The sequence below is a fragment of the Coloeus monedula genome, assembly GCF_965178545.1.
Source record: "Coloeus monedula genome assembly, chromosome: 3".
NCBI lineage: Eukaryota > Metazoa > Chordata > Aves > Passeriformes > Corvidae > Coloeus > Coloeus monedula.
This window is the reverse complement of record NC_138783.1, coordinates 49,204,543-49,276,215: the sequence shown is the minus strand read 5'-3', so window position 1 is coordinate 49,276,215 and position 71,673 is coordinate 49,204,543. Positions and strand designations below refer to the sequence as shown.

Below are 71,673 nucleotides of genomic sequence, written 5' to 3'. Positions count from 1 at the left end.
ACAGAAAGTCCTTCTAACTGTGTGAAAGTTTATGATAAACATAGGTGAGTTCATCCCCCTCATTCCCTTCTACCTACAGTGTGAAGTAACCCACAAAGGCACACAAGGGTGTAAAGAATAGACTGACTTTCTTACAATGCCCCTGCCCTTCTAAGAAGACAGATGAGTGCAGGGCAGTGGCAGCAGTGTCTGGCTGCTCTCTGAGGGATGCTCCTCTGAGGGCTGTGCAGCAGCAGAGCTGTGCCCCAAATGCAGGACCGCAGGGACAGCTGCCTGCTTCGTGAGACAGAACAGGTTTTGCAGCTAAAGACAGAAGCTCTCTGGGATGTTTCATAGAGTCATTTATTTTCACAAGGTAGTATCAAAACCAAAACTCAACAGGCCAAAGAAATGAAAAAAAAACCCAACAAACCCTCGCAGGACCAGGAAAGCACTTGGCGGTTACTGAAGATTTTTCTAGTAAGTCGAATGACTAAGGTATTTCCTGAAACTCCTGGCCCTCTTCCAGCAGCCAGCCAGCTACCATGACCACTTGACAGCCCTGCCTTGGCTCTGGGGGAGCAACTACTCCCCAGTGCCCCTCAGCAAAAGCCAGGGGCAAGTGAACCTCCTGCCAGCCAGCAATATGAAAATGTTCAATTTTTCAGAGAGCTTGGGGCTCCATGCAACCCCTGCATGGGGTGTGAGTGAAACATGTGCAGGAAAGAACTGGCCTGGACCCCAGCAAATGTGCCCATGTGAGCCCACGCCGAAGAGCTCTCCCAAGGTCTGGGGTTAAAGCCCAGAGTGTGGTTGGGGTGCTGGGAGGGGAAGTTGTATGGCCACGCAAGCCTGGCTTGCTGGCTCCACAGCCCTTCCACTTTCTATGGAATTCCAGCAGCGTCGTATCCATTTGTACGCATGCATCCATCTCTGCATTTATAAAAGTGTCTCTATTACCCTTGCTGCAAGGCTTGGGCCCAATGGAGAAAAGAAAAATGTGGTTAGGAGGAAATAGTAATGAGTTCTTACAGATTGCTTTTGTCTGACTCAGCCCATTAGAATCTGTGTTTTACAACTGCATGATGCGAAATATGCCCATCATTTGATTGAACAGAAAAAGCAGTGCTTATCTACCTGCTTTAATGGTGCTCTGCTGAAGGTCTTCAGATGGACAAAAAGAAATTAGTGTCATCAAGAAATACATCTTGCACTTAATCTGTCTGTCACCCTTGCCCAGGGTCAGAGCTGAGGCATGAGATGTTGGGCCAGAAGCCAGTGTCTTTATTCGCTCCTGTGTCCCAACACAACCATGACATCAAGTTTATTGACACAGAAGAAAGGTCAGTTTTCATGAGAGAGGGCAGGTGGACTCAGGTCCATGCTGGCTATACCTAGTCTTTGCTGTGGGATTTAGTAATGGTCACGTCTTCCCAGTCCCTCTTGCTGCAGCTCCATTGCTTTGAGCTCACAACAGCACTCAGCTGGCATTCAATGAAAGGAGAATCAGGTGCGGACAAAACACAGGCTTTTCGATCTTCTGGATTTTCTGTGATTATGTTTCTGTTTGAGTAAGAGTCAGTCTGCTCCCAGACAACTTTTGCCTTGCTTGCTGCCCTCCACACATCCCCCAAGGAGAGGCTAATTCCTATGGGCTGCAAACTGCCCAAAAGAGATTTTGGCTAACTTGAGAGAAGAGTGAAGACAGGGAAAGAGGATAAAGCTGCACAAAGGATTGACAGTGGTGGAAATTAAAATGGGGCCAGATACGGCAGCAGCGGTGATGAGGGGCAGTGCATATGCCATACAAGGCAGCAGAACAAGGTGGGGGAGAGCAGGAGCCCCGATAGCCTCCTAAGTCCTCCTTCCCATAAATCTGCCTCCGGCTGATGAAAGGTGATGTGCTCATCTATTTCCAGTGCTGAGGGTGCCTTCCTTTTATAAATCTAACCTGATATCTCTTGTCCTGTCCTTGACTGTAAGTAGCTGTGCAGCTTTTGTGCATGCCAAGAATGAAAATGGGAGTGGTGTAAAATTCTGTGTGGTGAATATTCACTCGTACTGCTCTTCGTGCTTCTTTATCCCTCACTTTCCTAGATGTTTAATGCATGTCTTCTTCACAGGTCCCGTGAGAGTGCAGTCCTGCAATAGTTCTCTCTGTCTTCCTGTAAGGACCCTCTAAACATTAACCAACAGGTCTTCTGCAGGGTTTGACTTTGTTCTTGGAAGTCACTGTTCTTGCTTTAGGATGCTCCTTCAGTGGAACAACACGGTCTGCCATAGCTCTGCCGTATCTCAGCATTCAGTCAGGGCAATCAGATGCAATTTAGAACGACTCCATCATTTCATGATGGGTTTTTGCCTTGTCCTGACCCACTTCTCTGTTACTCTTTGTGTATGTGTGTTTGTGCCCTGTTTTTTTCTGGGATAGAGATAATTTTTTTCTTAGTAGCCGGTACAGTGCTGTTACAGTTTTGGATTCAGTACAGCAATGATGTTGGTAACACAATGATGTTTTGGTTGTTGCTAAGTAGAGCTCACCTAAGTCAAGGACTTCTCAGTTTCCCATGCTCTGCAGTGAGGAGCTGCACAAGAAGCTGGGAGAGAGCACAGCCAGGACAGCTGACCTGAACTGGCCAAAGGGATATTCCATACTGTAGAACACCATGGCCAGTATATAAACGGGAGGCTGTTGCCCGGGAGACAGACAGATACCTGTTCAAGGATGGGCTGGACATTGGTCAGCAGGTGGTGAGCAATTATCTTGTACATCACTCGTGGGTTTTTTTCCAATTGAGTTTTATTATTTTTCATTATTAGTATTATTATTAATTTTTTTTTTTTACTTTGTTTCAATTACCAACTGAATCCTTATCTCAACCCATGGGGTTTTTTTCCCTTCCCTAGCTCTCCTCCCCATCTGATGGGGGTAGATAGCAAGCAGCTGCATGGTACCACAACAGTTTGTGTATGTGAACCATCTCCAACACAGTGATATACACCCATACAGGTGGAATAGGTGTATTTCTGATGAAAGACAGGTCTGATAATTGCATAAATAAAGTACCGATAATGGAAATGAAATCAATGTACCCAGGCAGGAAATAAGCATGTGCAATATGAAATGCACATTACACCACCGACAGGTATTTTAATGTAGCTTGTGAATAAGGGATTTATTTATAAGGAAAAAAGCTAAGACAAAACCTCAGAGTCTAATTATTTATCCAGCTATGCAATTATTAGTTATAAATCTCTGGAATGGCTGAGAAAATGTTTGGGGAAATGCCAAGTCTGGCTCTGTGTGAAATGCTATTGCTAGGAACTGTGTTATTCCTAGCAATATATTATGGCCAAAGACACCAGAGACTTTCCACTTTCTGGGAGCTCTGCCTTTTTGCAGCAAAAAATGTGCTTTCAGTGATGGCTTTAATATCATGTTGCAGTCTTCAGCCACACAGGGGAGGAGGAACGGGGGCAGTTCCATTTAATCCAGACCTTTCTGGATTAAATGTCTGTTATGTGGTTGCAAGGGACAACAGGAGACCGGGTTTAATGGCCCAGGTGGTCCCTTCATATTCTGTACTCATATCCTCTGCTATTCAAATTGTTCCTTGGGGATCTCTGCCTGATCAAATATGAACGGCACTAAATCCTGAGACCTGTTGGGAAAGCACCGACCTGAGTGATATAAAATGTGCTGAGACAGAAGAGGAGCATGTGAGTTAGCCCAGCTCAGCTTGTCTTACCCCAACCCCAAAACCACAGTATTTGAAGGCGCCAGACGGTGACAGGTCCTCAGGAGCAGGGGACACAGCTCTGCTTCCCTCACAGCTACTGCACAGAGAGGTCCTTTGTCAGAAGCTGATACTGGCTCTGTTTCGGTGCTCTTTGTATCTTCCATCCAAGGCACACCTACTCCTGTACCCAAAATCTCATTGTCACTAGACTTTTGCCAATGGTAAACCAACAAACTCTGTAATGTAATCAGTAGGGTCTCCTGGCATAGTGAGCACAGTACTTTGCCCCCAGAACTTTGGATATCTGTCATACTTTCATCTTTACCCACATATACGATGAGTACAAAGAGTGAGTTATGTACTTGTACAGCTCCCACAGGGCTAGACCATGACTGAGCACTTGTGGTAGTTATGGATAACTTAAGCAAACCTCCCACAAATTTCTACTGTGTTTTATAAGGAAAGACCAATAAACTGGACCAATAATCAGCTTTAGCTCTCTTGTTAGTGTAAAACCTATTACACTATTACATATAATACATTAGCCAAACATAGGAAAAAGCCAGTTGGAATTTGCCATCTGGGTTAGAAAACCCCACAAAGCAACAGTAAAAAACACTGACATGCTTGGAATGAAACTTTTAGGAAAAGTTGCCCAGCTGACACTTGCCAAAACCCAGTGCAGACTGGTTTGAACTAGGGTTAGGAAGCTGTCCATATACAAAGGCTTCCTGGGATATCCCGCCTTCTCAGGCTTGGTACAGCTCCACCATAACAAAGAGCTGCAACAGAGCTGTGCTGAAGAAACCATTGCTGCATCACCCTCTGTGTTCTCTCAGCCCAGAAGGGAGGGGAGAAAATATTAAGGATCCTGCCAAATGTTGTCCCAAGATACACTTTCACAGCTGCTAGCCCTGGATTTGTTCGGGCTCTTCTGGAGGCACACATCTGACCTGTGTCTGCCCTGAGCCTGCCTGCCTTTGGTGGCATTTCTGCTGAAGGAGGCTGAGCAGAGGATGCACGGGGTGTGACTGTGTGGATTTGTGTGAGCTTCCCCAAGTGGACTGGGGATGACAATGGGATGCTTTACTCTGTGGGCTGCTGCTCACCATCACCACAAGTCCCAGGACATGTCCCCTCACCCAAGCCTCGAGGAGAGTGTTTGCACCCACCTCAATGCTGTTACTGCCCTTGGGGCTGCAGCTGTGCGGAGCTCCTGCACAAGAGCTGTGCCATGCCCCAGGCCAGCAGAGGTCTCCTACCCTGGGATATGTTAGGAGATGGCTACTTCTCCACTGCAAGCCCTGGAGCAGATTGGTACCATCCAGTCTTGAGGTCTGTGTGTGACTTATGGTCATCAGGTGGTGGAGAGAGAAAACAAGCCCTACCCAGCTATGGTCTTGAGGGCTTGTGGACTAATCTTTCTCTCATTTACAGTGCTGAATTTTTCATGCTACACTAATAAAAGCCATTTGTACCATCCTGTAGTCATTTGCTGAATCGTTTGACAAAGGAATACATTTGGCAGGGTGTCTCTTAATTGATTTGCTGCATGCATCACCACCCTGTCCGCCTTGCTGGACAGCCGTGGCGTACTTTGCAAAATTGGCTGGGAGCAGAAATTCATCATAACATAGGATCAGCTGCACTGAGTCTGCCCAAAAAATGCTTGTTGATGTGTTCCTACCTCTGATGGTGGCTGAGACCAAGATCCCTGTGACCAAGTGTAAGCACAAGGCAAACAGAATGATACTCCCCAGGCGTCATTTTAATTCTGGCTGTGTTTAAAAGCAGCATTTGAGCCTGCACGGGATGAGGCTGCACTGATCCCAAGTTCAATACCACAACAACCCAGGCATCTTTTAAGTACAACTTCAACTACACTAAGCTGAACACACTGCACAGACACAGCTGAACACAACTTCCCACCCCGCAATTAATCTTGAAGAAGATCTGGCCTCTCAGGCTCTTTCTGCAGACAGCTGTAACCCTCAGAAATGAGAGGTCTTCTGCCATTTGAGGGGATGGAGTGGTTCAGGGAGAGATTTGCTGAGTGCTGGTGCTGAAGCAGAGGTGTAGATGAGACACTGGGACCAGGACTGGGAAGGCAAGGGTTGAGATAAGCACACGAAGTTATGAACCATCTCCTTCCAGTGCCTGCAAGATATCAAATGTGCTCAGTGGTGTGTGAAACCGCAGCCTTTTCATGTGATGTGCCACCTCACAACTCAACCTTACTTGCCACTCATAATTTGCGTGGTGGCAGCACATGGGAGACCCATCCAGATCCCCTCACACCCACTCAGCAGTGCAAAAGGTTCCCCTGGGGCAGCCCTGAGCATTATGTAGCTGTCTGTGGGTCTGAAATGCCCATGGCCACAGATGAGCATCTCTGCATCCCACAGGAAGCAAACACCCATCACATTGTGCCCAGTGCCTGATGAGTGCTGGGAATGCAGCCCTGGTGGGATCCCGCTGTTTCAAATTAGCACGTTGAGCACACTGTCATCTGGAAGCTCCTCAGACCACACAGGGCAGGGGAAAACCGGAATGTGTCTCAGGGGATCTGGCAGGGCAGAGGAAAGAGAGGCAAGGGGTGATTCAGCGTGCCAAATCAGCCCACCACAGAATGAGTGGCGATGCAGGATACTCAACACCTTGGAAACCAGGTCAGACTCTTCCAAACACATTTTAGAGTGAAATGCTGGAGGTAGCTATTACTGAGGTGCAAATGTGGTAAGTCTTGAGCTCTGGGCTTGCAGCATCTGAGAAATGTCAGGCTTGGGGAAGCACATGCAATCCCACAGGGAAGTGCCGGCTCTGGTGGGATGGGGACTTGTCACCTCATGGGAGCAAACAGGCTGGTGGCTCAGGGCACCTCACTGAGATGGCTGGGCTGTGAACAGGTAGGAGTGTAGCACTGTTTATCCACCTTTCTGGTTTTCATTTCTGCTATGAAGGACTGTTTCCAAAGAAGTGTGAATTGTGTGTGAACAGGAAAAGTACAGCTGACTTCTGCCAAGGACTTGGAGCTAACGTGTTATTAGCAACCTCTTTAAATTTGAGCCAAGTCTTTGTTGCTGCCAGCCCTATCAGAAGGGCTACATCCTTCTATTTCAGTCAGAAAAATACCCCCAAACTTACAAACTAAAGACCCTGTTTGGGAAATGGAAGTACTCTTCTGAAATATAGCAGCCCAGGAACAAAGCCAGCTGTGGGTGGGATGAGCAATGGCCAGCAGGGCTTTTGGTCCCCATGACACACTTGGGCAGTTTCCTGCTACTATTCCACATCTGAGAGCAGTGTCACAGGTATGTCATGGGTAGGGTCTGTGCTGTCAGAGTTCTGCAACAGGGGTTGCAAGCTGGGAGAGAACCCCTGGTCAGTCATGTTTTCTGTGCTGCATGGGATGCTGTGTCAATCCTACAGACAGTATGAGGGAAGAGAAGGGGGGTTGGCCTCTGGGTGACTCTGTGTGCCTTGGTGTCAACAAGGGGAAGGAGACCTAAGCCCCATAGGAGCATCTCAAGACTGATATATCAGCACAACATTTACACCAGACGGAAGGGGCACACTGCGAGCCCCACAAGGATCTCTGTCAAGGTCCCCACGTGCAGCAATGGGGATCAGGGAGTTGAGGTAGATTAAAAACAAGCCAGTAAAGGGGGAAAAAAAGCTGTTTTCAGCCAGATCACATCCCTGTATGGCTTACCAGGTGGCTCTGCCAGTAGGTGCATCGATCAGAAGGACGGATATGGAGGGTACAACAAACATGGGGAGGGACGAATGAGTGAGGCTGGCACTGAAGGGAATGCTTGGGAAGCATCCTGAAGGAAGCAGGGAGAGTGGGCACATGAGATTTGGAGAATGAGGTCAGAGCCGAACCGAGCAGTGGGGTCATGCCATGAAAACTATTATTTTCTGCTCTTCAGCAATGCCTCTACTGAAGGCAAGTGGAGCAAGGTACACTCCAAGAAACCTCAGTATTGTTAAACATAGCTCAGGACTGAGCTACAGCTTGAACTGTGATAAATGATGGCCTGCTTTGGTTTATGTCTGAAGCTGCCTAGGCTGAGAGAAGGAGGTAAATCTGTCCACCAGCAAAGGTTTGTGGTCCCCACAGTGGTGGGAGAGCACAGGGACAGATGACTGCAGCCTCACAGCTGCTGGCAGGGACCTCCACCATCCCCTCCCATCTGCTGAGGGCAGTGGGAAGGCTGGCACTGCCTTTTGAAAAGAAATTCCTTCACTGCAGCAAAACAAATAGCAAGAAGCAGCTGGCCAGGAGGTATCATGCTGTTTTGTTTAATCCCAGAGCACCAAGGGGGCTCTTGCTAGATCAGACTGACGCCCTCTGAAGCACTGTGCCAAAAGCACAGAAAACATTGTTTGGGGATGAAGGCAGCAGTGGCACTCTCTTGGGAAAACACAGGAACAATAAATCAATCGTATGCTTGTACGAGTGGTGGCAAATAGCAGCACAGCAGGCATCAGCCTGCTGCTCCGAAGCCTCCCAGAGCATCCCCCGGCCTTGCGAGACGTCACGGCACACACACAAGTCCCTGTCAGCTCCCAAATGGCAGAAACAGCACTGCCATGACTCCAAGTTTAACTCCACTGCAACGTCATCACACCTTTACCTCTTTAGGTGGAAAACACATCCCACTTCCTCTCGGAACCCCACATCACAGCTGCCCCTTTTGGTGTCTGGTTCCCTTTCCCTGAGGATGAGCAGGAAGCTCCCAGAGGACAGCATCTGAGCAGCTCAATAGGCAGCCAGCACCAAGCCCCAGGAACTCCTCTGACTGATGAAATCATCTCACAGTGTGAAGATCCTTGCTGCTGAAATTGAAAAGTTATTTATTTCTCCTCTAAAGGGGAAAAACATCTCCGTCTCTGTGGAGGCTGTTTGTCCTTTGGGGCAGGAATCTCACTTTTGCCAGGTTCTATGTCTCTGTGTGCAGGCTGGGAGCAGTGAGATGTTCTGGCAGGCAGGATGGAGCAGAGCTGGTGCTCTCCTGCCCACAGACTCCCGCTGCCATGGCAGGAACACTGAGGGGCAGAGTTCAGGCACTGGGTTGAGCTATTCCTGTCCCTGGGACATGGGGATCACAACAGTGCTGCTACGAGCACCCTTTGCTTCACTGCAGCCTGTCAGCAATGCAATGGCTGATTCTCCACCCTCCCCCCTTGAGCCACTGAGCTGCCTTGATAGGAACCACAGCTGCGATGTCCTGCACGCTTCCTGGCAGCTCCAGGGATAGCAGTCTTCATTCCCCAAAGGGATTGCGAAGCTTGTACCTGTATCCCAGGTGCTCCAAAGGGATACCATGGCATACAATATCCTTCCCTCTCCCAGGAGTCAGCATGTCCTCTGCAAGGGTGCTGGTGGTCTCCGCTGGGCTCTGCAGAGCCTCTCAAAAAGTGGCTTTTCCATGGGAAACATGGAAACACGGGACCAATTGAAAATCACACAGTGAATGGTTTTATCACTCTTCTCAGTTTTTATTGCCCTTTCACTTATCAAGGGTGGACTATTTCCAAGCATGGCCTAGTCTTGCTCCCAGTGCCATATGCAAGGGGCACACCACTCCCTTGGGACAGTGCTCAGTGCATTGCAGTATCCCATCCCAACAGGGCATTGGAAAGGTTTCTGTGAATATTAAACCTGCTACTCTGCTAGAAGAAAGTAACCTCAGAGCAGGTGAGAGCTGAAGAAGGTGTCCAGGGCCAGTCTTTTCTCCATGCCAGCAGAATTACTTTCCCAATCCTCAGAGACACATTTGGAAACCTGACTTGGCAGAGGTGTGAGTTAGACCAAGGTGATACTGCACAGGCTGATTTTTCAAGCTCTGGGTAACTGGAATCTAGGAAATACTGCAGGAAACCCTTGTGGCTGGTGCACACACTTTTCTTATTTCACTTGGATTTTACCTGCTTGCTTGGATTCTGTGCTAAGCAAGACTGCCTGCTTCGGCGTGGGTAAGGGAGGGTCCTGCTTCAGGACTGGGCCTCCTATTTATCAGAATAATAAAAAATAGCATTCAATAGTAACAATACACCTGTTCCAAAATGTGGATGCTTTTGCATTGCTGTCAGGCTTCAAACCTTGAGGGAACAGCTCATGCCATGGCCAGCAGCACCAGCGTGCTGATGGGGCCGAGTTTCCACTAGAGGGTTGTAGTGCTGTACGGAAGCAGATGCGGTTACTGTGGCAGAAATACTGTATGTATTCCAGGCCTTTGTCAGCAGATCAAAAGCAACCTGCGATATCCTGGCTTCCAGCAGTCTCTGCAGTCTCTGATGTACACAGCCTGCAAGCTGCGAGAGGGCTGGTGCCTGAGCAACCTTCTTCCCTTCCTTCCCTGAGCAGCCTCCAGCATTCACATGACTCAGCACCTACAACATGGTTAGAGACATAGATAGATAGATAGATAGATAGATAGACAGATAGACAGATAGATAGTAAATACACTGTGCCTATGCACAGATGGAATATGCACACACGGATAGAATGTGTGTGCACCTGGGATTTAGATGCACGAACAGCCATGAGGTGTGGCAATGGCACACTGTGGCAATGAGCCAGGGCACCACTGGTGAAGCAAAGCCCACGGCCTGGCAACACGGCAATTGGGACAATTAGCAGCATCAGCACAACAATAGAATCATGGAATCATTCAGGTTGGAAAAAACTTACAAGGTAATCAAATCCGACTGTTATCCCAGGACTGCCAAGTCCAACACTCAACCACATCCCTCAGTGCCTCATCTACACAGCTTTTAAACACCACTAAGGATGGTGACTCCATCACTTCCCTGGGCAGGCTGTTCCAATGCCTGACCACCCTCTCAGTGAGGAAATTTTACCTCATATCCAATCTAAACCTCCTCCAGTGCAACTTGAGGCTATTGCTTGCTGTTTGGGAGAAGAGAGCTTTCAGGTAGTTGTAGAGAGCAATAAGGTCTCTGGTGCCTCATCAGTGCTGAGTACAGGTGGATGATTGCTTCCCTGATCCCGCCGGCCACACTGTTGCTGATCAGCAGAATTGGGAAGCGTTAGCTGTTCACACGTAGCTGTGACTCCAGGTCAGGAGCTGCCGTGCTGTGCATTGCACCAAACATGGCTGGTGGCCCTGGAGCTTGCGAGCCAGCCTTAAGCAGGAGCCATCAGGGGGGACTGCCACTTCTGCCACCAGCCATGTCCCCATGCCCAGAGCAGCTCAGTAGGTCCTCATAGGTTCTTGTGTATTTGACCCCAGCGTGCATTTTTACAGTGGTGTTTGTATTTTTGCATGTTTACCTGCTGAATCGTAAAATCATAGACTGGTTTGGGATGAAAAGGACCTTTGAAGGTCATCTAGTGCAAACCCCCTGCAAAGAGCCTGTCTGTGCTTTCTGAGTAGCTGGTGTGCTAAGTGCTGACAACTGTACCAACAAGATCTGGGTGGTTTTGCTGCTGAAAACAGAAACTGGAGCTGTCTAACACTGTGGGAAAAGCCCAAATATCACTGATGTTGCCTTCCTTTCACAGAGAGAGTGGGAAGGCAAATGAAACCACAAGGCTTGCCTGTAATATGGAAAACACAGCATGACATTCACTAAGAATTTACATAGTAATCAATTTATGTAGTACCTGTTTGTCTGATCCTATCACTATTTCCATTACCAATAGATGGAAAATGGATTTTGCCTACATTTTAATCTCTTTTGTTATCAGAAAGGTTTTGAGGAAGCAAGTAAGAGATATTCTTGCAAAATAAAACATTACAGCAAAAGATGGTCTTTAGGTCCTCTGAAAGATGACCTGACCATACCTAAGTACAAGTATGTAAAAACCAACCACCCAGTTGAGAGAGAATCATAGAATATCTTGAGTTGGAAGGGACCCACAAGGACAATCAAGTCCAATGGACAGGCCCCAGAGTGCTGTGATAGGTTATCTGACCTAAAACAGACACTTGAATCCTCCTCCCTTTATAGCTGGCTGGTGGAGAGCTGCTTCTCATGCAGACAGGGGAAGGAGTGAGGTCAAGTGAGCTGCTTCTTGATATAGAGGACAAAAAGGCCCCAGGAGAGACTCAACCAACTGGGGAAACCTGCAAGGTGGACACATAGAGTTGGGAGAGTCACCTTTCACAGGTGATAGTTTCCATTGTTCTGGTCAAAATTAGAAATATATCCTCTGATAGAAGGCAGGTTACAACCACCCCTCCCTCATCAGGTTCAGGAAAAAATAAATCTTCCTCAAAGGAAAGTGAAAGAGATAAAAACTATTTATTTAACAAACACATAGGAAAAGGATAATAATGCTAAATAATAAAACCTCTCGCTCTGCTGAGAGAAACCTGGGGGAAAATTGAGACTCCTTCTGTAGATCTCTCCCTCCTCCTCCTTGGAGCTGGGACGGGGCAGTGGGCCCCCCTCCAGGGCCAAGGCCTCGGTGGAAATTCCTCCCGATGTACTCTGATGTTGAAACAATCCAGCAGACAAAAAAAAAAAAAAAGAAAAAACCAAAGTCCCAGGAAAACAAAAGTTCAACTCTCCATCTCTCTCTGCAGAAAAAAAAAGGAGCTGAAAAACTGGCCAAAAGCAGGATGCTTTCCCCACCCTCGCTCTGCAGAAGCAGACATGTTTTTATCTCTGTGTTCTCGGAACATGAAAACAAACTGCTTTGAAACAGTACACTTTTCTCTTTCCCCTCTCAGGCTCAGTTTAAAAGCATAGAAAGGCATATATACTAATTTCTGGGCATAGTGCAGCGATAGGGAATACAACATCAAGTCACCCCAAGACACCAAAAACAAGTCACAGACCCCAGGGAGACCAAGCAGGCTGGAGAGCAGGGACTGGTGCTGGTGAAGCTTCTCCTGCTCTGAACTGGCCAAGGGTGGTGGGAGCATGAGCCTTTGCTGATCCCAGCAGTGCAGAAGAGCTCCATAGCTCCAAACCACAGGGCTTACCCCTCTCCTCCTGTGTTGCTTCCATCCCTTGATGAGTGACACCATGGGGCAGAAGGGTAGTGGGTCTCCACCAAGGATAAGCAGCTGGCATGAGCTATGGAGAGAGCTACAGCAGACAAGTGTGGTGTGAGGAGTGTTTGGAGTGTGTTAGGAGAAGGATGGAAGGAAGGAACATGAGTGCCCTGCCTGGGAAAAAGGTGTCTCAGCAGCTATTGATTAGAAGGCTAGATGACATTTTTTAAATTACTGATTCTAACCAGTGAGAACACTTATAATCATCATGCAATGAATGTGTCTGTTACTAATCTTTCACATCTAAGATTCCTGTAGAAGCCAAAAAAAGGAAAAAGATGCATGTGAATGGCCAGCTGCAGAGGAGAGCAGCCTTGCAAAGCATCTCTGCCACATCAGACAGCACCAAAACCCTCCAGCCTCGGTGTAGTACAAAGGCAGATGGCTTTCTGCACCTGCTTTTGTGAACAGCTCTGCAAACTCTCTTCTCACATAGCGAGGAGTCTCATCTCCCCCCCCCCCCCCCCCGAAGGAGTCACGAAATACAGCCTTATCCATCCTGCATGTGGCAATCAGGCAGACTTAAGAGCTTAAGCACTTGCAGGGTAGCAATGTTTAAAAAGATTGCCGCTACCTGTTTGCCTACCTCGGTCTGCACTGCTAAGCAAAGCGCTCCTCAGCGTGGACTTGTGGGGCACGTTGTCAGCGCTGGAAGCAGAGCACTGACCGTGCTCACAGAGGGGCAGCTGTTAAACTCGCCCTTTTAGGGCCGTGCCCAGGGCCATCAGCTGCTTGCACGAACAGCCCGGTGCTACCGCCCTTGCTCCGCTCTCCGGCCGGCGGCTGAGCCACGGAGCACTGGGATCATGCACCGGGCAAAGAAGATGGCAGCAGACAGATTTCTTCGCTTTAGACTGTTTTATTAAACAAAGCCAATCAAAACAAAACCAACCCCGCCGGCAACACACTACCTCCTCATTTACACACTACTCCTTTTCCCGGCTCTGGGAGAACAAAGAGGCTGAAGTGTAAATGAGATCAGTGTGGCGAGAGTTACGCACATGAATATTTATCAAGGAAGACCAGAGAGGAGCCAATTTGCCACCCTCCTGCGACAGCAAGAGCTTGGTCATCAACAAGTCGGAGGGAAAGGGTAGGTGAAGAGGCTGCTCCATGCCTTCATGCGGGCAGGGGCATGTGGGATGCCGGTGAAAGGCTGTTCTTGTTATCTGAGAGTGACTGTGGGAGCCATCAGTCAGGAACAACACTGAGAGGATCCTGGGTTTTGGGACAAAAGCTAAGTACAACACAGTTACGAAGCAAGCATACAATGTTCCTTCCAGTCATGCAATCAGCTTGCAAGCTGCACTTCAGGGAAAAAGTTCTAAAGAGTTAACTGGAAGTTGTTACCATTCCTCGGGTGTGCCAAGTGCTGATGATAAATCATTTTTCTGAAGAAAAAAGCAAGGTTAAATCAAACTACAGAGCCCGTCAAGCATGAGATTTACAGAGATCTCACTGGGTTATGGATTCATTTCTTAAGCAGTTGAATTATGACAGCTTCAGGGCATTGATATACAAAGCGTGCTGACCCCCTCAGTGCTGTGGGGAGTTAGGGTATGAGCAGCAATGGAGAGATCGCGCTGGTTATCGTCTTAATATGTATTTCAAAGTCACTTCCAAAAAAGAAGATGAGATAGTAGTTGAGTATTCCAGCCACAGACATGAGGAACAGGAACAAAATTATGCGCTTTCCAAACAAGTAACCAGGAGTGCTGAGGAGACAGAAATGGGGAAAAGCACTTTGTTAATGTGCATCACCTCATGGAAGAACCCTCAGACTTTGGACTCTGCTGTTGAGAGCAGCTGAAAGACGTCAGGAGCTGAGAGAGAGGGGGCAAATTTCTTTTCTGTCTTGTATTGCCAGGCAGTTGCGAGGACTTAAATGTTATTTTCAGGATCCATTTGGGTCTGGATTTGGCCTTCTGTTCTCAGAGTAGGCTGCTGCTTACAAGTGTCTGTTCAGAGGGACTTGAATGTGTTTTCAGCCATCACAGGCTGTGGGACAACTCTGTTTCACATGTGTGTAATTTATTAATATAAATAAAATACAAATATTAATACAAAAGGACAATCTTGTGCAAGTAGTGGCACAAACATGCAAACCTGTGTTTGCAGAGAGTCCTGTGAGCAGGAGCTGCAGGCCCCCTGACCCCAGTGCTGCTGCACATCCGACATCTCCCACAGCTACCCCCATTCCTCCAAAAGAGAGGGGCTTTCCTGCACTACGGAATGCCAGCAGCTGTTGCAGGCAGCACCACAAGCCAGCAGCTGAGCCTATGGAAGTGGCAGCATCTGGCTGTCCTCCTACCACATTCTGGGTTTTGTAAAGAGGCTCTGCAAGTCCTTACCTCTGAGTCCTCTCCCCGAGGTAGCCCACAAAGTACTTCTGCCTCACAAACAAGTACATCAGGCCAGCAAAGGCAGCAGGAGCTGGGTAAAGGATAAAACAGTGCATTAACAACACCAGCCCAGGTCTCACTGTATGTCTCCATCTGCTGCCTGGGTTGGAATGGGAAATGGGAATCTGCAGTCTTGGGTTATGGGACAAGCACTGGAACTGGGATGGAGACCTCTGCATGGGAAACAGAGCACTTGCCTTGCCCTCACTCCAGATTTTCTGAAGACTTTGCGGGTGTAATCGTGCTCACAACTGTGCCCACTGCAGAGCACACACTCCCTATGACCCTCTGAGATGCCTACAAGAAAGCTGGAGAGGAACTTTTTACAAGGACATGAACTCATAGGACAAGGGGAATTGGCTTTTACCTGAAAGAAAGCAGGTTTAGATTATATATAGGAAAGAAGTTCTTCACTGTGAGACTGGTGAGGCACTGGCACAGGTTTCACAGAGAAGGTGTGAATGCCCCATCCCTGGAAGAGTTCAGTGCCAGGCTGGATGGGACTTCAAGCAACCTGGTCTAGTGGAAGGTGTCCCTGCCCCTGGCAAGGGAGCTGGAATGAGATGATCTTTGAGATCTTTTCCAAGCCAAACCATTCTACGGTTTTGTGAAACCCAGTGTGGGTCATACCAGGCTCAGGAAAGAGAGTGCCAACTCAGGCACTGCCCTCACCAGAAAGAGAAGGCAGTTGGTAGATGTACTTCACTAGGAGCAGGTGGAGGATACACTATGGTCCAATACTAACTTCTGAGCATATAAAAAGGGGTTTTCCCCCATAATTCTAGCTTTTCCTACAACTGTGGACAAAATTCCTTCTTCTCCTGGTCAGGAAACTCCTTTTTTTCCCAGAAAGAATAGACATGTACCCCAGGTACATGTATTTATCTTAATGTTAGATAAACTCACATTGCATTGCAGGGGATCACAATTAGAAATGCAGGTAAACAGTCCTGGGTCACCCTCAGCACAGGTGAGACCTGGCAGTTCTGGCAATTTAATAATTTGAGTCCATTTCCTGTCCCAAAAGTGAATAATGTTGCATCCAGCAACCAAGTACTAAACCCTTCACCCAAAACAAAGGGAACTCACCCATAATGCCAGTATGAGAAATGTCCCTGGCCTGGACTACCCTGAATCATGTCTGGGAACACATCTGTTGGCATAGCCACGTCATGAGTGTTAGCTCCAGGACAGGAGGGTAAGAGAGGTTCCCCTGCTGCAGGAGGGTTGGTCCCTGGAAGTGTAACTTCCAAAGCACTTGCCATCCCTTGCTGAATGTGGTGCCAGGTTGAAGGGAGAAAAAACCAAACAAAAGAATGTTACCTTGGCTGCAGAGGAGGCCAGCACACCAAAGCACAGCGAGAAATGTTGGGTACGCGTGTCCACAGTTCTGGCTAGAACAGAATTTATAGGAGAGAAATCAGAGCACAGGCAAATAGAAACAAAATCAATATGTTTCACCAGCAGAGAATGGTGGCAGGTGAATTTGGGCTGCACTAGTGCCATTGACAGTAGACTTTTATCCCAGAGCAGTGGGAGGCTCCTGATCTGCCAGGATCACCCACATCTGCTTCCCTGTTTCCTCACTCAGATAGTGGATGTCTTTGTGCTGCCTGATGAGGAAAACAAACCATCGTGTGCACCTGTGAAAGCCACTTTCTCCCTAACCTGTTTGATCATGATAGATGCTGTGAGCTTTATTGGCTTAAAGTCCTTTTAATTGAGTCATACTAATAAAGCTATTGGAGGAAACCAACAAATGTAGAATTGCACCACAAAAAAGAGTGTCTCACAGAGTTAACATGTGTCTTTGCAAGGGAACAGGAATGGTTTCCAGCTGCCTCCTTCAGCTGGGATTGCTTTCTGAGGGGGAGAAGTGAAGAAGTTGAGAGTGATTCTATGTAGCAAAGAAGTGGAGAAGTGGGGAGCTGTGTGCCAAGGGATTTGTACAAGCTCTGCCATCTACTTGCTCCTCAGCAGGCTGACGTCTCTCTGCTGGCTCTTTCCTTTTGAGCCACAGTGCCCTTGGGACTCTGGCTGTGCTTGTGTCACACTTCCAGCAGGGAAGAGTGAACTGATTCCCAAATGAAGACACACAGTACTCATAATGGCTGCAAGACCTATATAGATGAAGCACATGGTGGCAAGAAGGGTGCTGAATTCACACAGCAAATATATCCGAAAACCACAGGTCTGAACACTGAGAGCAGAAAGGGATTATGTAAAAAGTCTTCATCTGAGGGCATTTGGAATCCACCTCTGGCCCCTAAAAGGGTTTGGATTTAATGTTAATGAAGAGCATGATGAACCCCACTCTGCCTCAGTTGGCAGTGTCTACTCACTTGGCAGTGTAGACACGGTCGAAGGAGGAGGACCCCTGCCGCTGCAACCCCTTGCTGTTGCAGTGTCTGCTTTCATGCTCCACTTTGTTAGCAAAAAAAGCTGTTAAGGAAACCACAGAGTATTCAGTCTGAGATGTCATCTGGAGATATTGCAGAAGCTGAGCTTTGTGGGCTCAGCTCTGTTCCCATGAGCATCCAAGCTGGGCAGATGGCAGGAGAAGATACAGGTGCATGGAGGTGCAGGATGTGGCCAGTGTGCTTGCTGTCACCCGGGTTTAACCAAACCCTCCATGCATCCCCACATGTCTGTATGTGACTGATAGAAGGCTCTCACCTCCAATCCCTGCTTCATCCCAACACTGCACTTCAGGCAGCCTTCATCTCTGCTGCAGAAGCCTTGCCCTGACCTGGTCCTTTGAGCTCCCAGTGGGAAAAGAGCTTTCCAGACAGAGCTGCCAACCCCAAATCTTGCTCTCCAACAGAGCAGAGAGACAAGGGAGTCTATTCTCTTTTAGTGAAAACCATTTGCCAAACCAAGGACATGCTGCAGGGCTGGTTCTTTTCCCAGAAAGGCCCACAGAAAGCCTGGTCTTAATGGCTGATCTGTGTGTATCCTCCTTTTAAGCAACAGAGTTGTGTCAGAGTGTTAGCTGCTGCAAAAATGCAGCACCACAAGATAATGTATCATGCTCTTGACAAACACGTTTTATCTGATGACACTAAACCAGAGACCATCAATCATATGTCTAAATACACCAGAGAGAGCTCTGGCAGGCTACAAGCTGCAAGCTTTCTGTTGTCATGCATCCCATCTCAAGTGCATCCAAATCACTCTATGGCTTGGAATATTAACCAAATATATATACATAAAAGATAGCCCATCAGGAAATACATTATTATAACAGTGAAAATTTAACTACATAAGCTGCAGGATTTCATTCCTTCAATCGGAAGAGTTGCCTCCTTTTTCCCCCTCCATTGATGCTGTAGGTCTTTTGTACTTCCATTGTCTTTAATAAAAACTACGGACTTTTTTGGTTTCCAGTATTGTTTGATCCCCATGGTACATACAGCCCTTCTGCAGAAAAAACCTCAGTGCTTTAAGTCAGCACCCCTACTCTGAGCCAAGCTGCAGACGCCCCCCACTGCCACCAGCACTGTGCACTGGCCAGCTCCTGGGGGACCCAGACCAGACACCATCCAGTGGCCCAGCCACCGGGAGTTCTCAGCACCCACATCTTCCCACCAGCCCAGCCTTTGGCAAGAAGTTACCCTGCCTACAGTGACTAAGAGGACCTAATTGAAGAGGATAGGGTTGATCAGCACTTTTTTGTCCAGTGCTAAGCTGCAGCGATGGGAAACCACTTTCTGTAGGTCTGGGACTGCATGGACTCACTGGAAGCATAACTTCTCCCTTTCTTTTATCACACATGTGAAATCTCTAGAAAATACCACAGCTTCCGAGAAAGCCAAGTAAGCTATTTATCTTCCTCTCCACTGCTGCAGGTGCTGCCACTTCCCAAATATCAGCTTGCTGCTAGAGAGACGCTCCATGATGCCAGGAGGCAAGAGGGTGCTTTCACAAGCCAGCACGAGAGGAGTGAGCAGAGCAAGACTGGAGTGGAGAGGTTTCATTCAGCTCAGCTGTTCCAGGAGATAATGTCCTGAGGCTCCAAGGCTGCACAGCCTGCCCAGAGCCTGAACAGTGGCAGTCCCACTCTGACCAAGGTAATGTGCAAGAGTTCAGTGTAAGCCTGGTTGTTTCACAAGTCCGTACCAACAGAAACTGGGAACTGATGATCCAACCAAGCCAGTGCTTGCAAACATGCTCCTTTTCTCTCCCCACTTTGCTTCCTCTGTCCTGATCTACTCTGTCCTGATCTACTCAGCAATGATCGCTGATTTGCCCTGAAAGCTGCTGGATTGCAACATCTCTCCGACAAAAGAACAAAACTTTAGGCTGCATGCGTCACTCAGTGGTATGCGGCCACGTGAGTCATTGTGTGGGATGTGGAGATTTCCTTCATGAACAAGGTGACAGTAAATGGACAGCAGACTGGGGCAGCAACATAGCCCACCTCCATCTTTAGGAATAACAGCATTCACCCAAGTTGTTTTCTAGTCCTGCATCCTATGCAGAGAAGCATATAATCACAAATTTACATGGTACTGACTTCATGCACTTAGCCAAGCAGATGCCCAAACGCTTTCCTGAATGAGAGCCATGGCAAGAATTCAGTACACCTGACACCCCTTGACAAACATTTCTACCGCCTTCCTTATTGCATTCACTGCAAGACTTTTCTAGACAGAAAGCTTGGGAAGAGGAAATCAGATGATGCAAAGCTTGAAATCATGGTTTAGGCCTGTCTGCCTCACATGCTTGGCACACTCTGCCAAGCATCCTGCTTCCCCTTTGTAGCAGTTGGGTCAATAATATCACAGACAGATTTCCATGAGGTAAAAGCACATGGATGGAAGTCTGACATGTCTGAGTGAGAGGAAAAAACCCTTTATATAAAGTCATATGATTAAATAGCAAGAAATGCATATTTGACACATTTTCTTAATTATGGTACATGCTCTGGTGTTAACGTGCCATATTCTGGTGATGTCACACACTGTGCATTTACCAGAGAATAACATTGGGTTAAATGACATGGCATTTAGTGCCTATGTTGAAATTAATCAGTCTGCATCTCCTTTTTTTTTTTTTTGCTCCTTGGCAGCAAGGCTCTCACCACTTCCCCTCTCTGCAGCAGCCCAAGAATAGCCCATTTCCTAGGACTTTGTGTTCAGTGGGAATCTCCCATTTGTAGTAAGAAGCCTTCACTAAAGATTTCTGGAATTTTCAGCAGCCCCCATCCCACTGCTGAATCTCTTTGAACCTGGGCAAATTTAGTGCAGCTGAGGCAAAACTCAATCCTTTCTTTGTATTCTGGGTAGAATTTCCTGCTAAAGTAAGTATTTGTAAGAGAGGGTGATGAAGTTAAAATCAAATTTGCACAGGAGAGAGACTTGTTTTATTTTAAAAATCTTGAAGAATATACAAGGGACTATACACAGTCTGAATAAGAGCTAGAGAAGGAAACTTCACCATCTCTGGAAATGTGCAGTGTTCTTGGGACCACAGTTAATTGAGATTAGTTATACTGCAGGACTCGGAGATGCAGGAAAGCAGGAGAGCTGCCTGCCCACAAATAGCCCACACAGACTCCTCCAGTTCTGTCCCCTTCACCCAGCTCCACACAAAGGCCTGATCCATTACAGCCCCCCAGGGACTCTATCCCGGCCCATGGCAGCAGAACTCCAGCTGAGAGCAGCCCTGGCTGACCACAGCAGGGACCTAGGTCGGAAAAGGAGGTCTTAGTCATCAAATCAAAATGCATATTGCCACAGGGTATCCCAGCATATTAGTCCTTACATTAGCTGAAATGTATAACAAACTCACTCTAGAATATCAGAGAGCAGGACCATGTGACTGTCAGGGTAATTCCACAATGGCACACAAAATTCCATGCTTAGAAGACCATTTCTAAAGCCAAAGCCATGCCTAAGCATGCATGCACTTATAGATAAAGATTATCTATCCAAAGATCAGCTCAACATATATCATCCTGAACTTTCCTCAGCTCCCTTTTATCCTTTAAATAAATGCTTGTTTTTATCTTACCATTTTGGATAACACTGATCAGGGTGACGATGGCAAGCAGGACAATGCTTCCCAGGGTCTCCTGGTCCATTTTGTGAGCGGGCTGTCAGGGTGGACGGTGCAGCCTGGGTGGCAGCTCAGTACTACAGACACAGAATGAGGAAGTGAAGGTCTTATCTTGAATCATGAAACACTTCCTATGGCTTCACAGGAGAGGGGCAGCACCCTCTGCTCTGATGCCTGTCAGACCAATAGCCACAGGCTCGCTCACTCATGGTAAACAGATGAAGCCCAGGCAAGCAAGAAATTACAGGTCTGTGATCTAAGAGGATACATAATGTGGAAAGATATCTATTGTCCTTCCTACGTAAAGTATGTCTAAGCATGTATATCTAAAGTATGTCTAAGCATTTGGCCAGCTGTGTAGAACAGCAAAAGGCTGGAAGAAACCAGTCAGGCTATCATGGCATTGTCAGCAAGTGCCTGACCACTCCACAAGTAGCTGGGAGGAGAAATAATGTTGACAAGTCTCAGTAATGTTGTTGCTCTCATGCAGATGCTCTCCCTGGTCACATCTCCATCAGTCTCACCAGTGAGGATGCTCCAGGCCTGTATGTCACAAGCCAAACTCCTGAACTCCCTGGCATACTGGAATGGGCAATGCACTAATGCTGTGAGCATTGCTGGTGAGCACAGAAATATGTACCAGGCATGGATCCTGCATCCTTCCCCCTGCGAGTAACTCCTTGGAAGTCAGTGACAGCTACGTGCATTCAGTGTTTTACAGGCTCAGACTTCACAGTTGTGCCCCAATTTTATTGCTTGAAGCCCAATATAGCTGAGCACAACTGCTGCAGCATGTTCACAGCTCAGATCCAATCCCTTGGTGAAGCTGGCCCAGAAGCACAGGCTGCGGTGTTGGACAGAGTGGTGGGTTGACCTTGGCTGAACTTCAGGTACCCACCCAAGCTACTCTATCTCTCCTCTCCTCAGCTGGACAGGGAAGAGAAAATATAACAAAAGGCTAAGGGGTTGAGATAAAGGCAGGGAGAGATCACTCACCAGCTACTGTCACAGGCAAATCAGACCTCACTCTGGATGGGACACAGCCAGGTAGGAGTTCCCAGCAGGAGCCAACCCGCAAACCCCATCTTTTTCAATGGGGACACATTTACCTACAATGGTGTTTTTACCCAGTCTCTCTATCATGCAAATTTTTATAATCTGTAGTCTTACATATGGAAAACTCTCATATAATTTGGGTATAAACAAATACACAGAAATGTAAATGAAACTGGCTGAGAGGTCGGTGATTAACACTGTGAGCTGTGACATAGTTATCTTAATAGGAAAAGGCTGTCTTTCTGGGATACCTTCCCCACAGTCCATATAGATACAACTGTGTGAGAAGCAAGGCCCTAAAGAGCATCTACGTTTAGATTTGGCTTGTGGTATTTTCTTCAGAATGTAAAAATTTGCCAGATTTGCTTTAGGAAAAAACCTAAATCCAAGAACAAATAGAGAAGTACAACAGCTCTTTGAGAATGCTTTTATTCAGACCAAAGTTCTCTTTTGCCCCAGAATATGCTATTTTCTTACTTGAACATCAATGTTTATGTTTTGTGGTCTATTGAGCATAGTATTGAGCTGGTATTTAGGGATGGTATTTAATGCTAAGCATCTACTAATCTTCTGAGAAGAAAAACCCATCACCTAAAAGCTGCTATGGAATTAAGTCAAAAGAGGAATATTGTCTAAGCAGAGATCAATGTTATGACTGTAAAGAGAGGAGTTGTGCATGGGCATGGGCAAGCAGGAGGGAGCTGCTGACAGGAGAGGGTGAAGGGGACAGCACAGGTCCTCGGGGCATCTATGGTAGGAGGATTCCCAGTCATCCTCCTGCAGCAGGCACCGAGCCTCTGCTGCCTGTTTTACACCGGTGCAAACCTACCAGGCAGCCTGCAGCTTGCTTTTGATTTACAAGTGGCAGCACAAGCACATGAGCCTGCTCCAACTTGCCAAGAAAACACACATGCTTCCCTGCTATCAAAGACTTCCCAGAGGTGGCTTCTATTCAGCAGAACTCTCATATAAAAAGGGGTAGGAATCAGGCTGCTGAGGTGTGAAGATGCCATAATGCAAAAAACCCCACAACACACCAGGAGTTTATGCCAGCAGGCTTTCCAGCTGGCTGACCCAAGCTCCCATCCCTCGCCCCGTGTGTGAGGGATCGTGAGAGCTGAGCTCTTGATGCCTTTGCTTTCTCCTTGTCCTGCTCTTTGTTTTCCAGCTCTTTGCTTTGCTGCTGCTCAGTGCCTCTCACCACACACTCATCCCCACTTTGCTCTTTTGCTCTGCCCCTTCTGATTTCTTCCTGGCACCTCTTGGCATCACAGCACACTTTGGCATTTTGGCATTTGACATCCCCGGCGCTTTTCTGGAAATCCAGCCTGTTCCCTCCTCTTACCCAGTTTTGCTCCAAAGCCATCCCACGTGTATGTGTGGAGAAAAGCAGGGTTTTGCACTCCTCCCTGCAGAAAAAAAACACATGACATCAACTCCAGGGCTTGTTAAAATGATTTCTTGGTGTGCAGGGAGAAAAAAGCTTTGCCACCAAGAACCTCTTTGATATGGCTGCCTTAAGAAATGAACTGCAGAGTTTTGTTTTGCTGGTTTTTTGTTGTTTGGGTTTTTTTGCAGCATCACTCTGAGGGCTCTGCTTGAGGAAAAACAAGGAAATCAAGATGGCATGTGAGACATGGAAGAAGAAGTCCCTTTACCGTGGCAAGGTAACACTGTTGTATAGCCAGACAGAGCAGAAACCCTGCGTGGGGAGGAATATTACCTTTTCATACCCCTTGGCACTGAAATAGCTGCAGGGTACAAGGAGATTCTGGCAATATTTTTGCAGTTTGGGGAATTGCCTTGGCAAGGGAGGGCTAAAATGACTCTGATAACAGTTTTTTCCATATCTACACATTAAATTGTTCCTTCTTCCTGAGACCTAAACACGCACACACAGGAGCACTGTCTGGATAAGACAAACCTGGCACCACTGGAAAACCTGGTCCACCTGGGAGAAAGATCAGTGCAAGACACCTCCATCATATCTCACTTGGCTGTTTGAAATAAGGGATTTTCCTGAGTAGACAAAAAAAGAAAAGGGGGTGTAGGGGGTGGGATACACACTTTGAGGAACAGTGCCTGCACCTTCTGTAACCCCCAGCTGTGGTCAGACCTCTTCAGGCACAGGTAATTCAGCGCTTCAGCAGCTGCTGTCAGACCCCAGCCCTTTTGCTTGCTGCATGGCTGTTTGACATCCACATCGTCCTGTCTGAGGAAGATAACCTTGACACAGTAAGCCATGAAGCTCACGAAAATGTGCAAAGCCAGCTAGCTTTTCCAGTTGCGCTGCAAGGCTTCTGGCACATTAATCTCCTCCTCTGGAATCTTGAACAGCCAGTCAAAATAACCCTTTTGTAGAATTGCTTTCATGATGAAGAGGAAAGGACTGGGAACACAGATCTATAAATATCTTTTGGGATGTTCATCTCTCCTCTCCTCTCATGCACTCTGATCAGTGCTCAGCAGCAAGGACTCCAATGAAAGTGTGTCTTGATAAAATAAAGGCTGCTTGCGTGAACCTCCCACATATAAATGCCAGGTGACACCCAGCTGTCATGCTTTATCATAAATGCAAGGAGACACAAGCCCCTTGGACTGGCTGGTTAATATTAGCACTCTGCTTTGCAAAATTCAAAAGCCACAGCACCACCAAACGTAGTGCACACACACACACACACACACACACACACGTGGGTGACTACCTGCCTCACGGCAGCCTGCTTCAGCATCGCATCCTTGCTGAACCCTGACAAAACCCCCACGGAGTGCATGAACAGAGCTGGAAATGTGAAGTGCAGCATAATGAAAAGGGCAACGCTGCAGTTTTTAAAATGCTGGCTTCCTTTTGCACAGCCCAGAGAATGACATTGTGGGAGCCAGCAGAGCACTGCCTCAAAAACCCCTCCTTCTCCACATTTCACAGGCTTCCTCCTTTCACTTACTGTCTCCACATTCCTTTTGTACAAATTCAGCTCAAAACACAGAGTTGGAAGACTGAAACTGTAGCCCCTCCGGACCCCCTGACACAGCCTCCTCCTCCTCACCCTCTGTGTCTCATTGTCATGGTTCAACCCCAGTCGGCAACTCGGCCCCACGCAGCCACTCACTCACTCCCCACCAGTGAGATGGGGGAGAGTATCAGAAGGATAAAAGTGAGAAAAGGGTTAGGAGAATCCACACATGCAAGCAAAGAAAAACAACAAATGCATTCACTGCTTCCCACAGGCAGGCAGGTGTTCAGCCATTTCCAGGAAAGCCAGGCTCCATCACACATAATGGTTACTGAGGAAGACAACACCATCACTCCAAATGTTCCCCCCTTTCTCCTTCTTCCCTCAGCTTTATATGCTGAGCATGATGCCATATGGATCTGCTGTCCAAGCTGTGTCCCCTCCGAACTCTCATGCACCCCCAGCCCACTCGCTGGTGGGGGATGTGAGAGGCAGAAAAGGCCTTGACTTTGCGTAAGTCCTGCTCAGCAGTGACTAAAACATCCCTTTGTGATCAGCACTGTTTCCAGCACAAATCCAAAAGAGAGCCACATGCCAGCTAGTGGGAAGAAAATTAACTCTACTCACAGTATTTCAGAGGTGGCCTCACCAGAGCTGAGCAGAGGAGCAGAATCTCTTGAGCTGCTGGCAACGCTTTGTCTGATGTGACCCAGGGTACAATTCACCTTCTTGGCCACAAAGGCCCATTGTTGGCTCGTGTTCAACCTTTTGTCCACTAGGACACCCAAATTCCTTTCTGTCAGGTTGATTTCTAGATAAGTGCCCCCAGCATGTCTTGGTGCATATTTCTTTTGTCTACAGCTGCAGGACTCCGCACTTCTCCTTGTTGAACTCCATGAGGTGCCCATCAGCCCATTTCTCCAACCCGTCAAGGTCCCTCTGGATAGCAGCATCACCCTCTGCTCTGTCTGCCACTCCTCTGAGTTTGGTACTGTCTGCAAACTTGCTGAGAGTAAACTCTGGCCCATCACCGAGATCATTAACGGAATGTTGTGCAGTATTGATCCCTGGGGTACACTGGCTTCCAACTACATCATGCCACTGATCACCACCCTCTAGACACAACAGCCACTTTACAATCCACCTCACTGTCTGCTTATCCAACCCACACATCAACAGCATCTCTGCAAGAATCTCCCAGGAGGCAGTGTCGAAGGCCTCACTGAAGTCCAGGCAGACAGTATCCACTGCCCTCCTCTCTTCTACCAGGCTGTCACCTCACCATAGGAGTCTATCAAGTTATCGAGCATAGCTTCCCCTTGTTCGAGCCATACTGACCAACTGCTGGTGATTTCTGTGTCTTTGATGTGCCTGAAGATGGTTTCCAGGATTAGCTGATCCAGCACCTTCCCAAGGATTGAGGTGAAGCTGACCAGTTCCCCCAGTCATCCTTTTTGCCCTTTTGGAAGATGGGGGTGATGTTGCTGTACCCCCATCCTTGGGCACTTCCCCTCATTGCCATGACTGATCGAAGCTGATGGAGACTGCAATGGATCTGCCATTTCTCTCAGCACCTGTGGGTATATGCCATGAGGATCAATAGACTTATGTACATGCAGGTTGCTTAAGTATTCCCAGACTTGGCCCTCATCCATCTGGGGTATATCTTCCTTGATGATTTGGTTTTTATTTGCTGCCATTATCATCTTATTACCTTTTAGGTGGCTGCAATTTGATTAATAATTCTGTTAATAAGACTGTTTAGAGCTGAGGCAAGACTTCCTGGGCAGAGATTCCCAGGTCTTCCTCTCCACTCTGCTTTGAGAAGTCTCTTTTGCCCTGTGTCATTTCTGCCAGTGTTCCTGCTTTCCATTAGCTCTTGCAAATAATTATCAAAGGTCTTTGAATCAGAGGTCACAGTGTGGTAAATTTTGTCTCCTGTTAAGTCTCTGGTCACAACTAGTCCTTTTGGAACTCTAATTATCAGGAGGAAAGATGTTGGATCCTTTGGCCATGTTAATAATAGGGCAATGCTAATTTTTGCCTTCCTCATCCTTGGCAGGCACTCTCAGAGCTTCCTCTTGCCAGCTGGGCTGTCTCAGAGAGCAGCTTTCAGGCTCCTATCTGCAACTGTCCCACCAAAAGGCAGAACTTCAAACACTATATTTTTCTGCTTGTCCACTCTTTCCCAATCCCTCAGGAAAACAAACAAAAAAGGCCACAGAGAAAACAAAACAACAGAGAAAACACAGAGAAAACACAAAGAAAAGTAAAGGAAGGACCGTTCTTCAGATTAAAAAAGCAAACAGGCACCAAAGCTGGTGATGAAAAACCTCAACCCGCGCACCCGCAGCCCCTGGAAGGAGCGGGCAGCAGCAGGAACACAAAGGAACACAAATCCGCCCCAGTCAGCGCGGGAATCAGGCGTAACTCGGCAAAAGGGCAACTCAGCGCGTCTCTGTGGCGCAATCGGTTAGCGCGTTCGGCTGTTAACCGAAAGGTTGGTGGTTCGAGCCCACCCAGGGACGGAGCGCAACTGTTTTGTGACGCGCGGTGCCTTTTCCTTCCCTCCTGCCAGCGGCGGCGGCTGTAACCGGCCCGCGCCGCCTTTATACGAGCAGGAAGAGCGCGAGACCAGCTTTTGGCTCCGGGGCCTGGCTCGTCCTGCTGCGCCCACAGGCGTTCCACCCACAGCCGCGTGCTCGCGGCGAGGCCGCGGGTGCTCCGTGCCATTGGTCAAGGGGGACTGCCGGTAAAAACTGGAGCATGGAGGTTTCCGTAGTGTAGTGGTTATCACGTTCGCCTAACACGCGAAAGGTCCCCGGTTCGAAACCGGGCGGAAACACTCTTATATTTTCCCCCCTTCCCGTGTCACTGCGGACGTCGTTCCTGGTTCCTCCTTTAGAACGCGCCAGCGGCCGCCTGGGGGGCACATCCCGCCTTCCTCGGGAGTGGAGGAGGGCGAGCAGTCTCCTGGGCTGCCGCGGGGCCGGGAGGAAGCAGCAGGGGCAGGGCTGGGGCGGGGCCTGTGCTGAAGCTCAGCGTCGTTCCCGTGCACGAGCCCCTCGGCAAACGCGTTTTTCCCCGGAAAGATCGCCAAGAGGAGGGGAAACGAGCATCAGCCGAAACGGTCTGAACATCATCAGAAAACTTGGGGCAAAAACGACACTTAGATACTAACTTACATAAGAAGAGTAATATAGACCCAGGTCCGGGGAGAAGCAGCTCCTGAGGGTTTCTTCGGCCTCTTTCTCGGAAATACACGCTGGAGACACCCGGCCCCTACTTACACTCCTTTCCCAGCATCTCCTCTCCTTTGTGAGCCCGAAGTCTCCACCGTGCTGTCCTGGGCTGTGCAGCTTCAGCATCTCCCTCGCAAACAACTACACCGTGTTTGTGCACAGTGTAAAACTAAGCATGCCTCAAACTCCATCAACCTTGTTATCCCACTCACCTTCTTTTCTCTCTTGCTCTGTCTGCACACTGTCTTAGATCTTGGACTGGAAGTTCTTCCACTCCAAGGCTGAATCCTGGTGGACTTTAAATAAAGCACAGCACACACTTTCCAGCATAAGCTGCTCGAAAGGTAACGTGCCTTGCTCTGAGCATGAAGGGGCTCACATCAAGAGCAACTGTTTAGCTTTGCAAAAGGAACACAGACAAGACACAATGGCTCCCCCTGATATATTGTCAGGAAGAGAATAATTATTTAAAGCAAAAAACAGTGATGGAAGAATAAATGGCAATAGCCAGCCATTAAAAACATTAAGATCAAAATCAGATTTGTAATCAGCACCACAGTAAATTTCTAGAGCAGTGCTCTAGCAGGTATGCAGCTAGAAATCCATCCAGGCAACTTCTTTGCAGATGTGTTGGTTTATTGTAGGCAGGATGCAAGAAGGCAGCCCTTTTTTTCACCCTTTACTCTAAGAGGTGTTTGAATATATCATCAAGTAGTAAGATCTGAATCACAGTGCTGTCTCTGCAGAGCTGATTCCAAACTCTGAGTGCCACAATTACGCCTTTCCCAAATCACAAGACACAGACTAACAAGGCTCTGCAGAGGGATCCGGAAAGGCTGGACTGAAGGGCTGAGGCCAATTTTGTGAGGTTCACCAAGACCAAGCACTTGGTCCTGCTCTTGGGTCACAACAACCTCATGCAGTACTACAGACTGGGGGCAGTGGCTGGAAAGCTGCCTGGCAGAAAAGGACCTGGGAGTGCTGGTCAATGGCAGCTGAACGTGATCCAGCTGTGCGCAGGGGGCCAAGAAGGCCATTGGCATCCTGGCCTGTATCGGCAATGGTGTGACCAGCAGGACCAGGGCAGTGACAGTCCCCTGTCTTTGGCACTGGTAAGGCCACACCTCAAATTCAGTGTTCAGTTCTGGGCCCCTCACTACAAGGACATGGAGGTGCTGGAACGTGTCCAGAGAAGGGCAACAGAGCTGGGGAGAAGTCCAGAACACAAGTCTGATGAGCAGCAACTGAGGGAGCTGGGGTTGTTTAGCCTGGAGAAAAGGAGGCTCAGAGAGCTTATTGCTCTCTACAACTACTTGAAAAAATGGTGTAGCCAGGTGGGGGCAGGCCTTTTTACCTAGGTAGTAAGGAACAGGATGAGAGGAAATGGTCTCAAGTTCTACCATGTGAGATTAGATTGGGTGTTAGGAAAAAATCTCCTCTCTGAAAGGGTGGTTAGCTACTGGAAGAGACTGCCCAGGGAAGTGGTGGAGTCACCATCCCTGGAAGTGTTCAAAATACGTAGATGTGGCATTTGGGGATATGGTTTAGTGGTGAAGATGGCAGTGCTTGAAGCCATTAGACTTTGGGAAATTTATACTAGAACACTGATAAAACCTCCATAATACAGTGCCAGCTTCTGATCACTACCTGTACTTGCTATATGCCCACCTGGTGTACTTCCAATGACAGAAAACTACTACAATGCTTTGTGCTCTCTTTATGGCAAATAATAAACTGCATTTTAAAACTAGTCTTAATACAAAGCATCCAGTAATGTTTCAAATTTCAACCAGTTTCTTTAGTCATGAGGTTTTTATTCAACCTCAGCTGAATTCCCACAGGATCGGAGGCAGTAAAACATTTATGGAAACAAATCTATACTGCATCATCTTCAGTTTTCCGTTTCAGAAAAAAAAGGCAGCCAGGAACATGCAGCACCAACAGATTTATTTTCATACCTACTTTACTCTCAACTGCTATTTGTTTGCTCTTAGATTCTATATATACACCTGTATCCACACTGAATCCCACGCAGCTGCTGACCAAGGACTCCCAACTTCAGTTTGTGGAGGGAGTGCCAGTGGTGACCAGAGGTCCCTCCTTCTCTCTAGGTGTATCTGCACAGCAGGTGTACCCCCACAACCTCCCTCCTCTGCTATGAACCCCATTATAAACCTCACCATCAGGACCTCCTCATCTTCTAGAGCAGGGTCTCTTCCTCCTGCTGCCTTGTGCATTCTGCATCACCAACCCTGGGCTCGCTGCTTTACTCACCCCCTGGGTCTGTGTTGTGTCCCGAGCCAGTGGTGAAGGAGCTCCCATGTCACAGCTGCAGGTCACTGCAACCCATTCATGGATAAGTCAAACTCTCATTGCGGTCAGCTTTTTTTTTTTGTTTTAATTAGGGAATTCACAAACGGGCAAACATTTCACCAGCAGTATGCCAGCCCTTAACATTCAGAATCCATTCATTTGTTTTCTATTGTAACATTACCAATTACAGTATTTGAAACAAAAAAACAGCTCAAGTTCTTCACAAAAACTAACATTTCAAGAATGAAACTATTCACTGCCTGAAGTACCAGTTTGGTAACAATGTACCCAACTGCAGCAGAAATAAGTTGACACCGTGAGTTCAGGGCCAGTGATAGTTTTTCAAACACTTTTTAAACCTAGTTCAAACAATCCAAAACCATTAAAATCTGTAGCCATACCTTGTAATAGCATTATGTTCAACTGCATGAACTGGAAAAATAAGACTGAGCATTTAATGTTTTGAACTTGGGATCTAAAACGATGAAAAAATGCAGAACACCTCTAAAAATGCCCGGTATAAAGACTTGCTGATAAAATCCTTATTTCCAAGAACAAGAAAAATGTACAGCTAATCTAACTTGGCATATAATACCCTCAGCTTTGTGTCTATGCATTTAAAAAAGACTCCCATCTAGCAAAATGAAGGCTATACAAATCCTGAAACATCAAGGTGTGAATCCCTCTGCTTACTCACTGCTGTCTTGCCACATTTTTCCATTACTTTCTTCCTACTGACCTTGTCTCTCCTTGGCATCTTACATACGGATGGGGGTGCGCTGCTTGAGTCATGAAAAACTCAGTGACAACAGTAATAGGCATTAACTTACAGTTAAATTAATTCTTAGAAACCTTTGTTTCATTAAATTATTTTGCAGCTCATCTGCAAGGTACATCTGATAGTGATGCAAACTCCGGACTGAATCTTACTAATTCTACTTTAAAAAAATAACCTGGCTCAGAAGAATATTCTGCCAAGTTATATTCACAGTTGCCCAGGATGAAGACTCAGTACATGCTGTAACTTTAAATAGGACATTTTCTACCATGTTTCCATCATTTTTTTGGATCCAAGGGGTGTATACATCAACATGAGCTTGTAGAATAGTAATTCTGTAAGGAGTTGAACAGCAACCTAACAGAATGCCAGCCTCAAGTTTATAATGTTACAAATGATCTTCTTATCAGAGGATGCAAAATTCCCTAATTACAGAAGGTACCTAAAAAATTTTTTTTAAATGTTGGACAAAATAACTTCAGGAGTTGAGTGATCCCATAAAATAAATCACTACTACATAAATAGTATTTCTTACACCATTACATCATCAAGATTACAGAACTTAATTATTTCTCAAACTCACTAGAGTATGGATGTTTTTCATATCAAAAGCAGCAAAATTAAGACTCATAGGAGCTTTTAATTAAGAATCATCATCGTATCCGACAGCTAAAATAACTGCTTCTCATAAAAATAAAATTCATTAAACCCTGATTTGCTTGTTACAATAAAATGTTAAGAAAAAAAAATACCTCAAATGTAAATTGTTCAAGTACAGCCAGTGTGCAATTAAACTAGTTATATAATTTAGTAGTGCTTTGTTCAAAATATACATAATACTGAAAAAATACTTAAACCCAAGAAACTGAGTATTTATCAAGTTTCAAACAGAGTTTCATCAAAATGAGGTAAATCTATGTCACCTGCCATTGAGCTTGGTGCTGAAATGGAGAACAGGTCTTCGAGGATATCATCTCTTGTAGGACTTTCAAAAGGAAGTTTTTTCACACTGTGTTTGTTTATTGCATCAAGCTCCATATTAGTGTCCTTTACAGGACTGTAGTAATTGTGGTCCTCACTTGTCACTGCTGCCTGTGGCACACTGGTGTTCTCATCGGACACGGTCGCTGCCACGCAGCTGTCCACCATTTCCATGTACATACACTCATCTTCGCTCTTTGGAGTCTTCAAGGAAGCGACAGTTGAAGTAGGGGACAGTAATTCCGCCAGTATTTCATCAGTGTTATGATGGTCAGTGCACCCTGGCACAGGCTTTGCATTAAATTTAGATTCATTACCTGTGACATCAATCTGATACTGCAGCTCCCTTAAAAAGCTCTGCAATAACTCACTGTCATTTTGAGATTCAGTTTGCAATGGGGTGCTTATGTCTCCACTCACAGGTTTTTCCTCTTTCATCTGTTCCACTGCTAATCTATCCAGTGAAGCCAATTTCTTCTTTTTAGCATTAAGTTTTTTTAACAATTTTAGGCGAAGTTTTTTTGTTTTGTCACTCTCTGACTCTTCTGCTGTCCCAGAGTTATAGCCAGGTGAAGGGAACTGAGTCACTTTACCTGAGGTACCCAGCGTACTTCCCAACTTATTCCATGTTGGACCTGCAATAGCGGTATGATTTGCTGTTGGAAGACAAGTGCTTTGAGAAAATCCTTTGAAATTTGGTAAAGGATGAGTATTATTACTCTGAGGAGCTAGTAACTTCAGCGTCTCAACTGTTTTCTTTGTACTTCTGCTTTGAAATCCACCAAAGTTACTTGCGCCCTTAATTGGCAGCCGTACTTCACTTGTTTTTTGCACTGAGGGAGTTTTGCAACTTCTCTCATTCTTGAGAGCTGAGGCACTTGAAGGCATAAAAGAAGTATTCTTGTTCAATAATTTTTTTACCCAGCTTCCTACAAATCCTCCTTTCTTGTCTTTGTGTGAAGGCTGAACCGAATTATTGGCACCAGAAGGACTGCCAACTTGAGAATTAACTACAGTTTTGCTTGCATCTTTCAAATCAGGTGATTTTCGTATATTATTTTCTACTGCTAGCAGCTTTTTGTTTAGCAGTAGTTCTGAATTCAATCCATGTTCTCTGTTAGCTAAATTAGTTCTGTCATTTGTTTGAGAAGGCGATGAGTCAGATGAATCAGGGTCATGTTTTTTGGGCACAGGAGGAGTAATATTTACTGGGTTCAACTCTTCTAGAGGTAAGCAAATACTGGAATTTTCATACAACATGGATTTATTGTGCATAGCTAGACTAGTTCCAGCAAACTCTCCTGGATATGGAGTGCTAAGTGAAAAAGCTGGTTCCTGCTGTTGTGGTGTGCCCCATCCATCAACAAGGTTATTTCCCACCATCTGTCCGTTCAGCAGCGATTTATCTTCCGAGTCAATTAGAACTTCTTCAAGCATCAATGTAATAAGATCATCATCTCCCAGATTTTCTAAACCATGATGAACAATACTTTCATCCTCAGCTACTCGCTGCTGTTTCTTCTCTGGAGTCCTCACAGAATCCTCTTTGTGGTGTTCTGCAGGTGTTTTGCCTACAGTGTTATCAAAACCACAGTGCAACACTGTGGAATTTGACTGTACATTATTAAGAGGAAAATCTTCACTATTTTTACTCTGGAACTGTGAATTCAGTTCTTCTGGCACATGGGATGCTTTCTTTTCCCAGATAACAATATGAATCTCTGAAGGAGGAACTTCAAATCTTTTATGTCTCCTGCAATATGGACCCTTTAAATCATCACATTCAAGCCAAGTTCCTGAAAAATAGCAATCAGTGCAGAGACTCAGAGACTTTTAAAATTTAAGTCACTATCCTCACACTTGTCAAGTATTTTTATTAACCCATTCCCCTGACAAGCAGAAGATGGAGGGTTTTTTCCTCCAGAGAAAACTGGGAGACTTCCACTGTAAAAAGATCAAACACAAGAAGAACTTGCAGCAATATTATTACAGGTCAGAGTAGGTCAACCATAAAACAAAGCTAGCTGAGGGTTTTATCGGCTGACACATCTTGTCTGAAAATACCCTCACAGGTCTGAGGTAAGAACCACCTCTCAAGTTTCTCTGTAGACGTTTTCATTGCCTGGGTGGGAAGCACAGTAGCCAAAAAGAAACTGCTCATTTTAATACTCTTGTCTCATCACCTTCAAACTGTTCACAGATCATGAAAGAATATTTTACAGCTTTAAGAATTTGAAAACAGTATATATATGACACATAGGAGGTTCTTAACTAGGCATTTCCCAGCTGCTTCCTCTTCCCATTTCTTTTTCGTCTCTGGCAGTATGACTTAGACAATTTTCATATTGTCACAACACTTCATAAAACTGCACTCCATTCTCTCCACAGAGGCATGAATATCAAAATATCACCTTTTCACCTTCTCTGATTATGGATCTTTCAAATGGTACAAGCACCTTACTATTAGTAATGTTTCTAACATGGATTTGTTCCTCCCACCCCTGAGGTGCCATAAAGTTCAGAAACAAAAAATAACTTCATTAATTGCTCATAGTACCATAGGTTACCTCGCTTCCAGCCAAGAATGGATGAATCACTGGTTTAAAAATAAACACTATTTGCTCCACAGTCACAGTCAGACTGCTTTTTTAACTTTTACGAAGTTATGAAGGGAAAAACTCTATAGCTAAATTACTTTTTCCAGTGAATCCACTGCAGGACAGCACACTGCTGAACAAATCAGTTAAACCAAGCCAAAACCTTCACCATGAGAAACAAGTTCCCCCAATTATTCACAACATTTTAGTATGAAGTTTAGAATGCAGACAAAAGAAATCTTTGTTATTATATATCAACGGTTGAGACTATTGCAGTAACCCATAAAACAGTATTTCATGTAGACTCATGAAATATTATGGTAGATAAGAACCATAAACTTTATCTTATCTCTCTCTTTTATGAGGAAAGGCTGAGAGAGCTAGGCCTGTTCAGCCTTGAGAAAAGGCAACTGAGAGGGGACCTCATCAGTGTCTGCAAGCATCTGACAGGAGGTGTCAGAGGACGGACCAGGCTCTTTTTGGTGGTGCTGAGCAATAGGACAAGAGGCAATGGGCAGAAACTGATGCACAGGAAGTTGCACCTGAACATGAACAAGAACTTCTTTACTGTGCAGTGACTGTGTACTGGAACAGGCTGCCCAGAGAGGCTGCAGAATTTCCCTCACAGGAAATATTCTGGATGCCATCCTGTGCCATGTGCTCTGGGATGGCCCTGCTTGAGCAGGCAAGTTGGACCAGATGACCCCCTGTGGTCCCTTCCAACCTGACCCATTCTGTGATTCTTACCATCAGGATTCAAAGACCAGCTTATGAAGTGCTTCTTATCTGTTTGGTATTGAACAATAGATGTTATTTGGTAGGTGTCCTTCTCAAACTGAAACAAGTATTTCTCCAGGTTGTTATGTGGCAAGCCTTCCACAAAATGGAACATTAATATTGAGGGTACTCTGACAAAGAAACAGAAAAGAACCAGTTTATTACAATAACACAGTGGCAAAAGTGCTTAATGAAAAAGTAAGGCATCTCTAAGAGTATGTGGTTCTGCCCTTACTATTCTACTTTCTCAGAGGACTCTTCAAATTGCACAGTAAGTGCAAAGGGAAAAGAATATCCCAACTGGACATTCCCTTTCATTATAGATAGGGGAAAAAAAAGACCACCAAGTAAGGGATTCGGGGAGTGGGGAAAAGCTGAAAAAAAACACCCCTGTGCCATAAACACAGTAGCAAGGGACATGGTTCCCAAGTCAGATAAGTAAACAGATGATCAAACAACTTTCATCCACAGCAGGGGCTGTGAAAAGGCTGACACTGGATATCAGTTGTCTGTATTTACTACTTGATAGTTAAGTATTTATGACCTAATTCAAACACATGTGCTGGTCAGCATGTTAAACACTGCTCTGTTTCCTGTTTAGTAAACACTATTTGCCATTTCAGCTTTTAAGAATGATCTGAAATGTTTAATAATGAGTATTGATCAGAGTTTAAGGTTTAGAATCTCTGCAAACAGAGTAATAGTTTGTTTTCAAAAGTCATAAGTTCAACAAATGAAGTCTCAGAACTTTATGTATGTTACTTTCAAGTTCACATAATCGAACTTACTTTTCCAAGATCATCTGCTGTCTTTGAGATGTATCACAACAGTTATTACATGGTCCAATATGAATAGCGTTAAGTGGATGCCAATCAGCGATTATATTTGTGAATGTTGTTAATGTTTTCTTCAATCTGGACACACACACACACACGAAAAAGGAGTAAGCTGAGGTGGTGATCAGAAAACAATAAATATACATACTTTACCAGGAGAATAAAAGTTATAAAAACATTATGGCAAACCCCAAATTCTATTCATGTTCATGCCATTTGTGTGGAATTCACTGTGACAGCATCACATCCAAGTTAGCCCTGAATTCAGTTCTGCCAAACAGTATCAGTCACAATATGTTCTCAGCAGCCCTGCAGCCTTCAGTTACACATTATTTGCTTTTTCTCCCTCTTAATGTTATCTCTGTTTCCTTTCCAACATACAACAGAGCTTGTACCAGGATCTGCATAATTTACTAGCTAATACAGAATCTCGAGAAGAAAGCAGCAACAAATTACCTGGGAATCCATGTTACACGAGGCCTTGTTTTTAAAAACCAGTACATTCATAGCAGAAATTACAGAGAGGTTACATTGTATGAAAATACAATGTATGGGATATTAAAGTGAAGTAACATAGTTTATTCATTCATTAGCCACAGAAAGGACTTCCTCTATATTCAACTGAAACTACATTTTTCAACTATTAAAAAAGCACAGAAGGTAACAAAGGCTTTTCAAGACATCCTATTAACCAGGGCTACATATTAACTTTCAAGAGTAACAGATAGCATTAATCTCATTTCACCTGGGGATCTAGAATTTTATTATATAAACCTAAGATAGTGGAAAGAAACAGATGTTTTTCAAATAAAATTAGCTGTCTTCTGAAGGTGTCTCTCTTTTCCTTCTGACTAAAAGGAGCCTAAATTACTAGCTTGTACCTGCAGTTACACAGAACTCAATTCTCAAGAAATTACTCCCCAGTAATACTATTTTAAAATAGATAAACTATGTTAGAGAATCTCTGATTCTTTGTAACCCAAATGAATATTCCAGGTATTCCTCAATAGCAGAAGTGTACTAGGCATATATTCTTTAGAACCACAACAATTTGTATATTCTCAGCAAAATATCAGAGTGAGTGTGGCCAGAGACACACACTATTACTTATTGTTTCTTTCTTAATTCATTGATAACGTGGTTTCTTAAGACATGGAATAGCAGTAAACTATTTGCAACTGAAGAAGCAGATCACGTAAAACTTCAACTACAAGCCTAAACTGTATAAACCCTGGAAATCTGAAGAAAACCAACTATTATATACAGACTTTAAAAGGTAAGGTGGAACAGCTACTTATATAAAAATCTCACCGGTCCTGGTATTTGTGGCCACAACATACACATTCAAACTTCCATGAAAATGAATGCAAGAATAGTTTCTCAGCTTGTTGATCCAGTTGTAAGAGTAGCGGAAGTGCAAACACTGGATTCTCCATATTACCTTCAAAGATGGGGCAAAAAAAATGGTCATTAAATATTTGAAATCACCTTTCAGTAACTCAAAAAGGAAGAAGACAAGCTTATTACTATGATTTAAATTTCAGTTATTATTTCAAGGCTCTATTTCTAATTCTCACACCAAAGGAACTGATCCATGTTATTAGGTTGTTATCAGTGACAATTTCATGACTATAGCAAAATTACAAAGATTACCTGCTCTCTAAAAAGTCAAAATGGGCAAAGGACAAACCAGCCAATCATACTGTAAAGTATGTGCAAGTCACCAAAAGAAACAAATGTATTTCCAAACTTTCTTGTATGCATACATATACACATACTTTTATGTATGACATAAAAGGCTTTACATCTAGGGTCTCCTGACAGTAATTACTGAGATGCTGCACTAATTACTTACCCAATTCACACCTAAGCTGAGGCTGAAGTTGTGTAAATATTACGTTTCTGATTTCATTGAGAAGAGATTCTGCTTTCGGAAGAACATCTAAAGAAAAAAATACATATGTCTTCATGTAGTCATGTGTAACAGCCCCCACACCCTTTCACACACATGTACCCCTAGCATGCACTCCCTCTCTGCAAACCAATGTTTTTCATATTGACCCATACTTGCCTAAGACTTGTTGCTAGAACAGCCAATTCTTGGTATTAATTGATTTGAAAATTAGAGAAGAATTTACACAAGTTACTCGCATTTTACTGCAGTCTGCTGACTAAAATCTACTTGATATGACTTAAATTACAACTAAGAGCATGCACCAACAGCTACATAGTAACAATTTTTAAGTATAGTGAGACCACACATTAGAAATCCTGCAGATTCAGAGATTAAAAGAAAACTTTAAAACCTAAACACTAAGATCAAAAGCACAAAAATTCACTTACATGCTTTCTAATGCTATACAATTCAAATAATAAAAGATTTAAAAGTATTGTTTCAGATTAAATACCAATTTCCTAAGTGAGCCTTTAAAATAGTAATTTTAAATTGAAAAACATTTTTTACTTTATATATCTTAGTATGTATTTTCATTCTGCATGTTGTTTCAACACAAGCACATTCCTTAAGTACAAGCAAGAACATAATTTCTAGTACACAATCATGATCATAACCTGCAGAAGTTAAAGGAAATATTTAGACTAGCTGTTGAAACTGTTTATAACATATAAACTCTGTGTACAGAAAAAAAAGAAGCTTCTTGCAGGTAAATTGCTTTTGTTTTTAAAAACAGCTGTATGCAAAAAACACTGTAAAATCACAGAGGAGCAGAATAAATTCTACACCTATTCTCCACAACAACACTCTTTATCCAGTTCCCTTTCTACTGTTACCCAAATAAACTGATTTGTTTTGCAGCAATTGAAATGGAAAGGTTTAAATTCTTTCAAACAACACTGTATACCAACACTTAACATTCCCATTTAAGGGTTACTGCTCATCAGAGCTCTTTTGCAAACACTGCCCAGCAGAGAAAAACACCTCAGACAGCTTCTAGCAGAGAGCTTCCCAGTAACAGCTGAACACCTAAACTCAAGCAGCCTGACTTTCTGGCAAGCACAGTACATGAACTAGTTCAGAATATTTTTGAGTTTTCTCCCCACTTTATAACATGGACTAAACCACTTTTGATACACATTATTTTTCCCAGGAAAGATAGGACATTCTTCAAGTTACCTGTTCTGTGACTGTGGATTATATTCAAACACATAGAGTCCAACAGAATGTCCATTGAAATTCATGAGAGGTACTGGCTAACCAGAAAGCTTTATTACTTCTGTAACAGATGATGTCATAGAAGTTTAGACTTATGACACCAGTGGTCCAGTTCAAGAGAAATAAAAACCCCATGATCTTAGTTTAAGAGTCTTAAACAGAATCCACAGAACAGAAAATGACTAAAGGCCACACCAGTAGAATACAGTGACATGTCCTCCTCTGAGTGCAGCTGTGCTGCCTCGAAGGTTTCCCCCAGCTGCCCATCACAGCCCTGAGCTTGGAGGCTACAGTCCTCCAATCTGTTAAACTGAGCTGACCTGTTAATCCCCTGTTAAGGGCTACTGAGTACTCACTAACCCTTTCCAGACCATATGATCCAGGTTAATGTGTTTGACTACTTCTGACTAAAACAGGTTAGGAAGTGCTGTCATCTACAGCAGCTTCCAAACCTCAGGGGAAGCATTCCTTCAATGAGCACAGCTGGAGCCAGAAAAGAATGTATGTTCCCAGTGATGCCTTAAGAGGCCTCCCAGAAACAGAGACTAGACAGGAGCAAGGGAATAAAGTAGGTATTTATTTGAAAGGCCTTCAAAGGTACCCCCTGGGGAGCCTGAAGCTATTCTTAAAATGGACCCCAAGATGGACCCCAGGTCAAGAGTTCTTCACTGTGTCATAGGTTTGGTTCATTTGCATAGCAGGGTTAATTCTCCAATTAAAGCTTCAGTTTTCCCCACAGCTTACCCCCCCATAGCAGCTCTTTGGTTTATACTTTTGAGCCTAGGACAGTCTTGGTGTCCTTGGAAAACAGGGCCGGAGAGGCTTTGTTATGTCTGCCTAGCATGAGAGAGCAGAAATTAACAGGCTACAAGAAACTTAAGCCACACACCAAGCAGTACAGAATCTGAAAAATGTAAAAGTTAAAACCGAAGGCATCACCAGCTTTACTATTTTTGATGTGACAAGGCAACTCCCATTTACGCAAGGATATAAAACACAACAGATTAAGATTAAGATTAGAACAGTATCCCAAAATGTTAGGCAACACAGGGGAAGGAAACAAAGCAAGGGTGAACTGAATAAATAATTCATAAAATCTTTATGTTGGTTGTGACCAAAAAAATTCAAGAGATGCTTGGTGTTCAAAGACAGCATGTTTGCCCCAAGAAAAACAATTTTGGATGTTACCAGGATTTTGCTAGATAAAGCACACTATTCTGCTAATTCATGGTAATAGTTGTATCTTTTGTGATCTTGAGATACAGTGGAGGCATTTATAAGCGTGCTGTACTAAATTCCACGTATTTGTAGCAGATCAGTCTGACTATGAGAAAACAGCAGCTATGTTTACTCACCTTTTACTTTGCTCCTTTTACAGGTATTCAGAAGAACAGATGCTTGATTGTATTTTGTTAAGAGTTTCTGGAGTAAATATTTTCCATTGTTATATTCTTCTGCTAGAGCAAATTTTAATGTTTCTAAGTGTACCAGTGCTGACAAAATACAATCTAACCAACAAAGATTATGTATGTTTCTCCACTGAAGACACAAATCTCTGTCATTAGTGGAACCTTTATCCTCTTCGAGTGAAATTTCAGATGCTGTTGATAAAAGTTCAGAATTTGGCAACAGTTGTGTTTTGGGACTAGAAGTCTTTGGTGGACTTTCTTGGTAGTTGTTGGTCTTGGTGGCTGTTTCGAAATCCACCTTCGGCATGCAGGACCCCACATGGTTGCCAGGGTTTTGCTGGTCATTTTGTAATACATCAGGTAGGCTTGCCTTGGGAATACACAAACTATTCTGGTAGCATTTCACAACAGAGTCTGCATTAATGGTGGGCTCAACACCGAGCACATTGTTAGCTCTTGCTTTTTTTGGATCTGCTTTGACAGCAGAAAAGTCACTGATTTCACCCAATTTCCTTTTCTTATGAGTAGATGGAACTTGATGATTTTCTGAACCAGTAGACGTAATTATGCTGTTTAATGGTTTATAACCAAGTGGGTAGATACACTAAAGGAAAGAAAGAAGGTTACAGTGAAATCTTCAAAGAAATTTCAGGTGAACAAGAACTAAAGAAAGTACAAAACATACTTTCAAAATGGAACGTTGAATCATAGTATCATAAAATGGCTTGGTTTGAAAAGGACCTTACAGACCAGCCATGGGCAGGGACACCTTCCACTAGACCAGGATGCTTAGACCCCCATCCAACCTGGCCTTAGGACTTCTGTAAACTGATATTTTAATTAAATCAATACATATATTCAACATGTGTATGACAGGAGGAAGGGTGTTACAAGACACTACTGTCTTAGAACCAACTGGGAAATAAATATATCAGTAGTGATAATTCAACACTACTTTTCCAGTAAGCTCTTCCAACCTCTGCAAACAACATAGCTGTGCTAAGGAGAGTCCTCTTGCTTTACTCTGCTAAATCCATTCCTTTAGGATACAGATTGGACATTATTATCTCATGCCTAGGAGACTACTGGTGCCCAAACTTGCGGGCTATCTTTCAGGCTAGCTCAATGACCAGGTGGCAACCAGAATATAGACAAATCTCCATTTACCAGTCTCCAGAACTATACTATAATTAGTTAAAAGCAGGAAAGAATGGGAAAAGCAACTCTGAGACCCATATCTAGTCTAGTTTCTACTAATTTAAGGACACCAGTCTGTTTGGGATTGCTATACCCTCCCCACATACATGGAGCAGTGAAGGGAGAGGCAGCAAAATCACAACTCAAATATTAAGCATCACAGAAATCCAGTTAGGGTTAAAATTTAAAAAAAAAGGGGGGGGGGGCAGGGGAAGGAAGGCAAGACATTGTAATTACAATTATAAATCTATTTGCATTACCCAGACTTAAAGAAGAAAAAATGGGAGACTCACATCTGCTAGAGTCATGCACTGGTTACATGGATCATCAAATATTCATCTTCTACTCTGACTTGTACAAAAATTTATTTAGTACCACTTGTGGTCCCTTGTTACATAAGAAGAACTCTCCTTTATTAAACTTTAATTTACTCTCTTTAATCCTTTAGGGTAGCTACCTGTGCCTAAACACTGCATATACACAGGTTAGTTCTGTTTTTCCCTATATGCAAGCAAATACCCTGCAGCATACACTCAGAGGGGTCCTATTTCAACAGTCTGCTTACCACCAACAAAATCATGGACTTAGAGAGGTGTAATTCCTGAAGGTAAAGGCCTCTGCAGGGCCAAGTAAAACTCTTTATTAGTGTAATACCTGAGGATTTTCACAAAGGAAAATGGACTCCTGAAAATTAAGGCGGTAAGTCCGTAAACCTTGGATCTGACCCTTCTCTTTGCAGACTGGACAATACTCATGTGCAGGTGTTTCCACAGGATTACAGTTCTAAAATAAAAACAAACCAAGAAAGATAAAGCAACATAAATTTATGTATTTCATACATTATCCCAAGGTAAGACATACTTATCAAGATACACAATCATTGTTCAACTTCTAGATATAATACAATATAAAAAAGCAAACTACATTGGTTTCTTTTTTATTATTTTTAATATATTTGTATGGTAGCATGTTTTAAATAAATTTATGTTTTTATTTAAATATTCAAATAAGGTGTCTTTAACAACACAATTATGCACATTTTATTCTACTTGAACTGAACCATAGGACCCTTATTGCCAGGGAACACAAGCTCAGATCTTTGAAAGACACATCAATTTTCATAGGAATGCAAACAGTTGTAAAAATAGTGCCAGTAAAAACACACAGGCACGTATTTACTTAAAATAATCTTTCGCCATTTTTATAGATTTCCGTGGAAAATAATTTTGGGGGTTTTTTTTTTGTTAAATTAAGACCAATTAGAAATCTCTCAAAACAGAGAAAAATATGAACTTTGCACATATGTAAAACAAGTTTCAACTGACTTTTCCCAAATACCCCACCATGTGGAGTGTCGATTTCCCTATACCAGTCCCTTCTCCAATCACTTGCAAACCATTTGTAGTCTTCTGGGTATCCATCATTCTGAGCCACTGGCTAACTTATGTCACTTGTAACAATGTCATGATCACTAAGGGTTTTTCAAAGACTCCTGAAAAATAAGAAGTGAATAAAACAATTAAAGAAAAATTAGATTGAAGTTTGGGAAAAAAAAATACGAACAACAATGCAGATTGCATAATTTGTGGAAATTCAGAAGAGTAATTCCTAAACTGAAAGCACTTTTTTTTGTTCTAGTGCAGACTATGAATTCAAAACTTTAAATTAAGAACTACGGGGACCAAATCCTGCTCCTGTTGGCTTGAAACCAACTAAAATAAATATATATCTCTTCAGGATGCATGAGGACATTAAGTTGAATTGCAAAGTCATCCATGTAGTATCTTTCCTTCAGCCATAACTGTTGCCTTTTCATATTTCAATGGAAAACATTCTCTCCCACACCATGATGTCCTTTCAACCCTTTTATACAGTACAGCAACAAGTCCTCACAAAAAAAAAAAATTATCCAGGCATTCTTGAGACCAGTATAAATACTAGTTCAACCTAAACCTACTTACAATATTTGGCAATGAGAAACCCTACAGAACTGCATGGAATGCTAAAAACCAACAGAGCATGAATTAAAAAAGCACAGTAGAAAAACACAACCACTCATTTCAAATCAGACCTCAATGGCAACTTAAGAGTAGGTCAAAATGAGATGATGTCCTAATGACACTTTCAATGTGTCCAGCAGCACTTTTCAGAATTATCAGGCTGCAGCATGTAAATAGAGTATTCCCTGGCTTATGAAACTAATGGCTGTAATAGAAGGCAAGAACATAAAAATATCAATCCATGTGCCTTAGAGCACATTAAGCTTTCAAAGTAATGTGGTAGGGTGCACAAGGAACAGCAAGGTCCAGGGCTCACACAAGGTGAAAATTAATGAATTAGCTCAAGGTATAAAAGCTTGTGTGAGTATAAAGGAAAGACAAGCACCCTGACTTTTCACATAGTGGCAACAGCACTATCACACTGCCACTCAACTCTGTTATCATGTATTTAGTCTAGCCAGGAAGTTGACTTGTTTTATACAAGTTGTACAGATAACAACCTTTATCATAGGATGTATCATACTAAAATACATAACTTTACTTTTCAAGGGACTTTTAGTCAATTCCTTGGTCTAATGCAGTCTCAGCTCTCCAGAGTAAATAAAAAACAGATCACATGACAGAAACTCCTGAGAAATTTCTCACCGCAAAAATTCAACACACACTCAAAAGGTTAATAACACTAAGAACCTGCAGGTTGCTCCTTTTTAAGCATGCCTTGGTTTTAGAAAACATACTTATTTCTTTGCAAGGCCCTGTTTACCCTGTCAGCTCTCTCAAAAGGAAAGCAAGTTGGTTTTTTCCGGTTATGTTCAGTTCGTTACTTCTGCGCTGTTCTTTTTAAAGCTTAAATCTTGAGATGTATAAGATGTTCTAAGATGCACAATACCTCCCCCAGCTATAATCACCCAGCCAATAGTACCACAGTACTGGAATAATGACTTTTGTTGCTCTTACAAAGATGATAACGTTTTTTAAAAATTATTTATCCTTTTAGTTCAAAAGGAAACACAACAAGCAAATAAAATGGGTCTGCCAGTACTAGATATACAGAGTGGTACGAAGAGGTCTGCTTGTACTCTTCAAAGTTTCTAATATTACAGGAAGTTATTGGTGATATCTGCACAATGTACAAAAATTGGGCATCAGATCAACATTGCCAAGAAAAGCAGCAAAGCAAAAGACTGCTGCATCAAGCACTGCAACAACTCATTGCAGCCACATGCAACAACTGCATTACAGATGGGAAAGTACACAGGAATGCATGTTCAAACTTACTGGGTCATGTTCTAAACAATTAATGCTACTTTCCATCTTTAAGTCTGAATATGGAAAAATGTAATGCAAAAATATGCTATGGATGTGACTTAATTACCCTCATGCTGTAGCTACGCTTCCTTGAGTAGATGAGTTAATCTAACAACTTGCTGCTGCAGAATAGGGGCATCTTTTTTCTATTTCCCTCCCCTCCACAATCCCTGACAGCTCACACCCTCATCAGACTTTCCATGAGCTAAATGAACGCACAAAACAGCAGATAACTTAGTAAAGCACAAGTTTTTCTGCTATTCCAGGGAGTTAAATTGGCCTTCAATGACCTAGGAGGGCAGAAGACAGAAAATAAGGAAAAGATGAAGGATTGGAAACATATGGACTTGAACTGTTAAATGGCTAACAAACTGGCTGGATGGCCACATCCAAAGAGCCACAGCTCAATGTAGCAAGCACAAACCAGTAACGAGTGGTGTCCCTCAAGGGCCCATATTGGGGCCAATACTATCTTCAGCCATGAGACACAGACTGTGGGATCCGGATTCTGCCCCTCCACTCTGCTTTGCTGAGACCCCATGTGAAGTGCTAGGAACTGTGTAATGATGTGGACCTGCTGGAACAAGTCCAGAGGTGGGCCTCTGACAAAGACATCACAGGACTGGAGCGCCTCTCCTATGAAGAAAGGCTGTGAGAGTTGAGATTGTTCAGCCCAGAGAAGAGAAGGCTCTGGGGAGACCTTACTGCAGCCTTTCACTACTCAAAAAAGGCTTATAAGAAAGAGATAGAGAGCTTTTACCAGGATCTGTAAAGTACAATGTGCAGTTGTTCTAAATTAAAAAAGGCAGATTTTGATTGGATGAAAGGAAAAAGTTCTTTACAATCAGGGTAGTGAGACACTGGGAGAGATTGCTCAAGGAAGCTGTGATTGTATCATCACTGGAAATGTTCAAGGTCAGGTTGGACAGACCTTAGAAGAACTTGGTCCAGTGGAAGGTGTCCCTGCCCACAGCAGGGGGGTTGAACTCAATGATCTTTAAAGGTTCCTTCCAGCCCAAACCATTACACAATTCTATGGTAAAAGAAGGCTTTTGAGGATAGCTGTACCTTGTGAAACACTACCTTATGAATTAGAATCAGTTACAAACTGCAAAAAGAAGGCAACAACACTGATTACACTACAGTGAAGAGAATATCTCCTTGTTTAAAGGCTAAAAGGAGGCTTTAAAATGACCTTTTTGTACATCACCTTACAAGTCTTGTTTCCTTCATCAAGGGCATATTGAAACGATTAAAAGAAACAAAAGTGAGGGGAAAAAAGTCTTGTTAGTTAGATTTGCATTCTTTACACAAAAAGAAATCAGAGTATTAAATTTTTTTATCTGAGGTAATAACAACAAATATCTAAATCACAGTCCCTCCCTCAAAAACTGGCAGTTTTGGCCACAAAATGTATTTCGTTATATGCAACAGTAACATCGTTCCTGTCAGAAAGCAACTCTCTCTCTACAGCACAGCCTGTAAGTACTGGGCAGAACTGCAAACCTCCATGGTGTGGGAGCAAACACAAATTCCTTTCCTGAAAATAGCCTAACATAGACTAAGCAAATAAAGCTGATGACATTGCAAAACAAACCAGCATGCAACATCATTACTCCACTGTTCTAAGAGCTTCTTCTACAGTCAGACTTCTCTGAGACCTCTACATAAACGTTTTTATGGGTGTATGACAAGGGATGGGAACTACGTCTTGCTGACAAATCATTCAGTCCTTCCGACACAAAAACGCGAGTGTGGGAAAAACCCAGCCTAAACTAGTGCAGTTTATTATAGCTGCAGCTAAGAGATGCAAGATTTCAGGAAGGCAGGCGATCTGTGTCCCAAGGCAATAGAAATGAGAGGCACGGGGGGTGGATGCCACCTAACCAGCGGTCAGGGCAGGGCCGGCCCAGCGCGGGGCTGCTGCCCGCCCTCCCTCCCTCCCGCACCGAAACGTGCTCGGCTTTTTCAGATAAACATATGGTTAAACTGCCTCCTGAGTTCTTATTCCACATCCAGAGTGATCCACATGCTACCGAAAGACTGCAGAACGAAAAAGCGTTCACAGAGTAATCGCTGAACACGAAAAAACCGTGCCACGGGCGGATGTGTGGAGACACACGCGGTACCTCCCCGGGCACATGCATCCCTGACGAGCGAGGCACGGAGAGCCCGCACCCTTCACCGCACTGCTACTGACATGAAATACTCAGTCGGCATTTCGGGACCCGCGAGACCCCCCCGCTCTCCGCCCCGGCCGCACCGAAGGGTCAGGACAGGACAGGCCAGGCCCGTCGCGCTCGGCGCCAGCCGCCTCCCGGCCCGCCGGGCTCAGCGGCCCCGCTCTCACCTACGGCCGCCGCCGCTCCCGGCTCCCGCCGCAGCCCCAGACCCCGCCGCGAGTGGCCGCCGCCGCTGCCCGCTCGGCCGCTGCCGCTGCGCAGCTTCCGGCGCTCCCGCCGCCATGCGGACGCGCCCCGCCCCGCTCCCGGCAGGCAGCGGAGGCGGAGCCACGGCCGGGCGGGCCTTGGGCTGCGCCGAGCGGGGCCAACAGCGCCCGAGGTATTTCCCGCTCCCTCCCTCTCTCCTCCGCGCCCTTCTGCCCTGCTTCGTCACTCACGCGGCGCGGTGGGAGGGCACGGCGGCGGGGCCGGTCCTGCGGCGCCTCCCCGGGCCGCCCGAGCAGGGAGGGCCCCGCACCTGCTCCCCCGCCCACCCGCCGCAGCTGAGGGGCGGGAGGCGGCGGCCCCGCAGCGCTCGCCTCGGTGGCCGGGGCAGGGAGTTGATGGTTAAACTGCGGGCCATTGAATACCTGCCTAAAGTCGCGCCCGGGGTGTGGTTTAACCTTGTCTGAGGCTCGGTGCCTCGCGTGTGGCTCTCTGCCCGAGACCCTGGGGTGGCCAGTTTTGCTGCTGCCGCCGAAGCGCTGCAGGGATGCGCAGCTCCCTGTTGAAAATCTCTGCTCTAAATCTCAGCCTAGAGCTCGCCTCCCAGTCGTTTTTGGAGGCTTCAGGCTCAAGAGGTCGAGGTGATGTGGGGGTTTCGGCGAGCGTCTCTGCACCAGCAGCCTCGGGCTGCAGTAGCTGGAGTGTTTGTGGCTGGCTCTTGAATCCGTGCTGGCCCCGTTTCCGCGAGCTGAGCTGCAAGGAGCTCAGCAGCCACGGCATTTAGGTCAGTGCTGCGCTTCTCTTGCGTCAGGAAAGCTGTCAGTGCGGCCCCAGCCAGGCTGCTCCCCGGGGCTGCAGGAGGGAGTGAGTCAGGAGATTGTTCTAGTGATAGCACAGAAAATACCTTCTCTCTTACTGCCTGCCGCTGCTTTCCTGACACTCTGCTCCTCGTTGCGTATTCAGAAAGCGTTTAGCACTGTATGATTTACATTGTGAAATGATTTGTTATTATAACGGGACCGTTGTAACATCCGTAATCTAATTTTTTGCTGTAGTTATTCCTTCAATTTGTGCAGCAATGTTTTGAAGGTTGAATTAATGTTTGAGGGTATTTTGTTCTATTGGAGGAAGTTTTTTGCCTGACTGGAGAAATACTGCAATGAAATTTGCTAAGAATTTTGTCACGAGTAATTTTTTTTAGATTGATCTTGGGGTTTGTTTCATTCGTGCTTGCATTGTGGAGAATGTTTTTTTCTGTGTACGTTCATCAGGAGTGTAAAGCACTTTTGGGTATGATGAGTAGGAGAAGGATCTCAGTTGCTCTACAGTCATTGAGATGGGTGTTCCTGCATACATGCAGTGCATTTGATATGTATTTGATCTCTTTTCCAGTGGCTCTGTTTAACTTCTAAAACTGGTCAAATAATGCAATCAACTAAATGACATCGTGTAGTAGTTTCATTATAGTAGTTGTATGTATGCAGTGATTTTTCTTCTGGCATCTTGGGACTCTCAGAGTATTGTGGCTTTAGCCCTAGTAATACTTACTCGTGATTAAAATACAGTGTTGGATGTCTGAAAATTGATATAAGTTCTGTTTATTAATATCAATAACAATTTTTTAGCTTCTTGTCATTGTAGTGTAAGTTTTTACTTTTCCCAGGGGTAATTAGGGTCTGCCGTTTTGTTTTGGCCTTCCAAAAACTTTTGTTCAAGTGTATACAGCCTAAGAGATAATGTGATAAGAGGTGTTTGCTTGTGTGTGTTTGTGCTCTGGAAGGATTAAGTAGATGTTTTTCCTGCTTGTTAGCATGGTGTGATTTTGAAAAAGCTCTAGTACTAGATCCCAGTTCTCTGGTAAGTAAGAATTCATGACTCAATATAGTTAAGATTATTTTAAGCTATCTAATGCCTCCATTATCTGCTTTGTCTCCTCTCTCCCTCCCTCCTGCCCCCAACTTTTTTGGTAAATTAACTTATATTTGGGGACAGATATTTCAGCAGGTCTAGGAAGAAATACTTCACAATGAGGGTGGTGAAACACTGGCAGGTTGCACATTCACAATGAGAGGTGGTAGATGTCGCGTCCATGGAAACTTTCGAGGTCATTTTGCTCAGGGCTCTGAGCAACCTGAGGTTGGACTAGATGAGCTTTACAAGTCCCTTCCAACCCAAAGTATTCTATGATTTCAGGTATTTTTCTATATACTGTTAAGTACCACAGTAGGATTTACTGGTATCTTTTTTTTTTTTCTTCCCTGGCATTCAAGTTGATTAAAGGAAAGCTTGTGCCAAGGACAGAATCCAGAACCTGAGTTTTTCCATATGCTTGAGGAATAGAATTTGTGTTTTGGCAAAGAAATGAAGCTGAAGTTTTTCGCCTCATTATACCATAGAACTTCATTTGTCCTATAGTAATAATTACTACATGATGCCAGCTCCACAGTCCCTAGGAATTGATTTGAGTGTTCCAGATGTGGACTGGTAATGACTTTGGGATCTAGTTAGACTGCTGTTTGCGCAAATGAAGTTTTCTCTTGCACGTTGTGTAGCTTTGACTAGATTTGGTTTCGGTTTAAGTAACAGTGCATGAGCACATTACTTATTTCTTGTTTTATTGATTTCTATCTACCTTTTGAAACTTTTTTCAAAGCACAGAAAGAATTAGGAGGGTTTTACAATGCAATTTTTGAAGCTCCTTTTGTTCAGGCAAGTGATTGAACATCCATGTCTGATTTAACTTCCTGAATCAGCAAATCATCCTCTTGTTGCCCTCTGTTCAAACATAATTTGCCAACTTTGTGGTTACACTGACACAGTGAAGACTCAGAGTCCCTCCAAACCCCAAGGTGAACTCTTGAAATGAGTGTTGTTTAAGGCTTGATATATATGTTGCTTTCAAAGAGTAACAAATCTGTACAAGAAACTGTTATCTGGAACATACTTAAGAATGTTGGGGAAGCAATATTCAAGGCATATATTTAGAAAATTGTATTCAGGCTGAGAGCATATGCTATTCATGTGTGTCTTCTAAAAATATTTTCACATTCAAATTACACACCCGCTAGCTGCTTAGTTCTAACCATGTTTTTGCTACATGATGCTCCCTGAGAAACTGAGTATGGAGTGGGAGGTACCAGCTGAAAACTTGCTCTGAAGGTTTTGTTTCTTGGATTTTACTTTTGCTTGACTTTCCTTCTTTTTCCAGAACACTTCCAAAATGGTACTTAGCAAGTTTAAATTTTAATGTAAGAATAATAAAGTAACTAATTATATATGTACCTCTTTTTCTCTTTTTAATTCTTAAATATGTTAATCGTGTTCTGTTTTTCAGAGGTCTTGTACAGACCACAGGAAAGCCATTGTCTCACTTAGATAATTTTTTTGTATATGTAGTCAAGGTGACTCTGATTGTAAACTTTCTTGCATTCCTCAAGTATTTTTAAGCCCACACATTCGTAACAGTACTGATTTTAATATGTGTATGTAGTATCCTTTGGCTATTGTATTGCAGTGTTTTAACCAAAGGGAGGGAGATCTTTTCTAAGATCGTAAAATCAGTAGCTGAAATATGAGGCCAGTTTTTTTTTGTCAACTGCTGCCTGTTTAAGCCTTTTTTTTTCTGGAGTAAAAACCTCTTAAATTTTTATGACTCATTTTCAAAAGTACAGGGGGGAAAAAAAAAAGAGGTGCTGCATTTTTTCCCTACTATGTTGCCTGTAGCCTTGACAGAACAGGAGAAATCTATATATTGCTCTGAGGTAAAGGTAGACTTCTTTTTTTCTTCTTGGATCCTATATGAGTGCCTCTTATTTTAGCATCCTTAACAGGAGTGTGTTCTTTGCTCTGTAGAAAGAGAGAAGCTGAACACTTTAGGCCTGATGCAGTGCTCTCAGAAATCACTGCAAAGATTTCCATTTGGGAATTGCAGCTGGCCTCCGAAATACTTTTAAAATTTTCTTTCTATTCTTAAAGATATTTTACCTCCATTTCCTACAGCCTGTAGGCTTCGCACCCCATTCTAGCAGGGAACAGTAGCCAAGACTTAACTTTGTATCCCTTGTGTTTTCAGAAATGAATTATTTTCAGGAATATTTCTAGTGGGAAAAGATAAATGATGAAATGTTGCTTCTGAAACCCATGGAAAGATGGGTGGTTTCTGATATGGTTGTGGTGGTTGTGTTGTGCATTTGTGTCCTTAGGATTCTTCCAGCAGTTAGGTTATGCTCATGTGGTGTTGTGGTGTTGCATTGCTACTCTAGTGAAAGTCAGCAAAAATAGAAAACACAGCTTAATGTTGATGGAAGGATTTGGATGGGACTCAGCATGAGGTAATATAACAACAGCCAAACAAAATTCATGTCTCTGTAGTGGCAAAGATATTGGCTAGCTTGATGTTAAGGACTTGAAAAACTGATGTGAAAGTTTGCAGTTGCATTGGTTCAAAGATTTACAAAGTAAGAAGGATTACAGCAAGCCAAGTGTTTTGAAATTAAGTGAACAAATAGTATTTTCCCAGATGTGATATGTTGATTTCTGGTTTCATACATTAATTGGTGTTGCCCTTTTAAGGTAGGTTATATTTGACTGTCCTTTTTGTTTGGCTCTTAAACTTGTTTTTTCTTCCTCTCTGCGAAAGTCTGGGATTTCTAAGGTGGTTTTAGGTTTAACTGATTGACTTATGGCAGAATTCAAAGATGTGTTATCAGAAAGATTTCATTCATTTTGATTTTCAGCAATAGCCACTGAAGATAGTGTTTTACAGGACTTAGGAAAACTGGGATGGTGTAAAAGGTGCTATCACTCTTTTGTGGGTATTTAATAAAAGGGAAATTAATACCAAATTGTATCTACACAGGTAAAAAATAATTGATATAATGACACTTAGAAAAAGAATCTCAATTGTTTCATTTTGTTTTCAAAGTAACTTTGAGGTCTGTTTTGTTTTCTTGAAAAAAGAAGTGGTAATCAAACATATTAGTTAAAGTTGAACCCTTGTGAATCTTGGGAAAAAAATTCCAAATATCTTGCTTGCAAAACCTGGTTCCTATGTTAGCAGAGCAAAGAGTATTAAGTAATGCACTCAGTGTCCAAGAAATTGGCCAGTTCTTTTTAATTTTAAGCACACTCCATAATGTGCTTCAAGATATTTTTTCACATATTCCAGTACTTTCAAAAGGAAGGAGTCTTTTCAAGTAGACTCATTCTACTAAGTTTGTAAGATGTCAATCCATACTGAGACAGGAAAAAAGAGCAATGATCCATTTTGTGAAGTTTAAAAGTGACAGATTATCCATTCTTACTTACCTTTTTAAACTTACACTGATGTAGCATTACCTGTCCATTAGAGACTTTTCCCTCTGGTACTTGAAGCACTTGAGCTACATTTTATCACCATTATCTTGTGGTTCTTCTCGTATTTAGTCTTGGAGTTTTTTGCTTTCTGCAATCCCATTTGGTGAAACATCCTATGTAAGGAGGCTGGTATTGTTACAGCTGCTTTACACTATGCATGAACAGAAGCTCCAGCTTCTGCCATCTCTTTCTGGTAAGTGCTGTGTAAATGCAAAGAAAGACTGATGCTTATTCTGAAGATTTTAAAATGCCTGTCCTGTCTCCTCTTTCTGGAATTGCCAGCATATTGCATATTTCCCTGATTTCTCACAGAGTTGCATGAGTCTAAATAGTTTGTTAAAGTTGGTAGGACTAATTCTGTGTGAGCTTAAAGCCTTTGCAAAATCTTTCCTCTTTCTGAGTTATCCTTTGGTGGTTTTGGGTTTTTTTTTTTTAGTGTCTGAAAAATGTATTTGTATATGAAGTCATTCCTTAGGTAGTGCTAATGAAAGAAAATAACGTATCTTCATTAAGGTGTAGGACACAGATATTTTTATATGACAGTTTTTATTTGCTGGTGGTGTTGAAACACCACATAATGATTGCGTTTTGTTATGCTGGTTCCTGTAAGAATGCATGTGGTTCTTCACCCTCAGAAAGGAGACATTTTCTGCCTGGAGACCACTACCTTTTTCTAAGTAATTTTTTTTAATCCCCAAACTGTTTTTAGAGCATTTTTCTGTATTTCTTGGATCCTGTCTTGGCAGGGGGTGTGGGGAGTGGATGAGTGGGATCGTGGTGGTGACAAAAAAAAATTACCTTTTTCCCCTCAAGCCTAAAATACCAATAGTTCAACTTTTAGCTGAGACAAAATATTGCTGAGTTCTGGTTTGCTAATGTAAACTTAGCCCCCCTCTCATTCTCAAGTGGTGCAACCCATTGGCCTGTTAAGTGCATCTAATTGTATGTTCTCTTCCCTGTCAATCCCTCAATCTTCCTTTATACTTTAAAAGTAGTGATAATATGTTCCAAAGCTATGGTAGTGTTCAGTACTTGTTCTATGTAAAGCATCATTTCTACCTTTGCCTTTAGAACAGAAGGGAATGGCTGTAATTGTTCTTTTCAGCCTGATAGTGCTTTTTCCTTAGATCTGAAATGTTATTAACTAGCCACACAGGTAAATTTTATATAACCTGTGGTGCGCTAATGCAGAAGTTTTGAGGTGTGCTGATGTCATTCTCTGTACACAATACGGTATAATTGACACGACTCTTTTTCTCTTTTTTTGCCTTTTTTTGGGTTTTTTGGCTGCTTGTTTTCTAGTTAAGGTTTTCAGTAAAGTAGTTTTGCACCTTGGCCAAAACTCAAAACCAATTATCTGCTTTTTACATGGCAGCAGCACATAGCAAGGTGTGGGCATACCTGTGTTGGCAACGTACCACAGAGCATCTCCTTGCAATTTGTTCGCTCTTCCCTCAGATGGTGCCAGGACTTGTTGCTTGGTAGTCAGGTGTTGAACTGCCTTTCTCAACTAGAATGCCAAGCAGTACACTCCTATAAAAGGTTGCAAACATGGAAATGCAGTTAGTTTTGTCACAAACAACTATTCTTTAGCAAATTTTTTTTTTCTAAAACACAAGAGCAACAGTTTATTGTTAAAAGGGAACTTAAATATTTAGTAGAAGAATCAATTACTCACCTTTATTAATCAGAAAAAACATTGAAATTTCTTAACACAAGTATAAAACAAAGATACCTGAGGTAGAAATTTGCTGGTGAAGATGCTCTGTCAGTTTGAGAATCTGACTGACCTCTCATTTTTGGCTTTAGAATTGCTGGCTTGATTGCTGTCTCTTTATGCTTCCTACGTGCATCTTTCAGCCATATCCCTCTTTCATGATTGTGTGATTGATGCATGTGCACCATCCTGTGACCTAACTTCTGCCACTTAAACACTGGTGGCAAATTTAACTCTTTTTGTGGATATTTAAGAGAAAATTGTTGGAGTATCCTGTAGTTTAAGTGAATGAGGTCAAATAGGGACAGGCCCTCTATGCAACCTAACAAACAGCAGTGGCTATTAATGAATGCTTGAGGAAGGCATGTAAATAGTGTCTGGAACTGTAGAATTTTAAAGGTTTTCAGTGTATTTAAAAATACCCCAGAATCCAGTGTTTTAAAATAAATGACTTTTGGATAGTCCTAAGACCAAGGTTAACAAGGCTGCTAAAGTAAATTTCTCTTTTTCTACATATCCTGCGGCTATTTATTTCTTGTTGCTGTTGTTACCACTTGAACAGTGTCTATATTGTTTACAGTAGTGTCCACAGTATTAATATTTGAATCTACTTAAAATAGCAGGTATTAAAAGTTCAAATAAAATAATTGTTTAGAAGATGAGCTTTTCTTTATTTAGTTTGTGTGGCAGAGTTCATGTATTGCCATGCAGCATAGATAAACTGTTACTGTATTTCATGCTTCAGAACAGAGGACATTACTGAACTAATATAAGGCAAGTTTATTTTGTAATCCAGCTTGTGCCATTGGGTAATCATGGTTTTATAAAACATTTCAAACTTTTTTTATTATTACTTGTGGATTGTTTTAGTGAGGGTTTTTAAATAATTTTTTTTTGTAATTAGCAATGCTGTACCATATCTCATGCATGAAATAAAGGTGTAAACTTAAATCCATAATGGACATCCTTATCAGAGCAAACTGGAGGAACAAAACAAAATGGCAGTAGTAAAGGAGAGGTTTCCAAACTTGTTGCTGCCAGTGGTGTTAATTTCTCTTTATAAGTATTTTTTAGGTTTACAGGTATTATAGGTATCTCTCAGAGCAGGACCTCCATCCTATATTCATCAGCCTGTGAAACACCTGAAACCAGGACCCAGCCCTGTGCTTCTGCCTCGCTTAGGGGTTCATCACCCCCTACTTCACTCTGTCCCTTTGTCGTCTATCAAAATTTACCCCTTTACAGCAGGTCCCCTTGGAAAACTGCTCTCATAACAGTACCTGATTAAAAGACATTTAAAGTGAAATGCAAGTGTGGTACTGGTTACCAGTACAGCTGGGAAGTACTCTAATGTTCCATGCTTAGGAATAATGTGTGGCAAGTAACTTGTCCCACAAACCCTTCTGCAGATAAGTAATCCTATCAAAGGCAGTTGAGTGCATTTGATTAAGGATTACATGTGATTAGTGGTCTGCAAGGTTAAGAGTACAACTTGTACCATTAATGAGTATTCACATATTAATGCTGCTTTGAGCAGAGATTGAACTAGATGATCTCTGAGGTCTGTTCCAACTGGAATGATTTTTTATTATCACACTTGTATTATGCAAATAGACACTTCATTTTTAAAAAAATCCATTAGTTGGATAAGCTAAACTCTAGTAAGTTACTGCCATTATTTTACCTAATTGGATCACGTTGTAGCATGGAGTTGCAAATTTGACCCAAGTTTAAGATTTAAAATAGTAAGAGAAATACACCCATGCCTTTTTTTGTGTGTTGCTTCAAATTCCTGTATACAGTTTTATGTCAGATTGAATTCCTTGTATAGGAATTCCTTCCTAGCATACAGTTGCCTTATTCTAGAACTAGTCCAGAACAGAGTGCCTGAAAATTTGATGCTTTATGTGCAATTGAGGTGTGTGAATGGATTTAAGCTTACTCTGCCTAATTCAGGAACCTCTACTACTGAGACTACGGTAGCAAAGGCATCAGTGCAGGTTAGCAGCCTAAGAAAGGCTTGAGGTCCTAAAAACTTTGCAAAGCAAGGACTCAGAATGTGAGAGGGCATTCTTGTATTTTAAAAAAATCCCAGACCCACTGCCACCCCAACAAAGCCCCCACTGTTAGAATATACTATGTGGATTCTGAATATATGTAAACGTTGAAACACAGCTGGTTGAGTTTAGTAAACATTAGTGTGGTCCTCCTCATGCAGGGGAATCATATGAATTTTCTTTCTGTGTTTGGATAAAGTTTGTACCCGTTGATACTTCTATAACTGTTCTCATTTAGTATTGTTAATTACTTACTTATAAGTGAGAAGCTGGTGATAAGAGAGGAAATCTCCAAATGACTGCCTGTAAAAGACCAATCATTTTAACATGCATGCAATTAGAAATGTTTTTATGTAACATTCTAACCCACCCAATATTTGAATTAATCTCAGTAACAGGCTATAGTTGTTGTCATGTCTTATTGGTAGGAGCGCATTTCAGGGAAACACTTGGTTGTATGCTTTTATTTAAAAATATAAGGAGGATGGTAACATCACAAGTAATGTGTTAAGGCCCTGGCAGGTCTCTTGGGTTTTTCGGGAGTATGGAAAGCAATTAGAAGGAGTAAGAGGTGCTGGGAAGGAGTGGAGTTATTTCTTTATGCTACTCTTCACCACAAGGATGTTGTGGGCATTTTATTCTTTTCAAATAATGTTGATTGGATGTTATGTGATTATGGGATTAGAGAAGCAAAAGACTGAATGCTAGAATAAAGTGCTAAAGACTCCTAAGTCACAAGGACTCAATGCTATTCATTCATTTAGTGGTTCTAAAGGATGAAGTGGCTGATCTGCTAAGAAGAATGCATCTCGTTAGGATGAGATCCTGTGCCAGAAGACCGGAAGCTGTCAAGTGTTGTACATGCTGTACTTTTAAACTGAACACAAGGAGCAGAGCTGGAACTTGCAGACCAAGGACTCATATTTTAATGCCACTTAAGTAGATTTGAATTCTGCATGGATAGTCAAGTAGTTCTGTGAGCTTTCTATGCAGTTGTATCTTAGAGGTAATGAAAAATACCAGCTGCAGCTGGGGTACTTGTAATGTGTCTCTTGCTTATGTGTTTGTTCCCTAATAACACAGGCATAGGCTGCAATCCGTACTTCAGTTTGGTTGGTTTGTGGGTTGGTCTTCTATATCTACCTGCTCAGTACTTGGATTTCTGAAATCTCTGAATTCTTATTAAACTGTAAATGACTTTTCAGTTGTCCTTTTTGGTAAAGTTTGAAAGCAGGTAGTGGATTTGAAAGTTAGAAAAGGCCAGGCCTAGCCTAAGCAGACATGTTAAACTGCATTAATCTCTTCTGTGTTTAGCAGTCTAAACAATGACTAAGTTGTTTCTGTTGTTAGTAGACAGGAGAGGGATGGACCCACATATTGATACACTCACACACCCTGTGTAGTTCATCCCACCTGAAACTTGCAGTATATGGCCTTTAGCAGGAAATTGTGCCCCGGCCAATTTTGGTGAGGCTCTTCAAGTTGTCATTTTTGATGCCATTGTGGGGATTATGACCAGTGATGCAGTGGTGGAACTGAGAGTTAAAGCAGTCCAGTAGTATGCTTTACTGCTTTCAGTGGCAAAGCTGTGATTTACCTTGTAATTTACACTCAGGTGACAACAGCAGTTTCTTAAGTGCTGACATTTGTAGCTGCAATTAGCTGTGTGGTCTTGTTCCCTCACGTTCCCTCCTGTTGTACTAGCACAGTGAATTGTGCCATCATGCAGTGACTTGAATCATAAAATTGATCCTGACTTCAAGAGGAGTCTGTAGCAAGCAGCAGTTTCTAACCCAAGCCAGTTCCTCAGTCTGGTCTAGTGGGTGGCTCCACCAGGAGATGGGATCATGACCCAAGGACAAGAACAAGCAGCAGGAGGGTCCTCTCTCTTTGAACTGACATTTTACCAGAATAGATGCTCATCAGATTATGCCTCTAGAATCTGTGACTCATCTTGCCCTCAAATAAGCATCCCAAGTAAAATACTGCATACATTCCGTAAAATCAGAGAAAGTTGTGAGAAACTTGAGGGCAGTCTTCTAAAGCTGTCTGTATTAGCATGATGGTGGTAGATGACATTTGGTGTTTGTAGCTACAAAATAATTCATGCTGGAAGGAGTAACTTGAACTACTTGAAGATAATTCTATATTACAAGCTAATGTTCTGCAAAAATACCTGTATCGTTAAAGATACCCAGATGAAAGTTTCTTTGCAGAGAGGAAATATATACTATACAAGAAACAGCCCTAAAATGTACTGAAATGGTGCTCTGCAGGAGCACTAAATGGAAGTTCTTATCTTCTGCTCAGATGAACTGTCCATCTGGTTTAATGAATTCATTTATACTTTATCAGTCACTGCATATATATGTCCTTTATGTGTTTTAAATGTTATTGATAAGTAACAAGTTCTTGAAAGCTAAGTAAAATATTTTCACTAACTTTACACAAAATAAAGTCGCTGTATTTCTTGCTTCCAGTTCAATTTCTTCAGATGACCTGTAAATTTTCAATAATGGCAATACGTTCATTCTGCCATTTGGAGGAGCCTGTGCCACAGAATAATGATCTGAAGAAAGCTCACTTATTTGCAAGGAAGAGTCTTCATTTGGGAATTAGCACCGATGCAACTCAGAGGTGTTTTTTCAAGTCCAGGTAAGTTTTCTTAAATTATACTTACTTGGGTTTGTTACGATGGCATTTCTTTTAAATTAGCATATATGCTGTGTCCTGTCAGAGCCTTTGTGTTGGTCATTTGACATATGAAGTATGTTGAAATTAAAAGGCACGTGTAGGAGCACATATACTTAGGAGATGAGTGGAGGGAAATTGTCTGGAAAATAATTCTAGCACCATTTATTATCTCTGGAGTAGCTGTTGATGTAGGTTATGATCTTAGTGACACAATTCCCTTTTGCTGTGTGCTTTTTCAGAATTTTTGTATGTGTTTATTATATAAATTCAATATTTTGCTGAGCCAGAGTTGTTGTTTTGCATCAAAATGTTAGTTATTAAATCTCAAGTCATTCAGAGGAAGTAAAAAGGAAGCCGCAGTCAGGTTTTCACAACTTGGAAAATTTTATAGTTAAAAAGAATTGGCTATGGAATTTTCTGCCAATCTTATTTTATTTAATTTTTTGTTAAATGTGTCCTTAAATCTTGGCATTGTAACACTGGATCAGGATTTAATTTCAGATGAATGGTTTCTGTAAGTAGTGTTAATTTTTTTCAAGACATCCAATTATTTTTGTAACTTATTAATGACTTTGAAGCACAAGTTGGTTTCTAGTCATAATCTGTATGGAAACTGTATGCAATGTACATTCAATAAGACTTACTAGCAGTGGATTAATAAAATGATTGTGAACATTTAAACAGGTACTTGAATTTCTTGTGTTCTCATTGCAAACTGGGGGGATTCTCCAACTGGCAGTGGGTTTGGTGTTTCAACCAGCAGCCAAAGAAATGGTAATTTGGAAAAAAAACCCAGACAGACAAATGCTTCTTATCAGGCAGAGTACAGTTTGTCAGCCTTTTCAGTGGTACACCAATCAAGACTCTTTTAATGATACCTGTCTACTTTGTTAGACAAATTACGAGCTAAATTACTGGATTGCTTGCATCTTTATACATGCATATATGGTCTGAGAAGGCTTAACAATATAATTAATCTTGCTAAAAATCCTGCAGAATTGAATGTACTTGATTTCTCAAATATATTACTATGGTATCTTTTGGGTCTGGAAACAGAGGCTCCTCTTCTGCGTGTTTTCATGCACTTTTGACTTCTTATCAGTGCCTTCCTCATAGAGTACTGATGCTGAGAACTTTGGTGACATAGAAAGAGCATCATTTTTTTAAGTGTAAGCCTTTAGTTTAGTCCCCTCATACTTGTAGGAAACGTGAAGATATTGTTTTAAATAAATGGTTTCTAAATGTAATGGATAATTAGAAATCAGAAACTAGTTAAGAAAAGCTTTTGAACTGTTAGTGTACTCCAAACAGGAACAGCAGTAGTGAAAAGGAGGCTGTTGCTTCAGTGAACTTCTAAAAATGGAAATGCATGTCAATAAAATCATCACAAAACAGAATTCATTCTGGAGATAATGCTTATATTTTCTGGTTCTATTTTGCAGTATGAATGCTATGAATAGTGTTCACCAGATACAATTTTAAAATGTTTTTTTAAAAATGCTACAGAATTATACGAACTGAGGGCTTTGGTGTATCCAAATTTATTTTTAATGTAGTTGAAGAACAATATTTATTCTTAAGCTTATTAGATTTTCCTCTTGGTCAGAATCCATTCTGGCTGCACATGAAGTCAAACTTTAATGGAACACAGTTCCATTGAACCCAAAGTAGGACAAGAGTAAAACTGAAACCAAGTTCAGTATTATTGATAATAATGCTTATGGCGTCTATAATACAGATATTGAGAGCAGCAAGTGTTTTGTTTTTTGGTTTTTTTTTCCAGACTCTTTCAGCAGATCTGTTATTTTCCTGGCACAACTGCCGGTACAAGGATAAAACTGGGTTTTTGTCAGAGAACAGAGTCCTGTATCTGAAGAGTAAGAAGGTAAGGTATTTGAGATTATATAATTCCAGCAAGCACTTAACAGTCATTTCAGTTACTTGTTACTTTGCACACAAATATACAAAAATACTTGATTCATCATGCATCAATAAGTCTCAAACATTTTATATCAGTTCCTTTTTGCTGGTTGGGGTTTTTTTCCCCCTTTTTATCTCATGGGTGGAATTTCTGAAAGCATTCAGCTCTGCTTTCTAAATGTGTTTTCTGTGAAATCAATGTGCTGACCTGAGTGGGAATAAAGGTCGGTTTATCTTTGGTGAGACAAAGTTAAGTTGTCAATAACTGATGTTGAAATCCCATCCTTGAAATGCTAGGTCCTTGACATTCAGTGGGATGAGAGTCTTAGAACTGACTACTGGGGACTCCCAAGCTACAGATCAGGTAAATAACTTCTTTGGAGGAGGAAATGAAAGGTTTCTTCTTTTTAAAATTATGATAATTAAGTAGCAAAGTGTGCAACTTATACTATAAATATTTTCCACTTAACATTTAATTTAAAATAGACATGCCTATATTTGTGAGAGGACTTTTTAGTTGCAGTTTGAGCCTTATATAATTATCTAACATTTCAGCAGTACTGTTTCTAAAGAGGACTTCTATACTGACACAGACCATGAATGTGTATTTCTAATCCCATTTTCCAACATGTACCTGTGTGTAGCTGGTCCAGCTATTGCAGTTTCCATTTTGCAAAGGCAGAGATGTCTTTTGGTATTGAATGTATAATTTAGAAGTAACAGCTTCCGTATTAGATAAGTGATAGGTGCTCTGTTCAGATCATGGGATTAACTTGGTTTGTTTCCTGCTTCAGCTGGTCCCCACTTTCTCTGGGGATAGGGTACCTCAGTTTATGTTGTGACAGCTCAGTATAGTTTGTAACAGAGAGCCTTAAAGTCACCCAGAGCTGGTGCTGCTATACTTTATTTCTGCTCTTGGAAAGTACAGTGGTGTAGCAGGTACTGCTACCTCAGTACTGGAGGCAGGAAGCTTGGAGAGGAACAGTGTGCAATGGCAGCAGGAACTGTTATGGCCATCTCCAGTAACTTGTCCTAGTTTATCATCCAGCGTCCTCTTCCACTCTGCTTTTTTGGGGGCATGGGGAGGAAAAAGTGGAAAATGGTACTGTAATTGTTAGAAAAAAGCAATAAATGTTCCTTGTTAAAAACCAAAAAGTTTCTCTTCTGTTGTAGTGTTTCAAAGAGAAAACATTACAGATTTGTGTATTCAAGACTTAACCAAGTTCAACTATAGACTTACTTCCTTGCCACCTTCAAAACCAGAAAGATGATATAAAAGGATCAGTATTTTGAGATCAAGATCAAGAATAAAAATTGAGAGTATTTTAAGATAAAAGATTGCAGCAAATCAAAGAAGTACATGTATTACCTTTTAAGATTTATAACTTCAATGGACTGTTAACATCAATGAAATACATTTAGGGTTTTCTATGTTCAGTTCTATAGGCAATAGAGAATGTGAGAGAAACAGCTGCGTCTGAAATAGATCATCTGATTTAAGAAAGTAAGCACCTATTCCTGCCAAGCAATTGGTAAAAAAAACTTACTAAAATACAAGTGGTTTTGTAGTAGCTTTCTAATTAATTTAAGTAAGTAAGAGTATAACATGCTTGTAATAAGCTGTGTGTTCCTAAGTGGTAAAGAATACAGTGTTTGGGTTTTTTCTCCCCTATAGAAATGAGTAATCCCTGTAATTCTTGCTACAGGATATACTAAACAACTGGGGGAAAATTTCTGCCCCTCTTGAATTTGTAAAGTTGTAGAAAATCTGAGCAACAGTTACTAAAGGTCCTTTATAATTAAAAAAAAAAAAAATTATGTAGTACACAGTACATTCAATCTTAGAGAAGTGGCATATTTTAAGAGACAGTTCATACCACTGTAGGTAAGTTTGTGCTGTTAGCACTTTAAAACAGAAGTATCTGAGCAATATATAAGCTGTGCACGTACCCCTCTCTGTGGGTAGCCCACTGATATATTAATTTTATGAAATGTCTTTGTTCCACTGTTCTTTGGAACATGATTAGCTTCCTGCCCCCTCAGAAAGATGCATCTTAGCTTGTTCTTGGGACTTGTGTTCCAAGAATGTCTTAAGAGAGGGCTCATGTGGGAGCTGATGTGTAGCTTACCTTAGGGCTTAACAACAGTGGCAGCACTGGATACCACCCAATGTGCTATGTTGGTTTTGGGTCCCAGCATCATGACTTTCTTTTGAAAGCAGGCCCAAGAATTTGTTATCCTGGTCATGAGCTTCCAAGCTTAAATGCTGTCCTCTTGGATCCCACTCTTTTAATGTTGTCATTTTGCACTGGTTGGTTATATTTTTGAAGGAGGAGACTCTTTTGCTGTATCTGCAATAGAGCTATGGGAATTCCAGGGTCTTCCAAGAGAGGATATCTCATTCCTGACATTCTCACCAAGCAGAGGTGATGAAGTTCATGTAGTGCCTTGAAGATTAACTTCATTATTGTGCTGTGGAATGGTAATAGTGTGGTAATTTCCATCAGAAAGAGGAGTGAAATTGATTTATAAGGAGTAGAAGTATTGCATCCTTCGAGATGCTTTCTGTAAGTTAAAAATATTTTAGATGAATTAAATTTTTTACAGAATTTCATAGTATTGAGAAATGATAATTTCTGTATATAATAGACTACATTTTCTGGCAGGTCTTTAAAGTGCTCTGTTAACGATTTGCAATGAGAATTTTTCTAAACAGAGATATAATTGTTAAATGTTTGTTTAACAAGATTTTCTATATCAGTATGCCCTTCACATTAATTTATGATAGGATGCTGTACAAGAATTGTAGTGTTGATTTTTATTTTTAATTTTTTTTCTTCTTACTGCAAACTAGCAAACAAAAACCCCCAGCTTTTAAGTGCTTCAATTTTCAACACAGATCCATCCCTAAGATGAGAACACTTATGCTATAAAAAGTAAGTATTTTTTTTTAATAACTAATATATCTATGAGTACATATGGTAGGTTGTTATGGTCACTGGACTTCTTATTCCATACAGTTCACCTTTAATAACTAAGTTACAATTGTAGATATTTCACTTTCTCCAAAGATTCCTGAGAGTAGAGGTCTCATTTTAGGGGGAGACAGAGATTGGGAGACAAAAACAATGCATGTATGTATTTCTCTTGAGTCTGTTTTGGAAGCTGTTGTAAAGAAGTCACAAGTAAAAAGGAAAATGTGTTCTTGTTTTATCAGGTGATTCTGGTGTGTCAACTCAGTTGTCTGGGGGTTACCATTCATAGAGTCCCAGAGATAACACAGTGGTTAAAACCTTTTTTTTTTTTTCATTTGTTTTCTCCTTTAAAGAACACGTGGATAAATAACTAAAGATTTTTACTTTAGAAGCAAAAAAGTTGTTTGTTTTGTTTTTTAACAGCACAGCTGGAATTGGGAGATGCTGTTTCAAACAACCAAGTAAAGTACAGGTGTCGGCGATTGAATGACGGAATGAATGAATTCCCAGCCCAGCAGGGGATCTGAATCGTTTATTCAAAGCAGTGAGTTGGTTTTATACACTTTTCTAAGGCACAGTATTTCTATACATGGCGTGACCTATCCCACGTTGCCACATCAGCAGCACACTTTCTCAATGTCCTTCTGTGGGATGATCACTCACTGTTCACCTGTCAGTCAGATCCCACAGGCTCCTCTCTGTAGGGCTCTGCCGTGTGACATCTCCTCTCCCCAGGGTGTGGTGCAGACAAGCCTCTGTGTGCTGCCATGTGCTCCTTTGTGCTGCCATGTGCCTCTGCAGGCAGGTTTTACAGCTCACAATTTACTTCTCTCTTATAATTCCCCATATACAGGTAGTGTGGAAGTACTATTGTGCAGCTGAACTAAAGGGATTTTGCTGGATAACTGCTTGCCTGTTATTGTCATTGACAAGTCACAGGTAATTCCAAAGCTGCAGTCGGGCAGAGGAGGAATAATTGCTTTTATGTGTATTTTTCAAGCCAAGACACACACTTTCCTTTTACCAGTGTTTTTACAAAGATTCAAAATTACCACAACATTGTTGCTAAAAAAAATATAGTTCATTTTAAAAGAAAAGGTGGTGTGAAAAGAGTAGTGACACCTGAGTGGCACAGAGAAAACTTTTGTCAGATGAACTCCTGACAGAATCTGGCAGAAATTCAAAGTCTGGTTTGTCTCTAGTAATTCCATTAGCATTTCAAAGGTTGGTGATGTTCTGGGAATGACACAGGAGGGATTATTTTTTGAGTTAAGAATTAGTACTCTAAAACGTTGCCTGCGCTAGGAATATTGTTCCTATCTTGCGATAGGTAAATGGACTATATCAGAGACACTCAATTTTCTATCAGACATTTCTCTACTTTATCTGTACTGGCATAATTGAAGTATCAGCCACCTTTCCCCAGTGTGAATAGAGCTGTATCAGTATAAAACTGTATCTCTTGGTAGCTTATTTCCACATAGAAAGAAACAATCTAGGAGGGCTGGCCCAATTCCAGAAATTGTTTTTATTTATATTGCAGTTGCTATGGTTGTATAAACTATTTCTATTGGAGATTTTGCACCAGATGAAAGTGACTTCAATCTAGTTTATTTGCCCTTATCAATACAGCTCCATAAAAAATTACACCGCTTCCATTTCATAGGTTTGATTTGCCTTGGTAGACAAACTCACTCTTTACACTGACTTGTCTTCATTTATGCTAAAGTATATAAAAAATGAGTGTTTTGACAATGAAAATGCATCTTTCATTCTGATATAAGCCTAATCTATTCAGTTAACACTAGAACAGCTACAGTTTACTGTGAAGGTTAGAGTATTTCCATCTGGCTGTGTGCACCAGTGTCGGGGTCTCCTCCCCTGCCATGGAGCCCTGGCAGAGGGGCCCTGAGGGCACAGACACGGGGTTTCCCTGCCCCTGCTCAGCCTCGTTCCCATGGGTTGGTTTGTGTTCCCTGCGTGGGCAGAAGGACCCTTGGTCCGTGACTGGAACAGTTCCTGGGCAGAGCCCCGGCCATGCGGCTGGAGAAATAAACATCTCTGAAACAGCTAGCAAGAATCTATCTGTCCATATATATTTCCTTTCCATGGGACTCCTGGTTTGATATATGCGTGTTACAGTAATCCCCGCTGTAACACACCAGAGCCTATAGAGCAGCTGTCCCCATCCCAAATCCTAACAACTCTGTTCTTCAGCATGGAGTACAATGTTTTACATATTGTTATCAACTTTCAACTCCTGTTTTATAGATCAGTGTCTTGTCTCACTTTTCTGCTGTCCAGTATGCATTACCTAAGGAAGAATTAGGAAGGCTGAAGTCAGAATGTCAGAACTTGGATCACTTGCAAATACGGCTGATCTGCATGTGCTTGTTCTATACAGATATTGTTGAGCAGATTCAGATCATTTCTGTTTTAAAGCTACAAGTGAGAGAGAGATCTTTGATCCATCTTAAAAGGTGGGGAGGGGATTGTAAAGGGGAAAAGAACTGAAAATAAGTCTCAGTATACTGCTCCAAGCCTGGGAGCAGTAAAGAAAGGACCTTGCCAGAGACTAACTTGCAGGAACAGAGAGAGCCAAAAGCCCAGGGAACTTTGACCATTCAGAGAACATTCACTAGCTTTAATTATCTGTCCTCTGTCCTATGCTTACTGACTGTTTCTTCCACCTCTTGCTGTCCATTCTGCCTCTTCACTTCTGCTTTGTTCCTGCATACGACATATGCTTCCTCCCACCCAATGTGCCCTCCTTACCCTGTACCTCCTTCTATGTTGTTTGCAAGCAAAAGCCACCTGCAGAGTAGGACTACTGTTACATTTACTGCAGTCCTGCTGTTTGTGCTGTGTGTGGGCTTTTCTCCTGTGCTGTCTTACCTGTTAAGACTTGTTTTTTTGTATGGTCGGGGATCTTTCACTGTTCTGTATATTTGCTCTATCCAGCATAAATGGAACTTCAATTTTCGTAAGTCCTCAGAAGACCCTAAGTATGGTTTAGAATAGTGTTCCTTTATCCTGTCCTTTTATAAAAATCATTCGTAGGCAAATGACCACCCTTAATGAGATGAGATATATGAGATTCCATTGGATAAAAAGGAATTTTGCTCTTGTGGTTTTTCTATAGGTGAACCAGTGATTTAAAAGTATAATGTTACAGCTGTGGTTATATCAGTGTCCAGCATAATAGGATGAACACTTCAGAATGAATTTTCTATTGACTGTGTTTGCATTGCACTTGCAGTGGTTCACAAATTGCTGGTTTGTTTTCCATGTCTTACAGCTATATTATTTGCTTTCTAGAAACCATTTTGGTAGGTGTGGGTTGCTTGTCAGAAATCCATTCCGAAGCTTGAGTGCAAAGGAGGCAGGGTACTAATGATGAATAAGAATGGATATCTTGAGGATAACAATGGATGTGGCATCTTCAAAAGCAGTGGCATTCTGGTAAGAGTTTGCGTGTAATTTATTAAACACTATGTGATAGTTCTCAATAAAATGTGTTTGTCTCTCTCTGAAGATTTGTCTGATGGAATTTTCTTCTAAAATGTGAAAAGTAGGAGGATTGCTTTATATCATGCATTATTTTAAATTCTGAAGCAGTGTACAACTTAGCAGTGACTTCTTGCATATAAAAACAGTGAAAGCATCTTTTTAGAAAAGTAAGTTATTTTAGAGAGGGAGTTAGTGGCCATTTATGGCTCACTGTGAGCCTGTTTCTCTGAATATTTAGAACTGAATATTTTTGAGGTTTTTTTTCACTCAGAGTATAACTAATCTCTGGTGGCATATTTCACCACTACACATGGGAATGTTCTAAAAGGCATTGCATCCAGCTTTGCAGGAGATATAAAGCACATAATTATTGACAAACTAATCATAGCTAGAAACTTTTAATCCTTGTATTGGTTAAAAAAATATGGCAGCATGCTAAGTTCCTGTACTGGTACTACTTTGTTGGAAGTTTCACACCATATAATGTACACAATTAGAAAGTGCAAGTAAAAACACCAGTGAAGGTTCTACTGTAACTGTAGTATAGTAGAAGAAGCTCCTTTAAATTTACTATTTGAAGTAACTTAGGCCAACAATTCCCTAAGCAAAAATCCTTATTTTCACCAAAGCCAGGTATATTCTTATATGTGTATATACTGACTTCTTGAAATTAACAAAGAATTTGTGCCTCTTTTTCTTCCTACTCTGAATTCCACTGGTGGTTGGTATTGAAGTGGAACTGTTCTGGTAGCAGCTGGCAGTTCTTAAAGCTTCTTGGTAAGGGTATTTTGAGGTGCTGGATGTGTATATGCCCTGTAGTGAAGAGCAGCACAGACTGCACATTCTTCCGATGAACCAGTTTCATAGCTGAGATAGCTGTTCCAGACCATGCTACTTCCAGTGAAATTAGGGTTTTGACACACCTCAGGAACTCTTAATTTTGTCATGCCATGCAGAAAGCAGCGGTGGCTCCGGAGCTGATTCACAAGCAGATTAGGCGTTAATCGGATAGACTGTGTTGGTCAGAGGGGTGGTGGTTAATGTCTGAGAGTGGTAACAGTGTGCCTGTCAGAGGCCTTAGCCCTGGTGAGAGGCAAGGATAAGGAGCTCAGACACATCCTTGTGCTAACACAGATACTTCCCATGGACACACAGTGAAAGCAGGAAAATGGGGGTGTATTTTTGTGGGTGTGAGTTCTGTAGCCAAGCTGACAGAACCCAGCTGCACTGGACTTCATTGCACAGTATAGACTTGCACCATAACAGGTACCTAGGGCAGCAGTAATTGAAACAGAGCATGCTCACTAAGATACTGGGGGAGGAAGGACAGAGAGTGCCTGGTGGGTGAGCTCCTGAGAGGTCTGTGGCCCCACTCCAAAGGTCTGATATAAGTTAGACCTAAAAAGATTTATGTAAGCAGTCTCCTTATTTGAAATCAGGTTGGCAAGGAAGGTGACTAAGAGTCACTATTATTTAATATCCCTTCTGTAACACTCAGTTTTTCATTTTTACTTTCGAGGTGGGAGGAAGATAAAATCTGGCCCTCAAAGTACTATGTACTCATTCCAGTGCCAAAATAAAAATCACAAATCAGCAACTTAAATTTAGGGGCATACTAGGTCCCCTTAACTGCACTGGAAAAATGTGCGCATTAGATATACAAATGTAAGCTTAGATATCTGGTTCAATGTACTTATAAATGATTTTTTTTAACTGCTGTGATTCTGTAGGCTAATGTAGTAAGAAGCTAATGGAAAGGAAGCTAGGCTGCTTAAAACTTTTTTTTTTTTAATTTATTTTTCCAGGCTAATCTTTCACTCAGGTTCATTGCATGTCAAGTATTTGGTTAATTATTTTATCTTTTTATATTTTAAACCAACTTTTTGGGGGGGAGTAGGGGGAGACGGGGCTAAGGGAGTGGTGATAAGTTCTTAGTTTTAAGTTCCCTCAAATTCAGAAGTAGGATATCAGTAAAGAAAAACCTAGTTTGCAATTTTCGTGTCACAGAGGTATCTTATCTGTAGTTGCAGTAGTTATGAAAGTCAAGTCTGGAGTGTCCTTTTCTGTTGATCTTTTCTAAGATGACCATACTGACTGGTATGGTTTCAAATAAAAGCAGTTAAGTGATTGACTTGTAAAAGAGTTGACTGTCATTTACTGCTTAATTCCTCTTTTGCTGAATCATTTCTGTGATATTAACTTTATTTGTGACACTTTAGTAGGTGCAGGCCTGAGGGGGAAAATGTTATAGTTCTTTCACAATTCATTGGTTTGTGGATATTTCTGTTATGTTGTTTCCACACTGAATGACTCATATGTTAAATGAACATGCCAGCCTCAAGGCATGCCCTTGCTATTGCAGCCCACAGTGCAACTTGATACCATTGCACATAAAAATGTGGAAGATGCTCATATCCGTTTGAATCCTTGGGAAGTTCTGTGCACTTCGGACAAGTGTGTTAGCAATTACTCAATGTACCTCGTTTCAAAAAGCTGCATTTTACAATGTCTGATTGCTCTTTTTCACACTGTTGATTTGCTGAGTTTGTAAGCTACATCTGTCTTGTGAGCCCAAGTTGGAACTGAGAAATAATGATTTTTAGTTGCCTTTTTTTTTTTTTTTTAAACCAACATGGTACAGTCTCGTATTAATTTCTGGACTATTTGATGAGATACTATAGAAGCATCTGATTTATATTGCCACCTGTGTATTTTTTAATGTATTCAGACAGATTCAGCAATTGTTTTATTTGGGAAGTTGATAGCACAGTTCTAATGCTCTCCACATTGTGAAAACACTAATTAGTGTTAGACTGAACCAGTTGGCCCCTGGTTACCTTAGCTCTCCTTGAAGTTTGGCTTTCTTACTCATTCAATTTTTTGTTGTTTAATAAGAACATGAAAGACAAGACACGTTTGCCTATTGATAAAGTCACACAAACTATCACATTTCAGAAGCTTCACATCAGAGTGTTGCTAGGAGCAGGTTCTTTAGTATCTGTAATAGGGAGATATGTGCACTCACAGCAGTGAGAGGAAAGGCTTTGAAAAGCATATGAAGTAAAATGTTTCTGATATTGTTTTGAATCTTTAGGACATTTGGGCTTTTTTCATGGGCCATATAGTGGTGTTAACTCTAAGCCTGCATTGATTTGTGTATTGGAAGTATGTGTATGGCTCCAGAATTTTTGTTCTCTAGATGACAGGGCTGTGGTTTTGATA

The 71,673-nt window shown here is 42.6% G+C and overlaps 2 protein-coding genes across 3 annotated transcripts; both read right to left on the bottom strand.

Moving 5' to 3' along the window:
* Positions 1-13,610: 13,610 nt before the first annotated feature.
* ALOX5AP (arachidonate 5-lipoxygenase activating protein) lies at positions 13,611-21,256 on the bottom strand. The gene is made up of 5 exons (XM_082278034.1): positions 21,172-21,256; positions 17,499-17,598; positions 16,480-16,550; positions 15,106-15,187; positions 13,611-14,469 (listed from the first exon to the last, which is right to left on the bottom strand). Exons 1-5 carry the CDS (start codon positions 21,239-21,241, stop codon positions 14,307-14,309), a joined length of 486 nt encoding a protein of 161 aa, XP_082134160.1. The 5' UTR covers positions 21,242-21,256; the 3' UTR covers positions 13,611-14,306.
* Positions 21,257-30,449: 9,193 nt separating this feature from the next.
* On the bottom strand, positions 30,450-47,170 carry USPL1 (ubiquitin specific peptidase like 1). Of its 2 annotated transcripts, none has more exons than XM_082279403.1 (8): positions 43,854-47,170; positions 43,183-43,311; positions 41,278-41,935; positions 38,606-38,692; positions 38,062-38,191; positions 36,703-36,828; positions 35,885-36,045; positions 30,450-34,336 (listed from the first exon to the last, which is right to left on the bottom strand). In XM_082279403.1, exons 1-8 carry the CDS (start codon positions 43,950-43,952, stop codon positions 32,436-32,438), a joined length of 3,291 nt encoding a protein of 1,096 aa, XP_082135529.1. In that variant the 5' UTR covers positions 43,953-47,170; the 3' UTR covers positions 30,450-32,435. The 2 variants fall into 2 exon arrangements, with proteins under 2 accessions (XP_082135529.1, XP_082135528.1); XM_082279402.1 differs by having other exon boundaries at positions 43,925-43,964.
* Positions 47,171-71,673: the final 24,503 nt, after the last annotated feature.

What these genes read in the sequence shown, in the direction of transcription:
- ALOX5AP (XM_082278034.1), bottom strand. Translation starts at nt 21,241, where the DNA reads ATGGACCAGGAGACCCTGGGAAGCATTGTCCTGCTTGCCATCGTCACC. An exon ending in GATCAGTGTTATCCAAAATG is followed by an intron (nt 17,599 to 21,171) that starts GTAAGATAAAAA and finishes TTTCCTTAACAG; the next exon opens with CTTTTTTTGCTAACAAAGTG. An exon ending in CTCGGGGAGAGGACTCAGAG is followed by an intron (nt 14,470 to 15,105) that starts GTAAGGACTTGC and finishes CTGTCTCCTCAG; the next exon opens with CACTCCTGGTTACTTGTTTG.
- USPL1 (XM_082279403.1), bottom strand. Translation starts at nt 43,952, where the DNA reads ATGATGGATACCCAGAAGACTACAAATGGTTTGCAAGTGATTGGAGAA. An exon ending in TCAGCTTAGGTGTGAATTGG is followed by an intron (nt 38,192 to 38,605) that starts GTAAGTAATTAG and finishes CCATCTTTGAAG; the next exon opens with GTAATATGGAGAATCCAGTG. An exon ending in CTGGTCTTTGAATCCTGATG is followed by an intron (nt 34,337 to 35,884) that starts GTAAGAATCACA and finishes GCTATTTTTCAG; the next exon opens with GAACTTGGCTTGAATGTGAT.